General features: G+C 59.2%; 1 protein-coding gene and 1 pseudogene across 2 annotated transcripts; one reads left to right on the top strand and one right to left on the bottom strand.

The window, feature by feature from the left end:
• Positions 1 to 7,859: 7,859 nt before the first annotated feature.
• Positions 7,860 to 14,362, bottom strand: LOC103303992 (interleukin-1 receptor-associated kinase 1-like; annotated as a pseudogene).
• Positions 14,363 to 18,544: 4,182 nt separating this feature from the next.
• KCNJ12 (potassium inwardly rectifying channel subfamily J member 12) lies at positions 18,545 to 59,431 on the top strand. Of its 2 annotated transcripts, none has more exons than XM_028138224.2 (2): positions 18,545 to 18,830; positions 57,835 to 59,431. In XM_028138224.2, the coding sequence occupies exon 2, from the start codon at positions 57,894 to 57,896 to the stop codon at positions 59,175 to 59,177; it is 1,284 nt and encodes a 427-aa protein (XP_027994025.1). In that variant the 5' UTR covers positions 18,545 to 18,830; positions 57,835 to 57,893; the 3' UTR covers positions 59,178 to 59,431. The 2 variants fall into 2 exon arrangements, with proteins under 2 accessions (XP_027994025.1, XP_054565285.1); XM_054709310.1 differs by lacking the exon at positions 18,545 to 18,830 and adding an exon at positions 52,140 to 52,252.
• Positions 59,432 to 69,446: the final 10,015 nt, after the last annotated feature.

Here is a 69,446-nt window from a genome sequence, read left to right as displayed (position 1 = left end):
TGACAGAGACCCAAGGCTGGTGAAAAAGTGGCACCTGCAGCCCAGTGGGTGCGGCTCAGGGGTTGAGCATTGACCTTGCACCAAGAGGCCTCCGACTTGATTGCCGGTCAGGGCACATGCCCGGGTGCGGGCTCAATCTCTGGCAGGGGCCATGCAGAAGGCAGCTGATCAATGTCTCCCTCTCATTGATGTTTCTGTCTCTCTCTCCCTATCTCTAAAATCAATAAAAACATATTTAAAAAATAGTTTTAGTAAAAGTGGCGCATGCAGAGATCTGGAGTAAGTGCCAGGGGCTGGAGGTGGTGGCAGTGGGACTGCTGCAGTGACCAGAGGTGCCAGGAGACTGGCCAGGACGCTGGGAGGACTGAGACTGTTATATTGTAAATCAGCGAGCCGACATGACATGCCTTAATGAGACAAATTTTGGAATCCTTTATTATTACACCGGCGGGCTTAGGGGAATATTGTTTCCAAAGTCTAAGCCCCACATGGAGGGAGCTCTCCCTATTTATACTTTTTCTAGCTCTTTGTCTCCCAAGTTTGGAACGAGGCTTCCGGGCCTTCTGAGGAAGAGGGCCTGTGTGCTGGGACAGGCCGTGAGAACACATCTCCAGGCCTGGCCTGGCGCCAGCACTGACGACTCTGTCTGGGGCACAGCTCATGGCCTCTCTGGAATGGGAGCAGTCTTATTTTTTCCTATTATTTAACCAAACAAGCGTTTACAGAAGCCAAAATAGCAGGGTTAAAATTTCAAACAGCAGTTTTTACACAAGATGGAGGTTACTGTGCTTCAAGACATGCAGCCAGTGTTAGGGGTCTTTGTGCAGACCTGGCAATCAAGGCTCCAGGGGTGATAGCATGAGGCTTCCCCAGGGCCCGAGGGGGCCAGAGCACCCCCAAGCATGAAACCCTGCTGGCCCCTGGTCAGGGCTCAGACACCCCATCTTGGTTTGACCCCTCTGAAGGGTCGCAGACATCCTGGAGCTGGTGCCATGGCCAGGCAGGGCTCAGAGTGAGGAGGGCACCAAGGACACAGCCCAGTCCTGGGATTGTGAAGTCTTTGCAGGAGGGACTGGAGGTCAGTGGGCCCAGCACCATCGTGGTGCCTTCCCTCAGGCTGCTTCCTGTTCCTCCAACCCCTCCTCAGAGGCCTGGTCTTCTAGGCATCAAGCAGCTAAAGATTCCAAGGGCCCAGCTGCCACAGCAGAGAGGAAGCACATGGTGATGGGCGAGTTAGCTGCTTCTTCATGGATGCACTGATGATCTGGTTGAATAGCAGGTTAATCTCAACCATAATTTTACGGCAGAAATCCATGTAAATGACATTTGGGGAGGCCTGCAACCCCCCCCCCCCCCCAGGAGTGAGGCATGAACCCTCTGTCCCTTCTCTGGATGATGCAGGCCTAGGCACTGCTGAGACACAGGCTCACTGCTCTACTTCACATCAAAGGCAACACTGCATTCCAGCCAGAGGTCAGTGAAAAGAGTGATTCTTTCCTCCATTCAAAGATGAGGGCCCTGAGCCCCAACCTAGCATTTCCCTGCTCTGCCCTCCCCAGCCAAGGAGATGGAAAGAAGTGATGCTGAAGAGATGAATGGAGGAAGAACCAAATTGGCTGGATGGAAGTCCTACAATGAAAGAATTAAAGTAGAAAGCACATCAACACTGACAGGGGTGCTGGCAGAGGTCATGGTTCCTGTGCTGAGACAGCCTCCTTCGCAGAGCCAACTGGCAGGGGCCATATCTGAGTCTCCATCAAACCCACTGGAGATTCCCTGAGACCCAGCCCAATTTGCAGCCCCACCCAAGCTGTTTCAGTGGCTTTTCCATATTAATGGCCTGTCCTGGCTCAGGCTTCAGAATTTCCTTAACTCTCTCAGACAAGCAGCTGGACTCAACATGTCCCATACCACACAATAAATGGTCCCAGACCCAGCACTAGCACCAGCCTGCCCTGGTTCACAGCTTGGTCTCTCCTGGGCTCCAACACTAATAGCAACCATCTGCCTGCCAGTCAGTAACTTGTACTAGGTGGTGCCAGGCAGGGCACAGGCAGTGGCTGACTTTGCACCTCCTGGGAGGCCCCAGAGCCAGTGCACCCGCTGGTCAGCTTCAGACCACACCAGATTACAACTCTACACATCCACATGCTACACACTCAAGGGGCAGACTCAGTGAGCACCAAAGCCCCATGGAAGCAAGTCACTTCCAGGCCAGCTGGCTGTGAAGACCAGCTGCGTCTACAGTGGGAGAGCTGCTGTGCAGGAGAAGTCAACTCCTCCCAGTGACATCAACAGCAATCAAGGCTCAACTACAACAAAACTGTGCACACAGCCCACACAGGAGCACAACTGGAGCACCCAGCTCAGGTGACTGGGGAGGCTGAGCCACTGGGCCCCACAGGACACCTACTACACAAGGCTGCTCTACCAATTCCAGGAGACATAGCAGCTCTACCTAATACATAGAAACAAACACAGGGAAGCAGTCAAAATGCAGAGACAAAGAAACATATCACAAATGAAAGCACAGAAGAAATCTCCAGAAAAATAACTAAGTGAAATGGAAGCAAGCAACTGCTAGATACAGAGTTCAAAACAATGGTGGTAAATATGAAGATAGTGTAAGGAGGGTCTTGGACAACTTCAAGCATACCAACATTCGCATTATGGGGGTGTCAGAAGGAGAAGAGAGAGAGCAAGATATTGAAAACCTCTTTGAAGAAATAATGATAGAAAACTTCCCCTACCTGGTGAAAGAAATAGACTTACAAGTCCAGGAAGCACAGAGAGTCCCAAACGAGATGAACCCAAAGAGGCCCACACCAAGACACATCATAATTAAAATGCCAAGGGTTAAAGACAAAGAGAGAATATTAAAAGCAGCAAGAGAAAAACAGTTAGTTTCCTAAGGGAGTGCCCATATGACTGTCAGCTGATTTCTCAACAGAAACTCTGCAGGCCAGAAGGAAGTGGCAAGAAATATTCAGTGATGAATAGCAAGGACCTACAACCAAGATTACTCTACCCAGAAAAGCTCTCATTTAGAATTGAGGGTCAGATAAAGAGCTTCACAGACAAGAAAAGGCTAAAGGAGTTCATCACCACCAAACCAGTATTATATGAAATGCTGAAAGGTATTCTTTAAGAAGAGGAAGAAGATGAAGAAGAAAGAGGAGAAAGAGAAGAAGAAGAAGAGATAAAAATATGAACAATAAAATGGCAATATATACATATCTATCAACAATTGAATTTAAAAATTAAATGAATAAACAAACAAGGAATCTAATGAACAAAATAAACTGATGAATAAAATAGAATCAGAGGCCTGGAAATATGGAATAGACTGAGGAATCTCAGAGGGAAAGTGGGAGGGGCAGGGAAGAGATTAACCAAAAATCTTACATGCATATGTGCATAGGGTGGCAAAAGACTGGGGTGGGGAGGGAACCTCGTGGAGGTGGGCAATGGGGGAAAAAGGGAGGAACATCTGTAGTACTCTTGACAATAAAGTTTTTTTTTTTTTTTTTTTTTTAACAAATAAGTGACACGAATAATGCCACGTCTGGTGACTAGCAATGACAGTCAATGACCTCTGGTCTTTAGGAGGCCTTGCCTTGTGCCCGACACTGGGTGAGTTTCCCCCATGTGAGCCTCACCACAGCTATGCAAGGAAAACACGCATGTCGTCCCCGTTGGGCAGAAGAATGAGCTGAGGCTCGGAGAGATGAAGTAACTTGCCCCAGGTCACACAGCATGCAAGTGCTGGTGTGGAGATTTGAACCCGAGTCTTTCTGACCCCAGATCCTGTGCTGTTACCCACCCTCCACTAGAATGCCTGGCACACAGTGGGGTTTAATAGGTGTTTGCCTCATTTAAAGGGTCACTGCTGAATCCTCTGTTCACAGGGGTCTGGGCTGGCCCCGGGGATTTACTGTTAATACAATTGATTCTATATTTATCATGCCCTCTCCCAGGCAGGCAATAGATTTTAAATGGAGTGGATACTAATTGCCCCTTGTGCTGTGGGTGGGCCAGACTGGGGGAGAGTTTACTCCAAATCTACCACCAAATTCCTTAACACGGACCAGCACCGAAGCTGTGGTGAGGACACAAGCAGGGAGGGCGCTCGGCTGAGGGAACAGGGCATGGTGGGGGGACCCTGTGGCCCTCCTGAAAGAGCCATACACGCCCTCCTGCCAGCAAGTCTGCCTGGTCCTGGCTCAGAGCAAGGTGTCCCGCAGGAGCTTCTGGGAGATTTGGGTCACTGTAGAGCAAGTGTGTCAAACTCCAAGGCTAACACGGGCCAAATCAACAAGGTGTAAGCTTATGTGGCCGCAAACAAACAAAAGCTTCAGTTTTCATAGAAAATTAGGTTTATTTCAATAGAGACATGCTGAGTACAAAAGGGCTGAAACGAGTCATCGTTAACATAAAATAATAGAACATTTTAATAAAAATTAATATTTTTTCTTGAACATTAACTTACCAGACACTGAATAACTGCACATATTAATAGGCATAACACAAATAAACCTATTTTTCTTGTTCTCCAAAAGCAAAATATTTCCTGTTGTGCTCACCAAACAAGCCAGTCCAAGACTAATGACACGGCTGCTAAAATACTCGCTGCTGGTATTAGTGGAGAGAAACGGTGCGCCTGCGTGTAAGGCGTGTAAGGGAAATGAATGCAACACGATTATAGTCATCAGTCATTAGCGAACGTTGTAGTTCATCCTATCTAATAAAGAGGGAATGTGCAAATTGATCGTCACACCTTCACAAAGATGGCGGTGCCCACAGCAGAGGCGGGGTTTCCTTGACACAAGATGGCTGCACCCACAGCAGAGGCTGAGTTCCCATAATGAGCCTTAAAGAGCAATCAGCAGGGACCTGAGCCTGCGATCCTGCCTGATGGGGCTTGACAGGGGACCTCAGGCCATGTCCCCCGCCTGGCAGGGCTTGACGGGAGACCTCAAGGTGCGCCCCCACCCTGGTGCTAGACCAGGGGACCTCAGGCTGCTCCCCCTGCCCCAGGCCGGGGGGCCTCAGGCTGTGCCCCCTGCCTGGCAGGGCTTAATGGGGGACCTGAGGTCACACCCCTTGCCCTGGCGCAGGGCCGGGGGACCTGAGGCCATGCCCCCCACCTGGAGGGGCTTGACGGGGGACCTCAAGGTGTGCCCCCACCCTGGTGCTGGGCTGGGGGACCTCACGCTGCTCCCCCTGCCCCAGGTTGGGGACCTCAGGCTGTGCCCTCCACCCCGGCAGGGCTTGATGGGACTGGGACCAGCCAGGTCTGGACCTCGCCCAATGCGGGTGGGGCCAGCTGGGTCTGGGTCTCACGTGATTTTGAGGCGCCGCGGGTGGGCAGGGACTTGACTCTGGGTCCCGCAGCATGCCCCAGACTCTGACAGGAGGAAGATTTTCATATACATTTTACTAATTTTCTTTCATCTCTGACACTTCTATTATAGAGAAAGGGCAAATAGCAATATTAAAATATTTCCTCTAATTAATCCTCTTTTAGTGTGCACGAATTTTATGTACTGGGTCACTAGTTATTAATAATTATGTATAACAGGATGTTGTAAAAATTAAGTTATGCAAATTTATTTAATTTTTTTATTGATTTTTCACAGAGAGGAAGAGAGAGGGATAGAGAGTTAGAAACATTGATGATAGAGAAACATCGATCAGCTGCCTCTTGCACACCCCCTACTGGGGATGTGCCCGCAACCAAGGTACATGCCCTTGACCGGAATCGAACCTGGGACCTCTCAGTCCGCAGGCCGACGCTCTATCCACTGAGCCAAACCGGTTTCGGCTAAGTTATGAAATTTTTATTAAAACATTTCTTACATACCGTTATGTTGGCTGGGCCACAAAAATGCTCATGGGCGACGAATTTGATGTGCTTGCTGTAGAGTGTTCCTCAGTCACCAGTGGCGGGACAGCTCCGCAGGGCGGGGGCAGGCGGGAAGCTAACGTGGAAAGGAGCAAAGCGGGAGTCCGGACGGGCGTGACGGCCAGGCTCCCTGGACCAGCCCCCCAGCCTCTCTCATCCCCGATCTCTGAGTTACTTTAAACATTAATTAATGTTGGGGACACGTGGGATAAAGATGCAGAAGACTCACGGAAACAGCTCTCTTACCTCCTGCTCCCCCAACCTCCCAGTCCTCCAGGAGCCAGTTCCTGGTATATTTTTCCAGAACATTCTACCAAACCTGCATGGGTGCATGTATGTGCATATCCTGCTTCAGAATAAACCTGACGGCACCCAGCACCCTCTCTCTTGCCCTGTGTTGTTTTCACTGTCTCAGAAAATATTCCCTGTTAGATTCACTCAACAAATATTTACTGAGCGCTCCCCTGCACAAATCTCTATCTTCACTTTCTTTCTTTTGTTTTTTTCTTGGTTGAAACATAAGATTTTATTGCTCTAGTACAGTGGTCGGCAAACTCATTAGTCAACAGAGCCAAAAATCAACAGTACCACGATTGAAATTTCTTTTGAGAGACAAATTTTTTAAACTTAAACTTCTTCTAATGCCACTTCTTCAAAATAGACTTCCCCAGGCCGTGGTATTTTGTGGAAGAGCCACACAACACTCAAGGGGCCAAAGAGCCGCAGTTTGCCGACCACGGGTCTAGTACGACTTGGACTTCACCAATGCCTAGCTCTGTGGGCATGTAGTGCATCCTGACTGTGGACACCAAATCACTGCGAGCCTGTGCTTCAGCTGGGCCACTTCTGAGGACGCTCCTGTTCATGAACTTCACTGGCTTCTAAAACTGCGAGTCCCGTTTTCCCTCCTTTCTCTGCCTTGATCCCAACTTCTCGCCTTGGGGCTTCTCACTGTCTGGGTAACACAGGCCTCGGGCCGAGGCCCACCTTGGGAAGTGGCCCTTTGTGACACCAGTGCCTGCGGCCTCTGGAGGTGACTTGGTTTGGAGCCTGTCTGTAGCATCAGGGGTGCCTGGCTGGCAGGCAGTCACGTTAGGTGAGCTCCCAGCTCCTCAGAGAAGCCTACAGACACTGGCCTGATGTGGGGCGCTGCTGGACTCTCTGGGGTATCTCAGAACCCTCATTCCAGCTGGTGGACTGAGCCATAGGGCAACCACACCTCACTTTGCCACGTGGCAAGCAGCTGGGAGGCCCCTACGGCACAGAGCGGCTGCCTTCCGGGGCGTCAGCCAGGACGAAGGGAAGGGCTCCGGGCGGCTGCTGGGGGCCAGGCTGCACAGGCCCAGCCCAGCCCTCAGGGGCGCCGGCCCGCACTGCATCCCACTGCGGGTCCCACCCCTTCTCCTCTGGCCGGGCAGCCAGCAGCCTTCAGACATGCATTCCTCCCCACACCTCCCATGGCAGGGGCTGTCCTCTCCCCCAAGTGCTGGGCTGAAGGCAGGCCTTGGAGATGTCCTGCCCCATGGCTGGCTTCCGGCAGCTGACCCGGGCGGCTCTGAGACTGGCCTGTGCCCACACCCCTACAGCACAGGGGCCACCACCTGCCCTGCCCTGCGGGGCTGGGGCCCACCCCCACTGCCCACAGGCTCCTGAGGGTCTGTGTGCTCTGAGAACTTCCAACCATGAGGACTTTGACATCCGGGTTTGGGGGACCTGCCCGGGTGAAGAGATCAGCTCTGAAAGTCCTCACTCTTCCGGGCCCCTCCTGGGTCGGTGGTCCAGGCCCACGTCTGGGAGGCAGCTGTCCGGGACCCTCGTGTAAGGCCAGCTCTGGCACCGTCTTCTGTCAGGCTGTGTTGAGGACAATCTGTGGTGGCCGTGATGACGCAGAGCGGCCCAGGTGTGATCCTTCCACTGCTGTGGGCTGGGGCTCTGGGCCGCTCCCCCACAACTCTCAGGTGGCACGCCCTTGAGTACAGCCAGCCTGTCCGAGGGGTGCAGGGGTCCACGTGGCAGCCCCCTGTGCAGGGCTGTCTGGCAGGGCTGGGCCTGGGGTCCAGGTGCTTCGTGCAGATCTGGGAGGTGACTGGGGCAGCCCAGGCCCTGAGGCCAGATGTGCTTGGAGTGTGGTCTGGGTGCTCTCCAGGGCCACCGGGCGCCCTCCGCAGCCTCTGTGGCCGGCCGTACGGGACTTGGCCTCAGCACCATGCGCCTCCAGCCCTGTGGCTGCAGGGCCTCCAGAAGCACCCCGAGGCGGAGGGCATCGGTGTCCACCGCCAGCCTCCGGGGCTTGGTGCATTCCTGGGCGGGCAGGGTGCCGTGCCCGGTCCGAGTCCCAGCCACGGTGCTGCTCTGACCAGGGTGGCCACTGCAAAATGGCTGAGACGGGCCAGGCCAAAGTCTCCCAGTTTGGGCATCAGTCTATCATCCAGACACCTCCATGGATGAGGCTGGGGCTGTCCTGATGTAAAACTGACTAGCCGGGCTGTGCCCAGAAGGATGCCCGGCGCTGAGGCCCGGGGGGGGGGCAGGCCTGGGTCTGGAAGTGGAGGCGGCCTTCAGGAGCCGCTGGGCAGGGAGCCGCAGACAAGGCAGTGGTAGCCGCTCTGAGCACAGCAGCCAGCAAAGTCCACGATGTTTGATGACAGAACTGACAGCTGCTCCACGCGGTCAGAAGATCTGCCCCACAGGGGCCGCCCCAGGCCCGCCCCTCCTCCCTCTTCTCCCCCGCTCACCGTGTCCCTCAGGACGCCCGTGCACATGTCACAGCCACGATCCCCGGCCTTCAGCTCCTCTGAGAAGCTGTGGGTGCCCTGGAAAACCTCATGGAGGGGCGAGCAGAATGGAGAGGGGGCTCCCATGCAGGAAGGACCCCGGGTTCTCTGGGCTCTGCTTGACGGAAGAGGATTCTAGAGATGGTGGCGGTGGCCGGAGAGCAGCAGGGCTTTGGACAGGGCAGCAGCACTCAGGCCCAGAATGGCTCTGGGAGCCTGGAAAAGCTGGGGGGAGGAGGGTGGACGCTGACGATTGCCACTTCAGGGGGCTGGGGGCCTTGGCCTCAGAGGGTGCAGAGATGGAGCGGGCCCTTGGGCTGCGGTGCTGGAGGGTGGGAGCAGGGCGGGAGGGTGCCAGACGGCTTCGATGGCCCTCGCACAGAGCAGCTGCAAGTGCGCGAGGTTGTGCACGAGGTCGGCCACACGGGCGTTTCAGTTGATCCAGGGCCACAGGAGCGCGGTCTGGTCTCGCCCAATGAGGGCGGCACTGGCACCAGTCGCTGGGCTCCAGGGTGTCCATCATTTTGTAGAAGCGGCACATGACCCAGGGTGGCACCTCATACAAGAATTGTTGGGCACTAGGACCTGTGGACCCCCCCCACCCCACCACCGGGCCCAGCCCCAGCCATGGCCACTGCCTCGCTGCTGCCTCTAGGCCAGGGCCTCTTGGGGCCTCGGGCTGGCCGGGCCCGCGGACCCCGACTCCCGCCACCCTCACCTTCTCAGGGCTGCTCTGATGTGTGGAAGGCTTTGCAGGCTGTTGCTACTCTGAAGGGAGACACTCGGGACGTACGTGCTGTGAGCCGCTCATGGGATACGCTCCTAGACAAGAGCTCCTGGCATAGAGAGAGAGGTGTGCTCTTTTAACTGGGCTGGCTTCACGGGGCTGTGATTGACAGGCCAGGGTTGGGTTCGAGGCAGGGAGTGACTGGCTGGAGGTGGCACTGAGTCAGGGGGAGCCAGTGCTGGGATGGGCTAGAGGAGGGGGAGCAGGGATACCCCTTAGTCCTCAGGAGCCCTCTGCTTGAGCCAAGTTGGAGTTAGAGAGGAACAGTGACCTGGGCAGGCTGTGCTGAGGCAGCCCAGGAGGCGGTGGGTGCCCGGAAGAGGGTGGGACCCAGCCTGGGAGGGGGAACATCGGTGAGGCTGCGGGAGGGGGCGCCTTCCCTGAGCCCCCGACACGGATTTGGGGCTGCCCTGGGCCCTCCCCATATCCCTCAGAAGACCTGCATCGCCCGCCCACCCACCAGGCAGTGACTACCCCAGACCCTACATGGGCGTTGGCAATGGGGTGGGTGAGAACCCCCAGGTGCGGACATTGGGGTGGGTGAGAGCCCCCAGGTGCTGACAATGGGGTGGGTGAGAGCCTCCAGGTGCGGACATTGGGGTGGGTGAGAGCCCCCAGGTGCGGACATTGGGGTGGGTGAGAGCCCCCAGGTGCGGACATTGGGGTGGGTGAGAGGCCCCAGGTGCGGACATTGGGGTGGAAGAGAGCCCCCAGGTGCGGACATTGGGGTGGAGGAGAGCCCCCAGGTGCGGACATTGGGGTGGAGGAGAGCCCCCAGGTGCGGACATTGGGGTGGAGGAGAGCCCCCAGGTGTGGACATTGGGGTGGAGGAGAGCCCCCAGGTGCGGACATTGGGGTGGAGGAGAGCCCCCAGGTGCGGACATTGGGGTGGGTGAGAGCCCCAAGGTGCGGACATTGGGGTGGGTGAGAGCCCCCAGGTGCGGACATTGGGGTGGGTGAGAGCCCCAAGGTGCGGACATTGGGGTGGAGGAGAGCCCCCAGGTGCGGACATTGGGGTGGAGGAGAGCCCCCAGGTGCGGACATTGGGGTGGGTGAGAGCCCCCAGGTGCGGACATTGGGGTGGGTGAGAGCCCCCAGGTGCGGACATTGGGGTGGGTGAGAGCCCCCAGGTGCGGACATTGGGGTGGAAGTGAACCCCCAGGTGCGGACATTGGGGTGGGTGAGAGCCCCCAGGTGCGGACATTGGGGTGGAGGAGAGCCCCCAGGTGCGGACATTGGGGTGGGTGAGAGCCCCCAGGTGCGGACATTGGGGTGGAGGAGAGCCCCAAGGTGTGGACATTGGGGTGGGTGAGAGCCCCCAGGTGCGGACATTGGGGTGGAGGAGAGCCCCAAGGTGTGGACATTGGGGTTGGAGGAGAGCCCCCAGGTGCGGACATTGGGGTGGGTGAGAGCCCCCAGGTGCGCACATTGGGGTGGGTGAGAACCCCCAGGTGCGGACATTGGGGTGGAGGAGAGCCCCCAGGTGCGGACATGGTGTGGAGGAGAGCCCCCAGGTGCGGACATTGGGGTGGGTGAGAGCCCCCAGGTGCGGACATTGGGGTGGAGGAGAGCCCCCATTGCAGACACTGGGGTGGGTGAGAGCCCCCAGGTGCGGATATTGGGGTGGGTGAGAGCCCCCAGGTGCAGACACTGGGGTGAAGGAGAGCCCCCAGGTGCGGACATGGTGTGGTGGAGAGCCCCCAGGTGCGGACATTGGGTTGGAGGAGAGCCCCCAGGTGCGGACACTGGGGTGAAGGAGAGCCCCCAGGTGCGGACATGGTGTGGAGGAGAGCCCCCAGGTGCGGACATTGGGGTGGGTGAGAGCCCCCAGGTGCGCACATTGGGGTGGGTGAGAGCCCCCAGGTGCGCACATTGGGGTGGGTGAGAGCCCCCAGGTGCAGACACTGGGGTGAAGGAGAGCCCCCAGGTGCGGACATTGGGGTGGGTGAGAGCCCCCAGGTGCGGACATTGGGGTGGAGGAGAGCCCCCATTGCAGACACTGGGGTGGGTGAGAGCCCCCAGGTGCGGATATTGGGGTGGGTGAGAGCCCCCAGGTGCCGGCACTGGGTGGAGAGCAGGTGCCTGATGGAGCTGCTGAGGCCAAGGCTTGGAGGTGGAGAGCAAGGACCGAGGCCCAGAAAGCCACTCGCCTTCTCCCCATGCTGGTCCTGAGTGGCTCGGCCCTGAGCGGCCAGGCTGGGGAGTCTCTGTGGAGAGGAGCTTCGGCCATGACTCCTGGAATGACCTGTGCAACCAGAGAGCCTGTCCACCCCCACAGCTGTCAAACTTCCTCAGGCAGACACAATAACCGGACTTTAAAACATAAAGGGGCCCTGGCCAGTGTGGCTCAGGGGATAGAGCGTCGGCCTGCGGACTGAAGGGTCCTGGGTTCGATTCTGGTCAAGGGCACATGCCCAGGTTGTGGGCTGAATCCCCAGTGGGGAGCATGCAGGAGGCAGCCAATCAATGATTCTCTCTCATCATTGATGTTTCTCTCTCTCTCTCTCTCCCTCTCCCTTCCTCTTTGAAATCAATCCTATATAATAAAGAGGTAATATGCAAATTGACCCTCATGCCCTCACACAAGATGGCTGTCCCATGTGGTCAAAGATGGCCACCACAAGATGGCTGGCAGGGGAAGGCAGTTGAGGGCAACTGGGCCTGCAGGAGAGGGCAGTTGAGGGTTACCAGGTCTGCAGGGGAAGGCAGTTGGGGGTGACCAGGCCTGCAGGGGAGGGAAGTTAGGGGTGACCAGGCCTGTAGGGGAGGGCAGTTGGGGGCAATCAGGCGGGCAGGAGAGCAGTTAGTTAGGTGTCGATCAGGCTGGCCGGGGTGTGGTTAGGAGCCAGCAGTCCCAGATTGTGAGAGGGATGTCTGACTGTCCACAGGGATCGGGACTAAATGGGGTCCCAGATTGGAGAGGGTGCAGGCTGGGCTAAGAGACACCTGGCCTCTAGTAAAGATATATTAAAAAAAAATAATAATAAAGTTCTTTCTGTATGGACTTCAGAGTCTGATGCAGTCAGATGTGCCTGTGGGTCACACACGCCCAAACGCTTCTCATCCTCACGGCCCACCAGCCAGGCTGGGGCCTGAGCAGCGGCTGGGCCCGGGGACGTGAGGCCAGGCCAGCAGCGGGCCGCGCACTCAAGGGGAAGGTGAGGTGTGGGCTGCACACAAAAGCGTGTGCAGGGGGTCCCCTCTCAGGAGGGCGTACCACTGACAGTTTCACCTCCAGACTGCCGCAGGCTTTCCTTTGCTAATGCAAATGGGTCGGCAGTTTTTCTTCACATAAATAGGGCCATGCATTGGGCCCTGTTCTGCCTCTGGAGTCTTTTTGGGCAGCAGGGGAGTGTGTCCTGGTCCCTCACCTCCCCACTGTCAGGCCTCTGGACTACCTCCTTGTGTCAGAGCCAGGCCCACTGCAGAGATGAGCACACTGAGGCCGGCTTCAGCCTGCCTCCATGTGAGGAAGGAAGGGTGAGGGGCTGGTCATGGGGCAGGTGTTGGGGAGAGTCCCTATCCCTAGAGTGAGGGCCCTCCTGGGGTCCTCTGATGGGGGTGGGAGGAGGCAGGCAGTGCCCACCAAGTGGAGGGTGGCGGGTCACTGGCTGGATTATTTCAGCAGGAGGCCTCCTGAGGGAAGCTATTTTTAACTGTGAGAGGCTGGAGTGACTCCCTCCCTCCCTTTATTGCCCTTTGTTCTTGTCAGCCTGGGACCAGCCAGCCTCCCCACCTTCCTGGGAGCTCTGTCCCTTTAGAGGGAGGGAGACAGTGAGATGGAAGGGAGGGGAAGACCCCGTTTGTCCCCGGGTCTGCCAGGCAGCCCTCACGCACCCGGCAGACAGAAGGGAGAGGGTTGAGAGCTTGAGGACATTTTTGAGTCCTTGCTGGTCATATTACACCCACCACTGCCGCCAGCAGCCTCTCAGGGACACGGAGAGAGTGCAGAACCGTCTCAACAACCTCCATGTAGAAAAGGGATGGTTTAGGTTGCAAAACTCACAAGTCCAGGGCTAGATTGAAAGTCCCCACAGGAGCCTGCCTGGACTCTGGCTTCTCTCAGCATTTCCGCTCATTTGGGTGGGTCTTATTTTAGGGGGCGCTCAGCCCATGTAGCAGCCAAGGGGTCCCCAGCTGCCCCTGCAAGATAGAGCTCCTTCTTTTCCAGCTGATTCAGCCAGTCTAGGGCCAGTCCTCATTGGTTGGCTTCAAACACATGCCCATATCTCAACCAATCACAGTAAAGCTCACAGGCATGCTGGGGCCACTTGCCTACCCATGGGCCCTGGGAATGGTCCCTGTGCCCAGGCACCAGGTGGTAGGATAGATTAGATCTAGGTGGTGAGCCCCCAGGGAGCATGGCTCCCCAAAGAAGGGTCTAAATCGTGGAGAACATGGACCACTGATGCCTGTGAAGTTGCACAGCCAGGACAGTGCCCTCCTCGCACCCAGGAGAGGCCAGGTTACCTGGCTGCTAGGCCCACCTCTGATGGCTGAGGCTCCCAGGGGCTGTGGGGGAGGGAGAGCCTGCTCCTGAGGGAAGTGGTCAGGTGGCGGCTCCAGCGGAGCTAATCAATGCTGCTTCCTGACCGAGCGGGAGGGGCTCAGTGTCCTGTGTCCCAGGCCGCCAGCCATGCCTCACGGTCTGCTCCTCTAATCAATGCCCCAGGGTCGGCCTGGGCCTGCGGCCCGGGGGCAGGCAGGGGAGTGTGGCCTTGAGGGAGCCAGGCAATCACTCTCTTGACTTCTCCATAGCACCTGCCAGGACTGCCCAGGGGGGCGACCACCCTCCCGGCACCCCTCTCGCTGCGAGCTCAGGCCCGTCCAGGTCTCATTTTGTCACTCACCCCGGGTGGAGTTTACATATCTGTCCACCGGGCGATTGCCCGTCATCCTTCCTGATGCGTCCACGGAGCCTGGCACAGGCCAATGCACGTTGTCACTACCGCTGTGCTGTTCGTGGGAGCACGGCGTGAGGGGAGGGACTGGGCCTGAGCTCTGCTCTGTGCCACCACCTGCGTGCGGGGGGCCCCCTTTCCCCTGGCCCTGGGGAACATAGACATGTGCCCCTGATTCCTGGCCACGGGCTTTGTACCCAGGAAGGCAGGTCCTGGACCAGCTGGTGTGGCTCTCACGAGCCGCCAGTGGGTGGAGGTGAGAGGAGGGTGAGCCCCGGCCCTGGACACTTGCTGGGGGAGAAGGCCAGGCTTCTGCCAGGAGCCGCCCTGTGGCCCCGGGGTCTCTCCATCCCGTGTTCCTTTGTGCCCGTGTGCTGGGCCTGGGTTGTGAACACTCCGGACAGATGTGTCCCTGTCTGTACAGATGGATATGCCTCGTGGGAGACCCACAATAAATGAGACGCCTCAGAGAGTGACTGGTGTGGGAAGGAGTGAGACGGGACGGGGAGGCCCTGGGGGGCTGTCCCAGAAGGTAGAGCAGTTTAGGGATAAAGTCTAGTGACAGAATTGAGCTGGTGGCATCCGAGGGCTGAATGGCCAGTGTGTCTGGAACAGGAAGGCTGAGGGGGCTGGGCCAGATGAGGGGTGTAGGGCCTGGGCCTGGGGACTTTGGCTCTCACAGCTGCCCTGGAAGAGGGAGCTGGGCACGCATAGCCCATTGTATGTTTTCAAGGGTCTCCTGACTCCGGGGCTGGGGCTGGGCTGAAATCCCAGGGGGTGGCGGGAAACCCGGTGGGCTCCTGGGAGGCGGTGCCCTCGAGCTCTCTGCGGCTGGGAGGGCTCTGGGCTGCCGGTGGAGCTGCGTGGTACCAGACAGGCACCAGCGAGGGACCGTCTGGTCTTCGCGTCTCAGCCCATGATTAACTTATGACGGAAACACATGCGCTGGCATCGTCACGTTAAGACATAAACATTACAGAAGCCAGCAGACAGCCTGCTGCTCCTCAGCCCACAATCCCCGCAGCAGGCTGCTCCTCCGTGCCCCGATGGCGTGGCGGCCTTGGGAGCCACCTTCCATGCCTGGGCCTCCATTTCCTCAGCAGAAGGAGAGGTCCCCACGGGCCTTCCTGCTGCGCTCCGAGGGCACCCATGGCAGCAAGGGCTTCGTGCATGGCTACTACGTGCCAGGCCCAGGGGAGAGAGGGAATTTCAGATTAAGGGGAAGCTGGCACTGGGCAGAATCAGAGGGGTTTGCAAGGTATGTTTTGTTTTAAAAAATATTTTTATTGATTTCAGAGAGGAAGGAAGAGGCAGAGAGAGATAGAAGCATCCCACCAGGGATCGAGCCTCAACCCGGACATGTGCCCTGACCGGGAATCGAACCGTGACTTCCTGGTTCACAGGTTGACACTCAACCCCTGAGCTGGAAAGGTGTCTTTTGCTAGAACTCCTACTGTGTGTGGGACACCAACTCCCTTTCGTGTCATCGGCTTCTCAGGACCTCAGCAAGGGACTTGTCTGGCTCCCTCACACCTGGCCTGGCATGGGGCATCCCCAACACCAGAGGGAGCAGCGGCTGTATGCCTCGCTCTGGGAGGGCTGTGAGCCCCTTTGTTCACAGACCAGAAGCCGGGGGGCAGGCGTGTGAGCTGGTGAGAGAGACGCCCGCACACATCCTGCCCTCTGTGCCTCGGTCTCTGCATCTGGAACATGGACGTGCGCCCTGGAGGGAGGCTGGCACCCGTGGCGCCCAGCGAAGGGCCGTGCACCCGGGCCCTTAACAACTGCTTATGTGACATGATGGTGGTTGAGAACTGAATGCTGGTGCCAGAGGCGGGCCAGGAGGGCGGGATGCGGAGCCTGAAGGGCTGGCCTCTGCAAGGACAGTCTGTGCTCAGGGACCTGGGCAGGACGCTTGGCGTGGCCTGTGACAGGGTGGAGAGCGGCCCGGGGGCGCTTCGGAGTCCCGGGGAGAACTGCTCGCCTCCCACTGGCTCCCTGAGCGGCAGGCTGGGAGCTCTGTCTGCGGGTGGGTTTCGAGTGGAGAATGCCCTGGGCTCACCCCCTTGTCCTAGGAGCTGTTAGAACCCTAGACACAGAGGTACCCCAGATGTTTCTGTCCTTTTCCCAGCCAAGACCCACCTCCCAGCTGAGGGGATGCGCCGGCTCCCCTGTGGGCACACCACGAGGCCTCCCAGGGGGGGGGGGGGGCGGGCTTGGAGCCATTCTTTCTGTGATGAACTGTGGCCTCCCTGTTCTAGGAAATGGGAGGGGACGGTGGGAGCTGAGTCACTTCCCCCGTGGGCATTTGGAGGGAAAAGGAGGAGAGGTTTCCTGAGAGCCTCTGGCCCCTGGGAGGTTGGTCTCCGGAGGGAGGAGGAAGCCAGGACAGCTGTGCCAGTCAGGGCGGTGGGGGTGGGGTGGGTGGCTGGAACCTCCTGGGGTGTCCCTCTCCCCATTTCAGGCTGGACAGCCATCCTGGCGGGGACAGAGTGCTCCTGCGGGGACAGCCCTGGCGCTGAGCCCCCACTCGCCCTCAGCAGCTCTGCAGGCACGTGCCCACCTCCCTGTGCCTCAGCTCCTGCGCCTGTAAAAGGGCAGGGACTGCAGAGGCTGCAGGGACAACAAGGTCACAGCCAGGCCTGCTCCCAGCTCTGCGGGCCGGGAGCGCTCCTCAGCAGCCGGCGCTGCGCTGGGTGCCTGGGTGGAGGCCCTCGTGGAGCCTCACTGCAGGCCCCGGAGGTGGGAAACCTCTCTCCCAACCTGATCCCGGGAAAGCGTGGCCTGGGAGCCGAGTGACCTGTTTCCTCAGCTGGTCAGTAGAGGTGGCGGGATTCAACCCCGGGACAGCCTGAGGCTGGGGACCTCTCTGGATGGCCCAGGCCAGGTGGCGGCTACCAGCTCCCTGGGCAGGAGCCCGGCAGGGAGGCCTGCACTGCTCTGTCTGAGCGCCCGCAGCCTGGGCGTTGGCCGGAAGCATCCTCCTCCTCCCGCCTGCAGCCAGCCTCCCCACTGCTCAGACACATAATTACATCCCACATTAAAGGGGCAGCTGGAGGCCAGGGCCTGGGATTCATTTCAGGCTTGTGCTCTGGGCACAGACCCACCTCCTTGGCCCAATTCTGTGGCTCCAAGGTGGAGCAAGGGGTCAGACTGTGATAACATGGGGTCTCCCCAGGCCAAGGCCCAGCGTCTGGTCTGTCTGCCAGGATGAAAGTCCTGGGCCCTGCAGGCGGCTGAGATCAGAAGCCCAGACAATGGGCCCAGGAGGCTGGGAGGGCAGGGTCCCTGCGGACAGGCGGGGAAAAGCCCAGCCTCCAGAGGCAGAGGTGACAGGAGGAGAGGGTCACAGCGGAGGCAGGTCTGCAGAAAGGGGGATCCAAAGGGGAGCGCAGAGGGGCAAGCCGGATCTGAGAGAAGCCAAACAGCCCAGGTGGAGAGATGCTGTTAGAGAGGGGAGATGGTGTGTGTGAGTGCACAGGCCGGGTGTGCAAGGGAGAAGGATTCCGAGGGTGTTCAAGCCGGGATCTGGGTGCACAAGTGCACATACTACCCTGAATGCACATGTATGAGTGTGTATGTCCCTGTGCTCTTGCAACCATCATGCATGTCAGGGCATGCATTTTGCATGTGTGGGTGAACTTGTGTATCGGCTGCATGCAAGATTCCCTGGACTGTGTGTGTGCTCTCTATGCACCTGTTTGTGCTTGTCCCTGGAGGACGTGCCTGTGTGTGTGTGTGTGTGTGTGTGCGCGCGCGCGCGCGCGCGCGCGCGAACACGCGCGTCCCAGTGCGCATGTGGTTGATGGGGCGGGGGACCTCCCGGGGCTGGGGAGGCGCTGGCTGGGCCAGGGGCCCCCGGGGCGGCGGCGGGGCGCGCTGGGAGCGTGCTCCCGGGGGAGTTGGAGGAGTTGCCGAGCTGTGTTCTGGTGGTCGCAGGACGCGGAGCTGGGTGCGCGCCGTGCCTCCGCCTCCCGCCGCTTCCTCGCCCTCCATCCCTCTCACCGCCCGCCCGGCCTCCCTGCTGCCGCCCTCTCCCTCATCTCGGTGGCCAGGGTTGAGGGGCTGGGGCCCGGGAGCCCGCAGGTAGCGCCGGGCGGGGCGGGGCGGGGCGGGGCGCGCGGCGTGGGGAGCGTGCCCGGCCGGCCTGGGATCGGATAACAGCGGGCGGGGGAGGAGGCGCGTCGCCCGCTTTCACAGCCGAACGGAGGGACGGACTGTAGCCGCGCCGGCCGGAGCGAGCGCCCTGCGCCCCGGGGCGCCGTGCAGGCGCGCGTCCCCGACCCATGGCTGACCCCGAGCGATCCGCGCTCGGAGCCGACGCGCCCCTCGGCCTGGAGTGCCCCTGGGCGCTGCCCTGAGCGGCGGCGGCGATGCGGCCAGCGCGGCGGCGGCCGGGGCTGGCGACGGCCGCGAGGAGCTCGGAGGACGCGGAGCGCGCCGCGCCCCGGACACTCGCCGAGGTAAGTGCGAGGCCACCCGCGCGCGGCCCCCGGGGGCCTGGCGTCCGCTCCGCGCAGGCCCTCTCGGGCTCGGGGCGAGCGCGAGGCGGTGGGGCCACAGGGAAGGGGGTGGGAGAGGTTGGGGAACCCCCGGAGGCAATGCTGACTGCAGGCTTGCCGGCTCCCGCCATGGCTCCCGCTGCTACGCCACCGGGAACTTTGCTCCCTGCTCACCTCCATCCTGGGGAGCGCCGGGAAACTTTGAGGCGCCCTCGGGCCCTGGCAGACTTGCGCGAGGGGCTCGGGAGGCACTTGCGTGTGTTGCCAGACCTTCCCGGGGACCCCGGGATCAGGGTTGGGGGGCGGGGGGATGGGGTCGCAGTCCATGCGCGGCCCTGAGAAAGCTTCCCCCTCCCCCGGCACAAGAGCTTCGGTCCTCGGTCCTCGGTCCTCGGAGTCGCTTCTCCTTCTCACTCTCGGCGCTAATGGAGTGAACACATTCTGGAAACGGTGTTCTCTGCTGGCGAGCGAGCCGACGACTCCAGCCAAAGCTGCTTGCTTTTAGATGGGCCTTGCCCACGGAGAGGATGGCCCCGCAGCCCAGAGCCCCTGGGTTTCAGCTCAGACTCCCCGCCAAGTGCCCCTGCCCCTCTGATTGGGGGGGGGGGGGTCAGATGGAAGGTGCTCGGGGCATGTGAATACTTTAAACCTGCGCAGGGAATGGGGGTCACAAGGAAGTGTTTCTGTGGAGGAGGTCTTCGTTCTAGGAGGTTCCTCTGCCTCTCAACAGCCTGGACTTGCGGGACCAGGGCCACCTGCCCCCTTTCCTAGGGGCTGCCCGCCTGTGCTGTCTGTGACCGGTTCTCCTCGCCGCTCCCTGTGCTCAGGTGGGAGCCCTGGGACAAAGCGCTGGGGACTCTGCCCTCCAGACCCAAACCCTGAAACCCGGTTCTCAGGCTCCGTCTCCCCAGAGGCAGAGGCAGCCCTGCCCCACCCCAGGTGCCAAAGGAAGCCTGGCCCTGGCCGCCCTGCCCCAACCCCAGCCTCACGTGGGCCAGGCTGCGCCAGCCCTGGACTGTGCCATGCGGCCCAGAGGGTCAGGTAGGGACCCCAGCCCTGGATGCTGCCCGGGGGGGGGGGGAGGGCTTAGAGTAGAAGATCCCCCCATGTCCCCACCTTACCCCCCCATTCTGACTCTTGGGAGAGTTCTCAGCAGAGGCTGGCAGCTCCGTGAGGGGCACCTTGGAAGGACTCCCAATAGTGTTAGAAGCTCCTGAGGGCGGGGCGTGCTGAGCACACCAAGGGACAAGAGGGGCTCCGGGTGCTGGACAGCAGGGGCCCCGGTGCATCGCCGAGTGCACACTGTGGCTCTCTTAGTGATGGGTGCTGGCACGGACCTGGCAGACATGAACTCTGGGTCCCTGACGCTTCTTTGTCCCCCTCTCCAGGCGAGAGGACAGCCGAAGGGATGGCCCTTCTCTGGGGGCAGGGGCCAGAGCCCGAGCTTGTCAGCCTGTCCCCAGGACGCTGCCCCCATGCCCAGCTGTCATGTCAGACCCCCACGGGGGTGCCTGGTGAGAGGGCCCTCCCGAGCTGTGCTGTGCCGGAGAGGGGCAGGGTCCCGCTGACAGCCACACAGCACGTCAGGGGGTGAGCAGAGCCTCCACCGACTTCTCCGCGGCCACGCTTCCTGTCCCGGGCCCGTGGTCCCCCTGGCCACGCTTCCTGTCCCGGGCCCGTGGTCCCCCTGGCCACGCTTCCTGTCCCGGGCCCGTGGTCCCCCTGGCCACGCTTCCTGTCCCGGGCCCGTGGTCCCCCTGGCCACGCTTCCTGTCCCGGGCCCGTGGTCCCCCTGGCCGAGGGCGCCGCACTCCAGTCTAATTCCCAGCGGCCTGCTGGTGCAGAGGGCGGCTCGCTCTGTGGTACAGACAGGGGGTGTGAGCGCTGGGGGGGACTGGTTCTCTGCCAGGGACAGAGCTGAATGCTCCCCCTGCCCAGATACCCCACAGGTGCATCCGTGTGCCGCCAGCACGGCGTGGCATATCCTCCTGCCACCCCTCACCCGGGGCTGGGCCCACACAGGCCCTGGTGTCTGCTCGCCATCCTGGCTCCCAGGTGCTGCGGGCCCGGGGCGCCGTGAAGGCCTGGCACGCAGCAGGTGCTCGGAAAGCGTTGGTCAGGGTCTGGGCTGCTTTCTCTGGCCACAGGGACCTCGTGGCCTTGCTGTGCTGGCATGCGCGTGGCTGGTTGGCATTCTGATGCCCGTGGCCCAGCACAGCGTGTGCCTACAGAGGTGCTTCATACATGATGACGGGTACACAGAGACCGCCCTGCCCCAGGACCTCGGTGTTCGGGAGGAGCCTTCTGAGGCGAGCGAGGCCTGCGGTGTGCCTGTGGCTGAGGCACTTCTCCTCTTGGGCCTTAGCTCATCGTCTGCCGAGTGGGATTGAGGACCCGCTGGGAGGCGGCTGGGAGCCCCCAGGATGGGAGAGGAGGACCGCGAGCCCCTCTGTGGCCTCTGGGCAGGGGTCTCAGTGGAAACGGGGCTGTGGAAAGGGGGCTCCGTGAAGGAGCCTTGGTGATGCCAGAGCCTTGGGAATCTGTCCTCCATCCCAGCTTTCCCCTGCATGTGGGGACCTGGGGCCCCCGGTCCAGCCCCCTAGTTGGCTTTCGGCTCTGTAGCACTGGATGCAGGTCCATTGTGTGGCCACAGGGGAGGGGAGCCCTTTCTCAGGGCCTCAGAGCAGGTCTTCGGGACGCCTCTCCCCGTGGCCTGGACGGGCTCTCCCTCCCCTTGGGCAGCTGAAGCCCCCTCCTCCCCTTCCCTGGGTCTGGGCCTCCGTAGGACTGAGGCTTGGCGGGGGCCAGGGCGCAACAAATAAAGCCGCCCCAGCGGGGCTCCTGGCAGGCCCCCCGAGTGGTCACTGCAGCCCCGAGTGCGCTGCATGCGCTGTGTGTGCTGTCGTCTCGGGACAGCCCTGGGCTCAGGACCCTCCCAGGGCTCCTCTCGCTCCGAACAAAGCCACCCTCCTCGCCATGGTCCCGGCCCTGCAGTCTGGTCCTCAGAACAGCCCCACTCCCACCCGCCCTCCTCCCCGTGGGCTGCGCCCCCAGGGCCTGTGCACGCGCCGCCCTTTGCCTGGAGCTCTTCCCCAGATTTCCGCACAGCCCCCGCCACCACGCTCAGGTCTTGCCCAAATGTCGCCTCCTCCAGAAGGCTTTCCTGGATTGCACCATGGCCTACCTTCCCTACGTCCCGCTCCTGTATTTTTCTTCTTCTTTTTAAAAAATTGTTGTTGAATTGATTGGGGGTGACAATGGTTAATAAGATTACATAACTTTCAGGTGTACAATTCTCAGTACATCATCCTTCCATCACCGCGTATCCCCCATACCCTCGTCGGCCTCCCCTTGTGCATTTGTCCTGTGGAGAGCGGAATGCCATCTGCCACCTCACGTGTCACTTGCTCCTCTTGCTTCCTGCCCGTCCCCTCTGAAACGCACACCCCTCGAGGGCAGGGTGTTGGTCCGATGTGCTCCCCGCTGATGCCCAGGGCCCAGGGGTGCCGCTGTGAGTGGGTGCTCAGTGACCAGGCACGCTGCCCCACACGCTGAGTGCTCAGCAGCCAGAATGACTGTCCCATTCTGCAGATGAGAAAACTGAGCCTCAGAGAGATGACATCAGTGTCCCAGAATTGTGGAGCTTGTCGGGGCAGAGCTGGTGTTCAGACTTTGTTCTGGGCCCTTGCCTGCCACCTGTCTGTGCCAGGGAAGGGAGTTGGCATTCAGTTCAGGCCCCTCCTCTGTGCTGGGTGGCAGCTGTGACCTTACTTGCTTCGAGCTCTGAGCCTGCGTGCAGCTTAGGTTGCCCCCCACCCCACACCCCTGTGCGGGCAGGAACTGTTCTCACTGCAGATTTGAGCAAACTGAGGCTCAGGGAGTCCCACTGCTCAGCTCTCATGGCTCCCCCTTCCCGCTCGTGAATCTCTGAACCTCCCTGCAGTAATCTGTGTGTGTGTGTGGGGGGGGGGAGGGGGGGAATAGCTGAGGGCTGGGGTGTCCCAGGGCCCAGCTCAGCATCCCGGTGTCCGCTGGCTGTTCGTGTCTATGTCAGTGGGCTCACTCCCCCGTCCGGTCTCTCTGCACCGTGACGTCCAAGTGCAATGTTCTTTTTATGATTTGCCACATTTCACTCGAGCAGCTTCCCCCTCTGGTCTCTCTCGCCGCTGCCTGAGCCACGTCGGCTGACTGAGCTCACAGGCTCCAGGGGCAGGGCCTGCGGACTGTGGACGCCACAGGGGCTGGCCAGGTCCCTCAGGGCTGCGGCCCGGCAGGCTCACCTCGGAGGCAGCTTCTGATTGTCCTCACCCCGTGAGGGGTGTCCTGGAGGTGGGGTGAGACATGGGATCCCCACTGAGGGAGGGGGCAGCCTGAGACCCAGAGAGGGACAGCCACAGCCAGACGTGGCACAGCTCCTGAGCGCAAGACCCTCTGCCCCCAGAGCCTCCTGGCCGCTATGGGGAGCCTGACTTAGGGAGCTGGGCTGGAGGAGGGAGTGTGTGAAGATGGGAAGGTGCTGAGCAATGTGTGTGTGTGTGCACACGTGTGTGCATGTTTGCATGTGTGTTGTGTGTGTAATGGAGAGGTCTCAAGGCCAAGGACAACGGAGGGCAGGGAGAGATGTGTGTCCCCAGTCCCTGCCCGCCGCCCCCTCCTTGCGGCTGCAGCCTGTGCCCTGAGTGGCGGCCCCAGGCCTGCGCTTCCCTGTCCCTTACGGCAGAAAGGGATTGTGCCGGCGCTGCCTGACCCTGGGGCCTGGTCTCAGGCCAAGTTCAGGCCAGATTTCTACTCAGACTTGTGGAGGCCCAAGGAGGCTCCTGCCCAGCACGTACGGGGCCTGCCTGGGTGACGGAGGGCAGAGGCGGGTGGGCTCCTGAGGTTCCCTAGGTGCTGGGACCTCGGGGCTGGTGGGGAGCCCACAAGTCAGCCTGTGGAAGGGCCTGGGAACCCCCCTAACACCCCTCCCCTCCCCTCCCCTCCCCTCCCCTCCCCTCCCCTATTAGCAAGTGCCCTGCCCTGTGCCAGGGCTGGGGGCGAGGTCTAGGCAGAGGGAGGAGAAGAGAAACAAGGAGGCCAACATGCAGGAGTGTGGAGTGCCCTGTCATTTTGTCACCGGAGTTTCAGCAGGAGGGCTGCAGCTCCCAGCCAAGGAGGGAGAAAGCGCATTCCTCCTTTCAAACCGGGTCCCCTCACCCCAGCCAGAGCGCCATGTTCCTGAGGCGACCTCATTGGAGAGCCTTCGGATGTCTGAGTGCGCACGTGGTCGTAGCGCCATGCCAGCACCCAGCTGCCATCCTGCCCCCACAGGCTCCTCCGCACCCGCGGCTCCTGCGGGTGCCAGCGCCCTAGGCGAGGGGTCCGGCCTGTCGGTCACAGGCGTTGGGTTGGGGCTGCGTCAGCCTGTCAGCCATGGAGCCACCCAAATGCACGGGTCAGCGGTCTTTGGGTCGTGAGGTGTAGCTCTGAGAACCAGGGGCTGGAGTTGCTCATCTTAGCCCAGGAGAGGTGCCCAGTCGCAGCCACTTCCTCAGACCCCCCTGGGGCTTTGGGAGGGTCCAGACTCCTGGCTTCATCCCCAGAAATCCTGGTGTGGAAGGTCTGGGACAGAGCCCGGAGCCTGTCCTTCCGCCTCCCCGCAGCCGCCGGCCCAGCCCCTGCGGGGTGTCACCTGCAGCCCAGCTTCCTGACCTGGGGCAGGCCCACCCTCAGGGCCTAGGGCCCCGGGCCACTGCAGCTCCCACTCAGCGCGGTGTAGACGGGTGGGAGGGAGCGGTGTACACGGGTGGAGGGAGCGGTGTAGACGGGTGGGAGGGAGCGGTGTACACGGGTGGAGGGAGCGGTGTAGACGGGTGGGAGGGAGCGGTGTAGACGGGTGGGAGGGAGCGGTGTAGACGGGTGGGAGGGAGCGGTGTACACGGGTGGGAGGGAGCGGTGTAGACGGGTGGAGGGAGCGGTGTAGACGGGTGGAGGGAGCGGTGTAGACGGGTGGAGGGAGCGGTGTACACGGGTGGAGGGGGCGGTGTACACGGGTGGAGGGAGCGGTGTACACGCGTGGGAGACTGCCACTCTGCTTGGACACGCCGGGAGGGCACTGGCCTCCACGTCTTCCCTCTCGCGATTCTCAGGTGGGGAAGTCGGCTGTTTGGGGGCACAGCCCGCCATCTGGTAGCCTGGTTGGCGCTGGGTCTGAAGGACAGTCCCCGCCCGGCCCTGCGTGGGGACCTGAGAGACCGCGCCTGAGGGGCTCCGTCGCCTGGCCTCTCCTTCCCGAGCCTCAGTGTCTGCACGTGGGAGTCGGGCTTGTGTTTCCTTCTTCTCGGCTTTGGCTCTGCGGACAGGGCAGCCGGCAGCTTCCTCTCTCCCAGCTCGTGGGCCGGAGGCTCAGCTGTGCCCACCGCTCGGCCTGCTGGGCCTCAAGCTGTCGGCAGCACCTGCTCGGCTGGGCAGCCAGGCCGTCCCTGGGCCCTGAGAGCCTCCGGGACAGTCCCGGGCAGCCAGGCCTCCTGGGGGCTGCGGAGTGGAGCACACAGACCTGGCTGCCCGCCCAGCCTCTGAGGCCCCCGGGCCCGGCCGGGCAGCAGATGTCCGGCCCTGGAGGCTTGGCTAGTCCTAACTCAGCTGCTCTCTGGGCACCTCAGGGGTCCCCACTCACCCTGCCCAGGTCGCGGGCCAGCAGCAGGGGTGGCTGGGGCAGCACCCTGGGGGCAGCACCCTGGGAAGGGCGACCGGTGGCCGTGGCTTGTTCCTCATCGGGAATCGGAGCCCAGGGAGATGGGCTGAGTGAACCCACGCGCTTGGGGCGTTGGAAGGAGCGCGGGGCAGCATTCTGGGGGTGGGGGCAACCAGCTGGGCCCAGAAAGCTGAGGCGGGGGTGGGGGGGGGGGAGAGCAGAGGCGGCCCCTGTGTTGGTTCCCTGTGCTGCCGAGTCAGCACCACAGCTGGAGGCTTAAGCAGCAGCCCTGGAGGCCCGAGGCCAAGGTCAAGGTGTCGGCAGGGGCCACCGCCCACCGGCTCTCCTCTCCCAGCTCCTGGGGCTGCTGGCGATCCTGGTGTCCTTGGCTTGTAGACACGTCCTCTGCTCCCTGCCTCTGTCTCCACACAGCCCTCCCCTCCCCTCCCTCCCTCCCCTCCCCTCCCTTCTCCTCTCTTCCTCTCCCTCCCCTCCCTTCTTCTCCCCTCCCCTCCCTCCTCCTCTCCTCCCTCCCCTCCCCTCCCTTCTCCTCTCTTCCTCTCCCCTCCCCTCCCTTCTTCTCCCCTCCCCTCCCTCCTCCTCTCCTCCCTCCCCTCCCCTCCCTTCTCCTCTCTTCCTCTCCCCTCCCCTCCCTTCTTCTCCCCTCCCCTCCCTCCTCCTCTCCTCCTGTCCCCTCCCCTCCCTTCTTCTCCCCTCCCCTCTCCTCTCCTCTCCTCCCATCCCCTCCCTCCTCCTCTCCTCCCCTCCCCTCCCCTCCCTTCTCCTCCCCTCCCTTCTCCTCCCCTCCCCTCCCTCCTCCTCCCCTCCCCTCCCTTCTCCTCTCCTCTCCTCTCCTCCCCTCCCTTCTCCTCCCCTCCCCTCCCCTCTCCTCTCTTCCTCTCCCCTCCCCTCCCTTCTCCTCCCCTCCCCTCCCTCCTCCTCTCCTCCCCTCCCCTCCCCTCCCTTCTCCTCTCCTCCCCTCCCCTCCCTCCTCCTCTCCTCCCCTCCCCTCCCTTCTTCTCCCCTCCCCTCCCCTCCTCGGGACACTTGTCATTGGAGGCCCATTCTCACCCAGGGCACTCACATCTGCAGACCCTCAGCTTAGTGACGCCTGCACGGCCACACTCCCGGGGTGGGGACACCTCTTTCCTTCCGGAGGCCCTTATTCACCCAGTGACATAGGACCAGCCTGCATGCGCTGCCCTGGATCCTGGTTCTTTCTTTTTTAAGAAGAACCTCCGTGTTAGCAGACACCCCGGAGAGGCCTCGTGTGGAGTTCTGTGCTTGGCCCTGCGGCTCCCCGCTGTGTGCATTTGGGCAAATTAGCCAGCGGCTCTGTTCAGTTTGCTCATCTGCAGAGTGGAGAAGCCAATGGTCCCTGCCCTCCGCCGTGACCGAGCCGGAGGTGACAGGCAGCCGGGGCCGGACGGCCTGGATGACACCTGCCCGGTGTCAGTGCGTCCATCCCAGAGGCTCTACAGTCCGCTGGCGCCGCCGCTCGCCGTGTTCTGCTGCCCGGCTGGTCCCGGCCGCCCTGGCCGTCCGCTCGCTGTGCCCTGCGGCTGCGGACTCCGATGCTCAGGCCCTCGCGCTGGGCTCCGAGCAAGAGGTTCTGGACGTGAACCCACCGGATCGGACAGCCTGCGCCTTTGCGGCCTTGAGAGCTGTCACTGCGTGTCCCCCCTCGTGTCGCTCCCGTTCTCCACCCCCACCCGCCTGTCCCTCAGACCCGGTCAGCCCTCCCACCCGCCTGTCCCTCAGACCCGGTCAGCCCTCCCACCCGCCTGTCCCTCAGACCCGGTCAGCCCTCCCACCCGCCTGTCCCTCAGACCCGGTCAGCCCTCCCACCCGCCTGTCCCTCAGACCCGGTCGGCCCTCCCACCCGCCTGTCCCTCAGACCCGGTCGGCCCTCCCACCCGCCTGTCCCTCAGACCCGGTCAGCCCTCCCACCCGCCTGTCCCTCAGACCCGGTCGGCCCTCCCACCCGCCTGTCCCTCAGACCCGGTCAGCCCTCCCACCCGCCTGTCCCTCAGACCCGGGTCGGCCCTCCCACCCGCCTGTCCCTCAGACCCGGGTCGGCCCTCCCACGCAGGGAGGCTCCCGCCCCTCAGTCACTTCGCACATTTCCCGCTCAGAGCTCCTCGGAGCCGCCTTTCGCTCGCAAAGCCTTCCTGGCCCGCCTTTCCGGCAGCTCGGCTCCTGGGAGGAGGGGTTTGCCCGGCCGCCCTCCCCAGGGCGAGGTCTCTGGGTGTCGGGTGGGATGCCCCAGTGGATCTGCCTGGCTGGTCCCAGGAGGGAAGTCGCTGTCCCATTTCATAGAAACCAAAACCGAGGCCCAGAAAGGCTGCACCGCAGCCCAGTTGGAGCCTGGGCCAGAGGGTAGGCTCCTCGGAGGTCAGTTTCCCTGAAAGCTCACTCCTGCAGCGCCCTGCCCCCCCCTCCCCGTCTCAGCCCCAGCCCCAAACCCAGCCTCCTCCCTGGGCTGCCCAGTGTCCCTCCTGAGACGGATGTGCTGGTGAGTTGCTGCCACGCTCTGGCTGGGTCCTGTGAGGCCTGGGGGCCTGGTGTCCTCGGCCTCCTCCCCTGGCTCCTGCCTGCTGCCGGGACGTTTCGGCGGTAAATTCGGAAGCCTGTGGTGACACCGGGTGCCTTCACGTCTCAGGGAGTGGCATGGTGTTTCGCCGAGAATCGGCACTCAGAAATAATAGTGAACACCCGCTGCCGTGCCCTGTGCCGGGTGTGCTCCGTCTTCCCCGCGCCCCTTTGCCTCTCAGGCCGTCCGGTGGAGGTGGCGGGAGCAGAGCCTGAGCCTGAGCGAGGAGGTCACCGGAGAGGCGGGTGCCACACTGCATCTGCACTCAGACCAGAGCCCTGTGCACGGGCCTCAGGGGTGCGGAGCCCTGGGGCTTCCCTGGAGGCGGCAGAGGGGCCCTGCGCTCGGGAGCTGTCTCTGGCTTGGAGCGGGCGTTGGGCAGAGTCGGGCAGGTCTGGTCCCCTCTGCTTGCTGAGTGGCTGGGGGCCAGCAGCTTCGCTCGCTGAGTCTCACTCCCCTGCTCTGTGGAATGGGCCGTCTGCCCTGTGCGAACCGGGATCCTGTGAGGACCAATTCAGAACCTAGATGGCAGAGGCCTCCAGAGTCCCATCACCTCACATGTGGAGACACTGAGGCAGAACTGATGCCCAGACCGCATGACTTGCAGCCCTTCATCCCTGTGCCTGGACGTGGGTCTGTCCCAGCTGCTTTGCGCTTTTCCCCACAGGATGAGGCTAGAAGGATAGATCTTTGCTGGAGCGCCTGCTGTGTGCTGGGAGGCTCTTGCAGCGGAAAGATTTCGGCCAAGGTCTTGCTAAAGCTTTCAGGGTGGGGGTCACGACCCCTTTATCTATTACTTAGACCAGTGACGGGCAACCTTTTGAGCTTGGTGTGTCAAACTTCACCAAAAAACTGAGCATAACTCGGGTAGTGTGTCACTTGGAGGAAAAAACATTATTTCGCAAATGTTTCATCCTCAGGAGCAGCAAATGTTTCATCCTCAGCATGCGGCCACCTCAGCGGCGCGTGTCATCAGAAATGGCTACGCGTGTCAGTGCTGACATGCGTGTCATAGGTTCACCATCACTGACTGAGACAGAGATGGGGCTCAGTCTCCCCATCGGCCCCCAGTCCCGGCCCCCCCTCCCCGTGGCTGACTTTTGAGCTCCTGTGAATGAGGAGGTGGGCACATCTGGCTGCCCAGGACCTGCCCACACATACCGTGTGATGCCCAGGACCTGCCCACACATACCGTGTGATGCCCAGGACCTGCCCACACATACCATGTGATGCTCAGGACGTGTGGCCGCAGCTTGGCTGCTGGGGAGGGGACACACGGAACTGCTAGTCGCTTGCTCATGCGCTTATTTATTTAACGTTGGATCCAAAGCGGCCTGAATAGGAGTCTCCGGAGAGAGCAGGGACACAGGGTGGTGGAGCAGAAACGGCTCCCAGAGAGGGGCCCTGGCCTCTGGCCCCTCAGGAGGCTGCTGTGGCACCAGTGTTCCCAGGAGAGTGTCCTGCCAGAGACACTGGAGAGCCCTTCAGAGCCACCCTGGGCCTGAGCCGGGGCAGAGGGGTCTCTTGCCACCTGCCTCCTGAGGCCGCCCCAGCCCTCCCGGACAGACAGGGCGGAAGAGTTGAAGGGCATGACACCTGAGTCCTTGCAGCCCTCTGCTGCCCCCGGGCCGACTGGCTCCCGGACCACTCTCCCGCCCGGCCCTGCTCCTGAGCTCCAGGCACTGGTCCCAGACCCACCCCTTCCTTCCTGTTCCAGAGCCTGTCCCCAGTCCAGGCTCCACTTCCACTACAGGGTCCCAGACTCTCAGCCTGCAGTGTGGCCTCCTCTTGCTCCCACCACAGCTCCCACGTCCCGGCACCTGTGCCCCTGCCATGCCTCTCCCTTTCCTGTGGGTGGATGATCCCCCCTGCCTGTGCACTGGCTCCCACCCTCTGGCCTACCCAGTGCATCCCTGTGCAAGGCCCCCTCTGTGCAGGACACTTCTCCACACCCTTACCCCTCCTCCCCGGGGTCATTAAGGGCTCACCTGGGCGGCACTTCTCCAAGCACGGACACCCCAGGGAACAGAACAAAACCCCACCAACACCCATTCACGATAAAACTCTCGGTAAACAGGGATACAGGGGCTTTCCAAGTTGATAAAGAATGTCTACGGAAGTCCTGCAGCCGACATCACATCACTGGTGAGAAGCGCAAAGCCTGCCCACAGAGACCAGAAACGAGGCGAGGCTGTCTCATCACACCACGCCCTCAGCGTCAGCCTGGAAGTCCTAGCTGACACAGTGAGACGAGAAAAGGAAATAAAAAGTGTACACATTGAGGGGAAGACATAAAGCCATCTTTGTTTATAGATGATATAACTGTCTATGTAGAACATCTGAAAGAATTAACAAAAAGAAAAAAATACCCCTGGAACAAATAGCGATTATAGCAAGGTTGCAGGATACAAGGTGAATGTAAAAGCGTCAATTGCTTTCCTATATACCAGCAATGAACAGGTGGCATTTAAAGATAAAAATACCATTTACATTAGCCCCCTCCAAAATGAAACACTTAGCCATCTAACAAAATATGTACAAGATCTGCATGAGGACAACTACAAGAGTTTGATGAAGGTCTTGGTCGGAGGTGGCTCAACTGGTTGGAGCATTGTCCCATACGCCAAAAAGGCTTGGGTTCGATTCTCTGGTTGGGAGCATCCAGGAGGCAATCTATTGATGTTTCTCTCTCACATAGATGTTTCTCTCCTCTCTCTCTCTCTCTCTCTCTCTTCTCTCTCTCTCTCTCTCCCCTTCCTCTCTCTCATTGTTTTATTTTTTAAAATATTTTAAAATTGATTTTTAGAGAGGGAGAACGGAGAGGGAGAGAGAAAAAAGAAACATCCATGCTACAGTAAAACATTGATTGTTGCCTCTTGCATGTCCCTTACTGGGATCAAGCCTGGGCATGTGCCCCAACCAGGAATCGAACCAGCAACCCGTCAGTGTGTGGGATAATGCCCAACCAACTGAGCCACACCAGCTAAGGCTCCCTTCCTCTCTCTCTAAAATCAATAAACATATTCTCAGGTGAGGATTTAAAAGAAAAGAAAACCCCACAAGAGTCTGATAAAGAAAATAAAAGAATTAGTTAAATGGAGGGATATTCCATGTTCATGGATAGGGAGATAATATTGTCAAGATGTCTATAGATTCAATCCAATCCACCAAATCCCAGTGAGTTATGTTGTAGATATTGTCTGATTCTAAAGTTAATAGAGAAGCAAGAGATCCAGAACAGCCACCACAGTATTGAAGGCGATGAACCAGTTGGAATACTGATAGTACCCGACTTTAAGAGTCATTGTAAAACTGCAGCAATCAAGACAGCGTGGCATTGGTGAAAGAACAAATAAATCAATAGAACAGAATAGAGAGCATAGAAACAGAACCACACACTTAGTGGGTCTTCGACAAAGGAACAAAGGCAGCACAATGAAGCAGAGCCAGTCTTGGAAACAAACGGTGCTGGACATCTGGACATCCACATGCAGAAAAGGAACCAGACACAGTTCTTACCCTTCACGAAACTGCCTCCAGGGAGTACAGACCTAAATGTAAAATGCAAAACTATAAAACTCAAAACGAGAATGGAGTTAATCTAGATGACCTTGAGTATAGTCATGAGTTTTTAGATAGAACAGCAAAGACACAATTCATGCAAGAAATGATTGATAAGCTGGACTTCATTAAAATAAAAAATGCTCTTCGAAAGACATTGTCAGGAGAATGAGAAGTCACAGACTGGAAGACAATATTTGCAAAAGACACCTTTGATAAAGGGGCTGTTATCCAAAATACACAAAGCACTCTTACAGCTCCACAATAAGAAACAACCTGATTATAAAAATGGGCCGAAGAGCTGAACAAATATCTCAGCAAAGAAGATACACAGGTGGCAAGTCAGCCTCTGAGGAGATGCTGCACATCGTGTACCCTCAGGTGAGTAACACAGATTAGAACAAGACCCAGCACTCACCTGTCCGAATGGCCCGATCGCCCAGTGCAGTGAGGGATGTGAACCACAGGACCCTCTCACACTTGGCTGACCAGAATGCAAACGGGTGCAGCCACTTTGGAAGACGGTTTGGTGGTTTCTTACAAAACTAAACACATCTTCCCATCCGGCAAGTCCACTCCTTTGTGTTTGCCCAAGGAGGTTAAAAGCTATGCCCGCACAAAAACCTGTACGAGGACGTTTATAGCAGTTTTATTTGTATGTGAAAGCAACCGAGATGAGTGAGCAACTACTATACCCAGACAACGGAATGTTACTCGGCACTGCAAACCTGAAGAGACAGGAGGGACCTTCGCTGCAGATCCCTGAGGGAAGCAGCCAGTGGAGGCTGCTCCTGTGCGAGTCCAACCAGAGGCCGAGTGGAGACGGCCACGCTGTGGGAGCAAGGTCAGTGGCTGCCGGGGCGGAGGAGAGGACATGAGCAGGCAGAGCACAGAGGGCTGGGAAACTACTCTGTGTAGTACTGTCCTGGTGATTACAAGGATGCATTTATCCAAACCCATAGAAAATACACCAGGAGCAAACCCTAAGGTGAACTGTGGACTATGGGTGATGATGATGTGTCCATGTGGGTTCCTAGGTTGTAACACATGAGAACACGAGTGAGTGATGTCGATAATGGGGGAGTCTGTGCTTGTGGAGTGGGGAGGGCACGTGGGACATTGCTACCAGACACCAGGGGTTCCCACTTGGCTCTATGAGAAAGGAGACCTGCTGTCCTTAGGCGGTTTCATTTACTCACAGCCACTCCAGGAGGCGGGTTCACACCCACGCTCTGCCTGTGGGGAGGGAGGCTCAGCCGTGGCTCACTGCACTGTTTGGTCAATTGCAGGTTGATTTCTTCTTTGCAGTTGGTTACACTCATCAGGTTGGGTTCCTGTCAAGCTTCGGTTCACAGCTGGTCTGCAAACTACTGCATGTTAACATTCAGCAAGAATAGCGTTTAGTGAGAATGGCCCAGACCTCGAGGCCCTTGTCTATCCAACAGTCCCCCTGAGACTTTACAGCCTCACTCTTGCGGGAATGGGACGAGGGTCACACTTCTGTAACTGCTTCCGCTGAACTTGAAGTATGTCTTTGAGTTAGAGGAGTGAGATTCTCTGGCTGCCTGACTTCTGGGAGTCTTGGGGTCCCCTAGGTTCTGGGGCTCCTGAGAACAGGAGTGCGCAGAGAGCACGACTCAGACAGGAGCCACGAGCCCTAAGAGGGGAGGCAGAAGCAGGGAAAAATCAAGGAGACCGAGACCCTGGCCTCAGAACGCTCCCTGGTGGGGCCTCTGAGCCGGGCGGCCAGAGTGACGGCCTCCTGAGGACGCGATGCCAGCCGGGCGGAAGGAGGAGCTGTCCTGTCTGAGCCTCTTCCCCTGTGACCAGGACACCAGCCCTGGTTTCTGCTCAGGACTCAGCGGGCTTCTCGGTCTGTCGCGCTCCAGGCCTTTGGGGGACAGCGGGGTCTGGGCAGGCAGTGGCTCTGCAGAAAGGGGGCCGTGGACGAAGCACAGCAGTCCCGGTGGGGGGGGGGGTACCAGCTGGGACAGTGCTGCACAGTAGCCAGCCAGTGACCCGAGGTTCCTCAGGCACAGTGACGCCTCCGTGTGGCGCGCAGAGAGCTGCACCTCGTATGGCACGTCGGCCTCGGGGAGGGCAGCTCGGAGGCGGTCCTGACCCGGCCCTTCGCATCAGCTCTCCTGGGACAGCGCCCCACGGAGAAGGCCTGTGACGGCAGGAGCACCCCCGGAGCACAAGCTGCGTGTGTGTGAGCGTGTGAGCATGTGTGAGTGTGTGTGTGTGTGTGTGTGTGAGCGTATGTGAGTGTGTGTATGTGTGTGAGTGTGTGTGTGTGAGCGTGTGAGCATGTGTGAGTATGTGAGTGTGTGTGTGTGTGTGAGCGTATGTGAGTGTGTGTGTGAGCGTGTGAGCATGTGAGCATGTGTGAGTATGTGAGTGTGTGTATATGTGTGTGTGTGAGCGTGTGAGCATGTGTGAGTATGAGAGTGTGTGTGTGTGAGCGTGTGAGCATGTGTGAGCATGTGAGTGTGTGTGTGTGAGCGTGTGAGCATGTGTGAGTATGTGAGTGTGTGTGTGTGAGCATGTGTGAGTATGTGAGTGTGTGTATGTGTGTGTGTGTGAGCGTGTGAGCATGTGTGAGTGTGTGAGTGTGTGAGCGTGTGAGCATGTGTGAGTGTGTGTGTGAGCGTGTTGAGCGTATGTGTGTGTATGTGTGTGTGAGCGTGTGAGTGTGTGTGTGTGTGTGTGTGTGAGCATGTGTGAGTATGTGTGTGTGTGTGAGCGTGTGTGTGTGTGTGTGTGTGTGTGAGCGTGTGAGCATGTGTATGTGAGTGTGTGTATGTGTATGTGTGTGTGAGTGTGTGAGTGTGAGAGTGTGTGTGTGAGCGTGTGAGCATGTGTGAGTGTGTGTGTGTGAGTGTGTGTGTGAGCGTGTGAGCATGTGTGAGTATGTGAGTGTGTGAGTGTGAGTGTGTGTATGTTTGTGAGCGTGTGAGCGTATGTGTGTGTGAGTGAGCGTGTGAGTATGTGAGTGTGTGTGAGTGTGTGAGCATGTGTGAGCATGTGTGTGTGTGTGAGTGTGTGTGTGTGTGTGAATGTGTGTGTGAGTGTGTGTTAGTGCGAGTGTGCGAGAGTGTGAGTCTGTGAGCGTGTGTGTTAGTTTGAGTGTGTGAGTGTGTGAGCGTGAGTGTGTTTGTGAATGTGTGTTTGTGAGTGTGTGTGTAAGTGTGTGTGTGTTTGTGTGTGAGCATGTGTGAGCGTGTGTGTGTGTTTGTGAGCGTCTGAGCATGTGTGAGTGTGTGTGTGTTAGTGCGAGTGTGTGAGAGTGTGAGTGTGTGTGTTAGTTTGAGTGTGTGTGAGTGTGAGTGTGTGAGTGTGTGTGTGTGAGCATGTGAGCATGTGAGTGTGTGTGTGTGTGTGAGTGTGTGTGTTAGTGCGAGTGTGCAAGTGTGCAAGGGTGTGTGTGAACACGCGTACACTTACACATAGGAGGAGGGTGAGGCCACGCTGTCCAGGCCCCCGGCACTGGCCCTCTGGACAGACGCCCTGCTGGACACCAGCCCAGCTAGCCCGCGGCACACGGCAGCTCAGACCCCGCAGCCCTTCAGAAGCAGGGCACGGAGGAAGCACCACTCGCACGTACCCGCTTTGTCCCCCACCCACTGCCCCGTGGGCACCGGGACGAGGCTTGCGCTGAGCAGGTCCCCGAGTCTCTACCACCCACAGGCTCCCTCCTTCACAGACGCTCCCCCACCCCTCGTTCCCAGGTTGGAAACACGGGGGGCTCCAGACCGACCGTGAGGACAGGACATGGCTAGGGCGCAGGTTGTGACGGAACAGGAGGGGAGGGGGAGGGGAGTCAGCGATGCCCGGGGGCTGCTCACCGGTGGGCTTGGTTTCACAGCGTGGCCCACCTGCCGCCGTCCAGACCCCCCGCCAGAGGGAGGGCCCGGGGGGTGGCCTCCTCGCCCTGCCTCCCTGCAGCTCCCACCTCCGTGCAGCGTCTGCTCCTGCACCCCCACGGCGGCCTCTGCCGTGACAAAGCCCTGGATGCTCACCTGCTGTTTCCACTGCAGGGCACATGCCTGGAGCCCTTTCCTCTGCCATCAGCAGACTCCCAAAGCCACAGGCCTGTGCCCAGGCCGTATGGGGCCAGTCCCCAAGGAGAGACACAGCTTAGAAGCATGTCATCCTGCCTGTGGGTCCAGACAGCAAGCTCGCTCACCTGCCCTGCCCTCCAACCCCCAGCCACCCCACGGCTTTGGAGGAGCAGCCGGGCTAACAGTCTCTGGACTTGCCTGGGCTCTGACACAGGGAAGGCACCTGCACCTGCCCAGGTCAGGGACCTCACAACCATCACTGCAGATACACACTCTTCCATATGAATGAGCAGGGAGCTGGTCAGTCACTTTTCAACATCTCTCAGGACAGCTAGACATAGGTGTTTCAATAGTAATGAATTGTCCTTGTTCAAGTTTACTTTGTAGTCACTGCAAGTGCCAGATTCCCTGACTATACACTGTTGTGGAGCGAACGCGAGTGAATGACCACTGGAGTCCAGATCAAATTAAAATTTAGGGACCCTTTATTAGCCGGCCGGCGACTGCTCTGCCTTTCTCCACACAGGGAGTCCAGAGAGCAGCAGCGACACTTTGTGCAGGACCGTTTTTAAGCACATTTACCACATCTTGTTTTTGCAGAGCAAGCAATTTAAGACAAAACAGTTTTTCTTAAGTAATGTCAGGGTCATGTTATTGATGACCATGTTATTCACAGGGTCATCCTGTTCTTCAGAAAGCTGACAGTGTTTTATCTCGCAAGGCTATTTTGTGAGGCGCATCTGGGATTCAGGGCTAAGTTGACTAGGAGGAAGCATGCTCAAAAATTTCTACTCTAACAACACTACCTGTGCACGCAGACACGGGGCACTCTGACGGGTATCATGGGGGAGGGAGAGGGCTGTCCCCGCCTTGGCTCGTCAGCCTCGTAAGACAGATTTCAGATAAGTGGCAGACAGACAGACAGACAGACAGACAATAGCGTTGTTAAAAATACATCGGCATGTGGCACAGGTGGGCCACCCTTGGCTCGTCTGAGTGCCGGCCCGGTGGGGCCCAAGGGCTTTGTGCCCTCCCCACAGGTCTCAGGCTCCTCTGCCCGGCACCCTGGGTAGAGACGGGGTGTCGGTCCCCTTGTGCTGGGTGTGGCTTTTCTGGGATGTTTGTGCGTACACGTGGTCATCTTGTCTGGAAGTCCTGAGATGGTTGACGGGTGAGAGAAAACGTTCTCTCTTTCCTTCTTCACCCTCCCCCCCTTGTTCCAGGGCGATTTACACTGTGTCCCCTGTTAGGGAGGAGAGGTATTGACAGTCCTTTGCCCTCAAGTGTCCTTGGTTGGAGAAGATAAGGTCTTGCAATTCACGAGCTGGCTGCAAGCTGCCCAAACTGTTTGGCCTTGTTTAATTTTCTTGCCTCAGTTTCTCTATTCCACTTGCTTATGGGCCTGTCTCTAAGGTGTTTAACAAACTTTCCGTGTCCTTTCCATCTTCCTCCCACACCATGTGGCTGGGAAGCCGACCCTTTTGGTTTCTGTTACTCAAAACACAGACATGTGGTTGATTCTACCTGCTTCATTTTGCAAGTCCAATGAAGGTGACTCAAACTGCATTTTAATTTTATTTCATTTTAAATGTGTTTTTATTGATTTCAGAGAGGAAGGAAGAGGGAGAGAGAGAGAGAGAGAGAGAGAAACATCAATGATGAGAGAATCATTAATCAGCTGCCTCCTGCGTGCCCCCCACTGGAGATCGAGCCTGCAGCCCGGGCATGTGCCCTGACCGGGAATCGAACCGTGACCTCCTGGTTCCTAGGTCGATGGTCAACCACTGAACCACACCAGCTGGGTCAGACTGCATTTTTAAATCATAGCGGACTTCTCTCTCTTTTTCTGGCACCAATTCAATCAGAGGGCCTTTGTTTTATTTGGTTTTCAATACTCCTGGGATATTTGGCCTCAGTGAACTCTCTGAGCTCACACCTGCTCACAGAGCCCTCTCGATGGCGATGGCGGGGAGACTTTGAGGAGATGAGACTTGCAGAGGAAGGGAAGCACGGAGTCCTGTTCAGACGGCTCATAGGTAAGTCCAGTCATTCTTCCCACAAAGCCCCAAGCACAGAGCTTTACACCATTAGCAGAACTGAAGAGTTCCTAGCCAAACCTCTGCCCGGGGGAGTCCTTGGGCAGGCCCAGTGGTCAGGACCTGCTCGGGGACCTGGATCTTGTCACAGACGGCTGTTCTGCGTGCAGGGGAGCCCTCACCGTGTCTGCTGCGCTGGGCCCTCCAGGCAGGAACCCGGATGCCCCGAGGCTGGGGTGGGGCTGCCTGGTGTGGTCACAGCTGTGACAGAGGGAAGCCCAGAGGCTGCAGGTGGCTGAGGGAGGCCCCAGCAGAGCCTGGGGACAGAAGGGCGCCCTGGAGGACAGCCAGAAGCTGGGTCCCTTTATGGGGCAGGGCTGGGGGCACAGCGGAGGGCTGTGCTGCCAGAGCTGGGCCAGGAGAAAGTGCCAATTCATTTTCTTCCAGAAACACTTCCCAGGCTCTGCTGGGGCCACAGGGAAGGTGGCGCATGAGGACCCTCGGAGCTGTCAGGCTTGGGCTCTGACTGTGAGCCCCCCCCTCCCCCCCCCCCCCCCTTGCGGGCGCTGGGATCCCCGGGCCGCTTCCTGCACAGAAATGCTAATGGAGCTCATGACAGTGGTGGTGGTTCTCTCCGCTGGGTATAGTTCGAAGCCACTGATCCTCACAAGAATCACAGCTCAGCACCCTGTACAGATGGGAAACAGGCGCAGAGCGCGCTGACCTGCCCAGCATCGCGCCTTGTCTGAGCAGGAGAGCTGTGATTGAAGCGGCTGGTGCCCGGGCAGGCAGTGTGGCTTGGCTTGGAGAGAGGGCAGGGGGTTCTGATTCAGAGTGAGTGGGGTTGCTCCCTGCCCTGCCACAGGCCCCGGACACCCCGCGGGCTACATTTCTGCTGGTCTAGGTCCTGCCAGGCCTGACAGGGTTGCTCTGGGTCCTCGGCTCCGAGTTGGGCTGGGGTGAGGGCTGGTCAGCTCTCGGTGCTTGTTGAGCTGGAGGTGAGCGCTGTGCACACCTGGGCTTCTTTGTCCCTACCACCCTCAGCCCACAGGTCCGGAAGCTGAGGCTCAGCGAGGGCCGGCTGGGCGCCTGCGGTGTAGACCAGGTGTCACAGAACGAGTTTGCGCTCAGAGCAGCCGCAGCCAAGCCCGTGCAGCCTGTACTCAGGCAGGCGGGCCGCCGCGGGCTTTGCAAACGCCATGGACACCAGTCACAGCCGCCACGGGTGATGGCTGCCGCAGACCCTGTCCGGCACCAGGTCCTCCCACGCCCAGCCTGTGCTTGGAGGGGTGTTCAGCGCCCATCCTACAGACGAGGACACTGAGGCCTCAAGGATGGGGTTCTAGCGGGCTGTGTCTGAGAAGAAGCTGGAGTGATTGGATGCCCTGGGGACGGGGGGTCCCCAGAATACCCAGCCCAGCCCCTTGTCGATGTGACTGGGCCCCATCCGGCTGGGCGAGGCCCTTCTCTGTGTTCTCTGAGGCTTGAGGGCCCTTCACGCTGTCTCTGTGCAGACAGCTGGGTCCGTGGAGCCTGCACCTGGGCCTCCACTCAGCACTGAAGCATGGAAGAGGTGGGGTGAGGGCGCCCACGTGCCGTGTCTGCAGGTAACGGGGAGGGGGGGCGGGTAGAGGGGGACTCATGGCCTGAGCTGCTCCCTGGACATGTCGTGGGTCACCCAGGCCCTGGGGGAGGCTCTGTCGGTCAGGCCATCTGTCTGGCTGCACTTCCTGGCTGCGTCACCCTGGGCCGGCACTGGCTTCTCTGAGCCGCAGGTTCCCGTCTGTGGGCGGGGCCCGGGGGGCTGCCTCCGAGCTGCTTCGGGCCTCAGCCAGGAGGCCGCGTGCTGGCAGTGAGGGCACAGGCTCCGCCGTCTGCGCAGCGTCAGGCCCCACCCCTGCCTCTTCCCGGCTGCTGGCTTGGGGAAGTCACTGCACCTTTCTGAGCCTCAGTTTCCTCATCTGGCAAATGGGAATAATAGCAACTCTTTCCTACGAACTTTCTCAGGACACAGTGAGGCGGTCCAGGTGAAGCCCTCCTGACGAGGGGCAGACGGCCTCCAGGCTCTCCGCACGGACTCTGCCTGGAAAGCCGGAGCCACGGGGCGTGCCGCGGGGCCAGCTCTGGCCGCCGGGGGCAGCGGGCACAGCGCTCTCATCCTCGCGCACCGATGAATATAAGTAACACGCAGCGTTTTCCAGTGAGGTGAAGGGGAGCGTCTGTGGTCTGTCCCTCCCGGCAGAGGCAGCAAGGCTGATGAGCCGGCCGTGGGGTCGGGGAGGTGGGAGCTCGTGAATAAATCATCCCGAGATCTGGGCTAATGGACTAGCCGGGGGCAGCATGTGCAATGAGTGCGCTATTGTCCAGGGAAGGTGACCGGATTTCCGGGAGCCTGGTGTCCGGGTGCCTTTTTCTGGGGAGTCTGGGGATAGGCCCTCCTCAAATCCGGCAGAGTGAGGGAGATGGGGTTGGGGGATGTGGGGACACCCCATCCCTGCTTGTTGTCCTCCGAGGTGGATCCTACACTGGGGACACTCAGCCAGTCAGGCCTGCGCCCCAGCTCCCAGGGCCCTCAGCTCGAACAAGAATGGCAGGGGCTGGTGCGGGGGGCGGGGGCAGCGTAAGCAGAACCAGGGCCTGAGCCCGCCCCACCCTGCCCTCTGGCACCTCTTCTTTCTCGGCCTTGGTGGGCTCTAGGGTTTGAACCAAAGCCGACCCAGCCTAGCCAGCTCCTGCCAAGGCAACCAGACCATCTCCACTGCCAGGTTGGGTGAGGGACTGTGGTACATGCACATAGGCTGGACACGTGTGTATGCGTGTGTAAGCTGTATACACACAGCTTGGACATGCACATATATCTGTGCAAAAGCAGACTCACAGAGACCTGGCCCCGAGTGTCCGGCACCAGGACTAAGGCAGGTGCAGACCTGTCCTGTGAGGACACGGGCTCAGCCCAGGTGCACACGCACATGCCACATGTGTTTCTACAGGAGCACACACTGGCACTGGCTGCACATGCAGACACACACCCACACACCACACATGTGTGATGCCAGCTGCCAGGTGGCCACTTCGCCCTGAACCTCATCTCTGCACTGCAGCTCCGCCAGCTGCTACCCACGCCCCTGCCTTCAGTGGACACTGGGCCACTGTGCCCTCCCAGCACCGGGCTGCTTCCCTCTGAGGGGGCAGCGAGGGTGCGCAGGTGTGGGCACCGGTGGGCGGGGCTCAGCGCCCACCGTGGAGCGGCCCTCCGCAGCACACCAGGCCTGGCTGTCACCGTCCCCTGCTCAGTCCCCTGGGGTCGCCTCCCAAACCGCTGACCCAGGTGTGCTTCTGGGGAAATGCAGGTGGGCAGGCGCACACCCCTGGCCTCCGAGCAGAGCAGGAGTCACACCCCGCGGCGTGTTCCTGAAAGGACGTGACACGTGAGCACCTACTGGGTGCTGGACCTGAATCTGGTCACCTTGCTCTGCTACCTCCATTCATGCCCAGCAGCACCAGGGAGGCAGCGTGATTAAACCCATTTAACCAGCGTGGATCAAGGCTTGGATTAGCAACACAACTGTGTGCCTCAGAGTGGAGGCAGGGCGAGCTGGAGCACATGGAGGCGGGACCAGGCCTGGGAGGAACGCATGCCTGCCCCCCCTCACCTCCCCGCACAGGGGAACCCATGCCCCCCTCACCTCCCTGCACAGGGGGAACCCATGCCCCCCTCACCTCCCCGCACAGGGGAACCCATGCCCCCCCTCACCTCCCTGCACAGGGGAACCCATGTCCCCCCTCACCTCCCCGCACAGGAGGAACCCATGCCCCCCTCACCTCCCCGCACAGGAGGAACCCATGCCCCCCTCACCTCCCCGCACAGGGGAACCCATGCCCCCCTCACCTCCCTGCACAGGGGGAACCCATGGACCCCCTCACCTCCCCGCACAGGAGAAACCCATGCCCCCCCTCACCTCCCCGCACAGGGGAACCCATGGACCCCCTCACCTCCCCGCACAGGAGGAACCCATGGCCCCCCTCACCTCCCCGCACGGGAGGAACCCATGCCCCCCCTCACCTCCCCGCACAGGGGGAACCCATGGACCCCCTCACCTCCCCGCACAGGGGAACCCATGCCCCCCTCATCTCCCCGCACAGGGGAACCCATGGACCCCCTCACCTCCCCGCACAGGAGGAACCCATGCCCCCCAACACCTCCCCGCACAGGGGAACCCATGCCCCCCTCACCTCCCCGCACAGGGGAACCCATGCCCCCCCTCACCTCCACGCACAGGAGGAACCCATGCCCCCCTCACCTCCCCGCACAGGGGAACCCATGCCCCCCTCACCTCCCCGCACAGGGGGAACCCATGCCCCCCTCACCTCCCCGCACAGGGGAACCCATGTCCCCCTCACCTCCCCGCACAGGGGAACCCATGGACCCCCTCACCTCCCCGCACAGGAGGAACCCATGCCCCCCTCACCTCCCCGCACAGGGGAACCCATGTCCCCCCTCACCTCCCCACACAGGAGGCAGCCTCTCATGGGGTTGTTGGTGCTAAATAAACACTTCAGGCCTGAGAAGGTTTTCCAGGGACTTGCAGCAGCGACCCCAACTGCCGGGCAGAGACCTGCTGCTCAGCCCCCTTGGTCCAGATCAGTGCCCCCAACTTACCTTGTTCTCCTGGCACAGGCACAGAGAGGTCCTGTGGCTCAAGGTCACACAGCACAGCAAGGACAAACAAGGTCCAAGCACCAGGCTGTCAGAGCCCTGCCCCCACAAGCATCAGTTAGCCCCGAGTGGGCCGGGGGGGGGGGGGGACCGTTCAGCTGGGGCGGCTGGAGGAGGTGGTCCTGCGCCACCTGGAGACACTGGAGCAGGCTGGTGTCCCGGTCTCTGTTCCCATCTCCCATCCCAGCCCTGCTTGGCTGGCTGCGTGGCCCTGGGCAAGCTGCTCACCTCTGAGTCGGTCTCTTGCCTCTGTTGCCAGGCACGATTGCAGGAACGGAAGTGGCACGTGCCCAGTGCTGGTCGTGTCTAATCCGTGATGGGGGCGCAGTGTCAGTGCCTCGGGGTTGGGAAGGCCTGTGGGTGGGGTCAGCGCGAGGCAACTGCGGGCTCAGAGCCTCATCCAGTCACCTTCAAGCAGAGGGTGTCTCTCACCCTAAACTACGCCGAGAAGAGCCGCCGCCTCCTCAGGAGAGGGAGGTGATGCCCTCGCTACCCTCCCTTGTGTTCCAGAAAGTTCCTCAGGTTCATGCTCCTGCCCTGGGCCCCGGGAAGACTCCCAAGATTCTTTGGGTTTGACCTGGGACAGTTTTACTTTTTAAATAAGAGGGAGAGGGAGAGAGAGAGAAATATCAATGATGAGAGAGAACCATGGATCCGCTGCCTCCTGCACGCCCCCTACTGGGGATGGAGCCTGCAACCCGGGCCTGTGCCCTGACTGGGAATCAAACCTGGGGCCCTTCAGTCCGCAGGCCGACGCTCCGTCCACCGGCCGGCCTGACTTGGGACATTTCAAAGGCGAGACCCCTGCCTGCCCCCTCCTGCCCCTCTCAGACCCCAATCTCCCGTTTCCCGCTCCCCCTCTCCCCTCGGACACAGCTCCACCCCGACAGCCTCTGCTGGAGCCGCTTCCTGTTCCAGGCCGGGCTCTTCCCGCCAGCGGGACCCCTCCCCCATGGTCCACAGGCACAGAGAGGTCCTGTGGCTCAAGGTCACACAGCACGGCCCCTGCAGCCGCGTCTTCTTTTTCTCATTTTCTTCTTCTTTTTCTCATTTTCTTCTGAAATGTCCGTCTCCCTCCTGTCTGTCCTGAGCACGAAGGGGAGGGGCCTCCCGCCTGTTCAGACTGCCTTACCAGGGCCTAGCGTGGACGTGGTGCTGTGGAATGAATGAATGAACGAACGAACGAACGAACGAACAAATCAGTGAGAGGGCCCAGGTGATCCCCCATTGCACGGTGAGGCCCAGCCTCGATCTGCTCTGCTGTGGGAGCTTTCAGTGTCTGTCTGCTCAGCATGACGTCTGAGTGCGTGAGAGAAGCTGCCTCGGCCGCAGAGGAAACCAGAAACGTGAACTACTCTCCACAGCGTTTCCAACGTGCGAGGCAGCGATGAGCGTGCTGCTGCCCACTGACGCCTTCGACAGGGACCAGCAGAGGCCCGGCCGCGGTCCTGTCAGGAGGGGCTCTGCGGCCTCCCTCCGTCGCAGAGGGAGAAGCGCATTGTGCAGAGGCGGGCTCCCGGGTCTCCCCAGCAGCTCTCAGAGCCTGGGCTCTGTCCTGGGCCCCAGGATTGCTGAGCTGTTGGGGATCCAGAGCCCCACCCTGCCCTGTACCACCCGCCAAACACCCCCACACCCCCAGGCTTTGCCTCCAGGATCCTTGGGCAGCCCTCACGGTGCCTGGGCCAGCACAGGCCACTCCGCTCGGCCTGTGCCTCTGTTTCCTGGCTGTGCGGGGCGGGGGGGGGGGGGGGGGGACGGGGAAAGCTGCCCCCAGGCCACCGCCTGGCTCTTCCGGATGAAGCGCCCAGGCAGGTGTTCTCTGTCCCACAGCCGGCCCAGTCAGGGTGGTAGGTGACGTTCCCACAGTTGCCTCACGCTGACCCCTCCCCACAGGCCTTTCCAACCCCGAGGCACTGGGTACAGGCCACCCTCCCATCCCGAGGCGCGGCCGGGGCCCCTCCAACCTGTCCTGCCCCCTGGGCTCCCCAGGACTCCAGGGCCTCTGAGATGATGCGGGCGCCCACCCCTGCTGTGCGCAGTGACTAAGGGAACCAGGTCGTGGCCGTCCAGTCCCCCAGCCACAGCCTTTTCCCGGCACAAGCGGAACAGGACCCAGAGGCGCCTCTTGTCAGACAGGCGTCGGCCCAGGCAGCGCGAGGCCCCACGCAGGTTGAGCCTGAAGCGGCCGGGCCGGAACGCAGCCCCGCCGCTGCCTCACAGCCAGGCCTCGGGGCTCTCGGATCAGAGGGGCAGGATCCTGGGGGCTTCAGACCCGGGCCCTGCCCCGGGGGCCCTGCCCGCAGGGGAGACTTGGAGGGATAGGTGATTGCTCCCCAGAATGACCTGGTCTAGGACCGAGGTGAGCACAGGATGGGGCTTGGAGTGGGGTTGAAGGAGCATGGGAACCTGAGGGGAGACGAGGAAGAGAGGGCGTTGGGCAGGGGCAGGCATCTGGCAAAGCAGGAAGGGGCGGCTCTCTTCTGCGTGCGGTTCCTGGGGCTCCGGCTGGCTGTGCGGCCCACGTCCGCGGGCTGGCGCTGCTCCCTCGCCTGCTCTCCCTGCCCGGGCGGGCGCCCTCCGCTCCGGCCGTTGCTTTCTTCAGCTTCTCGATCACAGCAGCCTCGCAGCCTCAGGGCCTTTGCCCCTGCTGTTCCAGAGACACTTCCCACGTTCCCTCAGGAAGGCTCCTGCCTCCAGGACAGTGCCCACCCGCCTACAGAATCCCTCCTCAACATGCTTTCTGTCCGTCTGGCCCCGTCGAATGTGGGCCCGCCGCCGCCGTGTCCCCGTGCAGCAGAGGCTGGTGGCATCCGCTGAGCGCGTGCTGTGAGTGTGGCTGCTGAGCAGGTGGCAGCCTTGGTCGTTCTCCCGGGAGCCCTGGGGGAGCGGCGGGTCCCTCTACTTCCCTCGTTTCCCGATGGCAGAACTCAGCCTCCTGCCCAAGCAGGTGGGCCCAGGGCCCTCAGAGGCCTGTCAGCTCTCCCAGTGGAGTTCCTGGCCCCCAGATGAAGCCAAATTTACAAAATGAGGAGGAAAGGAACAGGGAACTTGAATCAAGAGTCCCTGTGTACCCTCAGCAGAGCTTCTGGGTCACGGGGGACAGAGGCTGGGGCTCAGGCCTAGTGCTGCCTGACCTTGGCCTGGACAGGCCTCCCAGTGGCCCAACCCATTATAAAGACACTTGCCAAAACCGGTTTGGCTCAGTGGATAGAGCGTCGGCCTGCGGACTCAAGGGTCCCAGGTTAGATTCCGGTCAAGGGCATGTACCTTGGTTGCGGGCACATCCCCAGTAGGGGGTGTGCAAGAGGCAGCTGATAGATGTTTCTCTCTCATCGATGTTTCTAACTCTCTATCCCTCTCTCTTCCTCTCTGTAAAAAAAAAAAAAAAAAAGACACTAGAGGCCCAGTGCATGAATTCGTGCACCAGTGGGGTCCCTCAGCCTGGCCTGCAGGATCGGGCTGAGACCCGCTCTCTGATAGCCCCCAAGGGGTCCCGGATTGTGAGAATGTGCAGGCCAGGTCGAGGGACCCCACTGATGCATGATTGGGGCCGGGGCGGGACCACAGGAGGGCTCCAGGGCATTTCCAGCCAGTCTCGCTCAGTTCCAATTGGCCCGACCCCAGCAATAAGCTAACCTACTGGTCAGAGCGTCTGCCCCTTGGTGGTCAGTGCACGTCATAGAGAGCAGTTGAGTGACCTTAGCATATCATTAGCATATTACGCTTTGATGGTTGAATTGCTGACCGGAGACCAATTAGCATATTAGACTAATTAGCATATTAGGCTTTTATTATATAGAACGCAGCCCAAAGGGCAGGGGCCTTTCCTATCGGGGACAAGGCAGGCCTGGCGGAGGAAGGAGGCAGATGGAGTGTGGAGGGACCAGAGGCGGGACACCTCAGCGGGGAGGCCCTCGGGAGTGGCTCACAGACTAGAGGCCTTGGGCACACCATTCCATCTCTGTGCCTGATTTCCTCCTCTGTCCAAGGTGTTTAGCCCGCTACCCCCCAATCCCAGGATAATCTCTGATGCAGTGCCAGGTACTCACTGGAGCCAAGCACTGGTTCTAGGGGCCCAAGAAACATGTTGTGGGGACTAGGCAAGGAGTACTGGGGACCCAAGGAAATCCTGGAAGGCTTCATAGAGGAGGCATCCTTCATGCTTGAAGGATGCATGGAGTTCTGGAAGGCAGAACAAGGCGTTTCCGGTGAGGGACTCACTTATACCGAGGCTCTAAAGCAGGCGTCCTCAAACTACGGCCCCGCGGGCCACATGCGGGTGTTTTTGCCGTTTTCTTTTTTTACTTCAAAATAAGGTATGTGCAGTGTGCATAGGAATTTGTTCATAGTTTTTTTTAAACTATAGTCCGGCCCTCCAACGGTCTGAGGGACAGGGAACTGGCCCCCTGTTTAAAAAGTTTGAGGACCCCTGCTCTAAAGTGTGGATGTTCCTGAGACATCACTGCCTGAGGGTCACATGACCCTCAGTGGGGAGCCCGACCCTAGCCCTGTGTGCCCTTTTCTCTCAATGATTTGTAAGAACCCTTTGTCTGTTAAGTACATCACTCTTTTTTTATAACACCTCAGACAAACAAAACATTGATACCTTTTATTTTGTTTATGGTGGCTTTTGATAAACAACATCATACGTATTTTTATGTTGGCAACTTTTCTGGCCTGTTTACTCATGGTCGTCTTTGGTTCAGGATGTGTCTTGTTCCTTAGTCTCAGGTGTTTGCTCTCCCAGGCGCATGCTGGTGCTTAGGACATGTCTGAGCCTCACGGCAGGTGCAGCTTGACAAATTGCTACCAGAAGGGAAATAGGAGCCACGCTGCCTCTGCTCACTGGGTTCCTCCTCGGGAGTCCTCTGTCCGTCTGCTCAGCCCTTCCTGCCTGGAGGGAGGGTCAGCTGAGGCCTCCAGGGCCTGACCTCTCCCCAGCATAAGCCAGACTCAGAGATGAGATGATGCGAGGAGGTGGGGCCAGGAGGTTCCCAACTGGTCAGCTTCCTGTATTAATTGCTGCAACTCCATTAGCACCCTCTGAGATATGTACCATGATTGAGCCCATTTTACAGGTAAGAAAACTGGTGCTCAGAGAGACTCTGTGACCTGCCCAACGTCACACAAGGAAGAGACAGAGACCAGATGGGACCTCCAGCCATATTGTCCCAGAGCTCACACTTTCAGACTTTCCCTGGGATCAAGTTCAAGCTCATTAACACGCTTCCAGGGCCTCTCGGAGCCTCAGTTCCTTTCCCCGTCTGTAAGCCTTGGCCCCAGGGCCTGCGCACACACATAGTACACCTCCTCCTTCTGTTACCCCTATGGCGAGGGTGCCCCCTCTGTTTCTCTACCCCACCTCGCCCCCTAGTCCCTTTAAGTCCTGAAACATTGGGCTTGGAAGGGCCATCCCTTCGTTGGCAAATGGGAACAGGAAGGCCCAGAGGCGGGGAGACGCTGTAACAGCCACTCCACGGAGAGCACCCGGCGCCTGCGTCCTCAGCTGCTCCCAGAGGCCTGGGGCCAGGGACACCCAGTCTCCCCTGCCCCGCCCTCAGAGTAGGATGTTCTCAAGATAAAAATACTCCCGGAAACATTCCCTGGGGCCTGGCCCGACCTGCCGTCTGCCCTTGGGGCCAGACCTGGCTTCCCCTCAGGGCGCAGGGTAGATGTCCACCCTCCTGGCCACCTGGCACAGCCAGGCACTGGGTTCGTATATCCAGCCTGGCTCCCCAGACCCCAGACGGTGCAGGGCCCAGGGGTCGTGGGCGCTGTGGTTGCGTGGCCAGCACCAGCCCAGGCACAGGAGCAACCGGCGAGGCGGCCGCTGAGCAGGTGGACTTCACGGCTCTGGCTCAGCTGCTGCCGTGGCGTTTGGAAGGCATCGCTGGGGCTGGCCGGGAGGTCAGGCATGTGCCGCTCCAATCCCGTTGGGAATCCTGTTTCTGCTCGGAGCTGCCTGTGCCAGTGTCAGAGCTGGAAACGGCTCTCAGCGGGCACGGGAGGCCCTGGCACTCTCTAGGTCTGCTGCGTGGCACCCCCGGGGACGGCCTCGGTTTACCTCCTGACAGGCTCCTGAGGTGTGGGGTCTCTCCATTCTGCAGATGAGGAGGCGGGGGCTCAGGGGAGGCCTACAGGAGCCGGGGGCGGGGAGGGGGAGAAGGGTGGCAGGGCTTGGATTTGGGACAAGGGCTCTCTGGCCCCTTGGGCCCCGCCCTCCAAGGAAGGTTGGTGTCGTGAGGCTGTGATGACAGCTGCCTGTCCCAGAGCCACGCTGTGCCAGCCCCTGTGCCCAGGGCACCCCCCCCCCCATCACAGTGAATGGCACGGGCACATCCCCTAGGACAGTGGTCGGCAAACTCATCAGTCAACAGAGCCAAACACCAACAGTACAACGATTGAAATTTCTTTTGAGAGCCAAATTTTTTAAACCTAAACTTCTTCTAACACCACTTCTTCAAAATAGACTCGCCCAGGCTGTGGTATTTTGTGGAAGAGCCACACTCAAGGGGCCAAAGAGCCGCATGTGGCTCGCGAGCCGCAGTTTGCTGACCACGGCCCTAGGAGGCCGGTCCTCAGCCCATTTTGTGGTGGAGGAGGCTGGGCCCTGGAAGGGGAAGTACCTGGCCCTGTCCCCGGGGGTGTCGCCCAGCCTTGCTGACAGGTTGGCACTGGCAAGGAGGCACAGGGGCTCCAGGGCCCACCCAGGCCCTGCCCTCACTGCTGGGATGCCAAGGGCCAGTCTGGTCCGTTGTGGCTCCGGTTGCCCCTCTGTTGTGTGCAAGCCCTGCCCCACACCCAGACACCCCGTCCAGGACTGTGGCCATGACCCAGAGGTGCCAGGGGCTGAGTGCACACACGCAGGGGAGGGAGCACCGGGCAGGGTGTCCAGAGGCCTGTATTCTCATCTCAACTGCCACTCATTCATTTACTTTGTGATTTGGGGCCAGTCACTTCCCTGCGCCTGTTTCACGGTGAGAACAGACCTGACGGACGGGTTTGTGTGTCTGGAAACGTGAGGAAACGGGGTCGGTTATGGGTTTGAGAGGCTGGTAACCAATCGGAAGTGGGGAGAGGCAGGCTGTCCATACCTCCACCCTCGTCCCTTCTCCCGGACCTGGACAGACAATCCTGCGCAGAGTTCAGGCACTCACTCTGGGTCCGCAGTGTGGCACCCACTGGGCAGGGCCTCGGTTTACCTCCTTGACAGGCTCCCCAGGTGGGTGGGGTCTCTCCATTCTGCAGACAAGGAGGCTGAGGCACAGGGACAGGCCCACAGTGAGCCATGGGAGGGGGGGCAGGTCTTGAATTTGGGACAAGGACTCTGGTCCCTGGCCCCACCTCTTTCTCTCCCATTACCCTGTGAGGGACACTTCCTCTGCTCAGAGTCCCCGCTCCAGGCGACCTGGAAGTGGCGCCCTCTCAGCCTCAGTGTCTCCCTCTGCTCAGTAGGGAGACTCACCTATCCCGCAGGGCGGGGCCACAAAGACTGGAATAACTGAAGCCAGGAGCTGAGCTCCCAGGATGGGGCACAGTGTGGGCCCACTTGCGGGGCGGGGGGGGGGTGTGGGGCGGGACGTAAGGTTAGAGGCCTGGACACAAGTCCATGCTGTGGGGAGTCCCAGTGATGGGTGGTGGTCAGGGATGGAGCCTCTTGGAGCCTCAATTTCCCCCTTCGTTTTGAGAGTGAAAGACCTAAGAAAGGCACTGCAGGGCCCAGGGCAGCTGCTCGGGGAATGAAGGGTGGGGAAGCAGGGGTGAAAGTCTGGAGAGTGAAGAGGGGCCATACAAGCCATCTCCATGCAGAGTAACAGAGGCCCAGAGAGGGGAGTGACCCCAAGGCCACAGCTTGTGAGGGGCAGAGCTGGAACTTGGACCCTTCTCTGGTTACCCATTGCTGTTGCCTCTCCAAGAGGCTTACAATGTGGGGATGACTCACCAGCAGTTGCCTTAATCCAGTCAAGGAAACCAGTGTGACCGTGGACTACAGACACCCTTCGGTGTGAGAGTGGGGCTCTGGGCTCAGTGCTGGCAGGTGGGGGAGGTGAGAAGGGCATCCAAAGTCAGCTTGGCTCTGGGAATTCACAGAGTCTCTTCCCAACACACAGAAGACTGACAGATGGGAAAACCAAGGCTTGGGGATGGCAGAAGCCACTCAGAATGTGTGCATGCTCAAGGTAAATCTCTGACGAGTTACTGGTATGCAACCATCTGTAGAGTCATATATCCACTCACCCATTTAGCTGTTTATCTCACCCAACCACCTCATTCATCCATCCATTCATTCACCTAAAAATATATTTACCTACTCACCTATTCATATCTGCCTACTCACCCACCATTATAACTTACCTATCTACCCACCAACCCACTGACTCATTTATCCATTCACACACTCACATACCCATCCATAATTTATCCATCCATTTACGCATTCATCCATCTACCCATCCATTCACTTATCCATCCATTCACTTACCCATCTGCACCTGCCCATCCATAATCCATCCATCCATTATCTACCCATCCATTTATAATTTATCTATCCATTATCCATCCATCTTCATCCATCATACAGCCATCCATTCATCCATCCATCCTCCCATTCATTTACCTATCCACATACCCACCTAGCCATCCATAATTCATCCATCTATAATCACCCATTCATCTATTCATTCATCATCCATCCATCCATTGATCCATCCATCTATCTATTCATCCAACTATTCATCCACCCACCCTCTCATTTATCCATTTATACAATTAGCGATCCATCATCCATCCACTCATCACCCATCCATCTACCCAATCATCATCCATCCATCTATTCATCCATCTGTCCATTCATCCATCCATCCATCAATACATGCATAATCCATGCATCCCTCCATCCATCTATTGATAGGTTAGCCCTGTGATTGGCTTTGGACTAGGAGCGCAGGCTAGGGACCTGAGTTCCTCTGTGCCTTAGGAGTGTGACTACATTACTTACCTCTCAGGTATGGAAACAGCAATAGTTTCAACCTTGTGGGGTCGTTGTGAGGAGGACATGAATTGATGTCTGCAAAGCACCTTCCACAGTGTTTGGATGCCATAGACACTCAGCAGTTATCCGCTGCCATTGTCTTGGGACTATTCTGTTCTGCTCTTGTCTGGTTCTGAACATTCGTTATGGACAGGTTGACCTGCTGCGAAGGTGTGGGGCACCAGAGGCATGGGAGGCCCCCTCCTCCTCCCAGGGGCCCTGGGGAAAGCAAGCAGGAATGTGGGTGCATGTGGAAATTCCTGACTTCTGAGCCTCTCTGAGAAGAGTAGCACCATCTACAGCAGTGGTTCTCAACCTTCCTAATGCCGCGACCCTTTTCCGATGGTCTTAGGCGACCCTGCTAGCAGTTCTCAACCTGTGGGTCGCGACCATTGGAAAACACAGATATTTACATTACAATTCATTAACAGTAGAAAAATTACAGTTACGAAGTAGCAACGAAAATAATTTTATGGTTGGGGGTCACCACAACATGAGGAACTGTATTAAAGGGTCGCGGCAGTTGAGAAGGGGTAGGAAGGTTGAGAACCACTGATCTACAGTAACTTGGCTTTGCTTTGTTACCTTTAGGGTCTTCTAGCCACTGACTCATCTCTGGCTGATGCTGGGGAAATGGCAGCTGCTGCTAATGCAGTCTTGGAGATAGCACACACCCACTCAGCACTGTTACTTAGAAGATAGAATCAAGAGGTAAGATTAAGGTCACGGATGTGCACCTGTCCATCTAGTCTTCCAGCCCAACCCTCATCTGTGCACCCACCCACCCACTCATTTATCTATCCCTCTCCCTCATCCCTCCATGCACCTGCTCAGCCTCTCATTCCTCCAGTACCCATCCACTAGTTCCACATGTCCTCCCCTCCATCTGCCATCTAACCACCTACCCCACCCATCCAGCCATCTTTCTATCCATGTGTTCACCCTTCTCGCAACTATCCATCCCTCACTATCCCCCAGCCACTCATCAACTTGCCCAACCACCCATGTATCCTTTCATCCACTGACCCACCCACCTATTTCTCCACTCACTGATCTATCCACCCAACCCATCCAATAATTTTCCACCCACCTAACTCCTCCATCTCTCTGGTTACCATTCACCCGCCCATCCACTCATCTGCCAGTCCCATTTATCCATCCATATGCTCGGCCACCTGTCTGTACATGCATCTGTCTCCTCATTCATTGATCCGTCCACCTTCTCATCTGTTTCCCCATTCAGCTGCTTATCCCCTCATTCCGTTGTCTAGTCAGTGAGAATTTCTTGGATTCTCTCTCTGTGCCTGGCCTGCATCAGCCCCGCTGGGCCTCTGAGGTTGGCCAGAGATGGGACCTTCTGACCCTAACAGGAGAACCAGGGCCAGAGCACTCAGAGGGCTTCATGGAAATAGCAGCTTTCAGCCGGGCACTGGTGGAGGGGGAGATTTTAAACCTTCCCTGTAGCTGTGGTTTGGGGGTTCGATCACATGGGGCAGAGGGTGACCACAAGGAAACCCATCAGGAGCCTGTTGCTGTGTCCTGGCAGCAGTGGCCTGGGCAGGAGGCTGGCCGTGGGCCAGGAGACGGTGGGTGGCTTTGGGAATTCAGGAGGTAAAATACAGAGGACCAGCTGGGCGAGGGAGTAGATCTGGGGGCTGAAGGAGAGGGAGGAGGCAGGCTTCTGTCTGGGGCAATTGGAGAAGGGGTCAGGGTGCCAACGGACCCCCCATGTGGAGTGGGAGGAGGAGGGGAAAGGTGAGGTGAAGAGAGGAGGAGGGTGAAGAAGAGGTGAGGAGGAGTGAGGAGGGGAAGAGAAGCGGGAGAGGAGAGGGAGGCAGAGGTTTGGAAGAGGAGAGGAGCCGTGTTGGCCATTGGTGCCGTGGGACATCCCGGAGGGCACGCCGCCTGAATGGAGCCTGCGAGGGGGAACCCAGGGAGCAGGCTCCGTGCCAGGGTTTAGTGGCCGGGGCCCCTACGAAGCACAGAGGGGAGTGAGGGATGAGACAGGAAGGGCAGGAGTCATGGTGGGGTGTATTTTCGACAAAGTCATGGCTGGGGCAGCGGGAGCTCAGCCTGGCTGAGGAGCCTGTGAGGACGTGGCGCAGGCCCTGCAGAGTGTGCGTCGGGCAGGGAGCTGCCTGCCAGTTGATGGAAGGCTGCCCTGGGCATTCACTCCTGCCTGCCAAGAGCTGTTGGGCATGAAGACTGGTGGAGGTTGGCTATTGGGTAGCGGTCCTGGAATGGTGAGGCCCGGGGAGTGGGTGGAGCCCTGGCCACCCCTCCACTCAGCACATGCAGCACAGCGTTGCTCCTTCTCTCCTCGGGCCTCCCAAGGCCTTGGCACAGGAAGCCGGCATGTGCCACCTGAATGTTTGCAGGACACGGGTGTGCACGGTGGGCAACAGCAGAGGGGCAGGCATTTGGCTGCAAATGTGATTCTGTGCAAGGGCTCATCGCCTCTCGGCTGTGAGGGTGGGAATGCCCCTCCAGCCTCTGTCCCCTCCAGCCCCGTCCTGGCCATCCTAGCCGGCCTCAGCCTCAGCCTCCTCACGGCCCCTGAGCGTGCCAGCATGTTCCCTCCTGCCCCTTCTCCCACCTGAGTGCCCTCCCCTGCCTCTGCACCCCCAGCTCCCGGTGCCTGTGGTGCACCCGCTGGCCTCACTTCCTGGGTGACTGGGAAAGGGAGCCTCTCAGAATCTCAGTCTCCCCGTCTTCAAATGGAAGGTTGGATTTTTAAAGCTCCTGGGCCAAGTCTGATACCCAGTGAATGGACCAGGAGAGTCTGAAGCTGCTCCAGGACACTGAGAAACAGGTGGTGATGGATTGGTGATGCCTGCCACAGGCACAGGCTGGAGAGGTGTGTGTAAGCCACACGCTGGCTTCCCCTGAACTAAGTGCCTCTAAGGATTCCTCCAGTTGCAGGACTTGAGGCTGTGAGTGCCCCAGTCCCCGACACTCTAAGCCAGGGCTGCATGGCTGTGGGCATGCAGGCGGACTGGCGTGGGCCTCCCCTGCTGGTCAGTACTGAGATTTGGGCTGTGTGTCTTATCCACATGGGATTTCAAGGGAGCACCCCGCTTGAAGGCTCTGTAACCCTGGGCAAGTGGATTAATCTTTCTGAGTTTCAGTATCCTCACCTGGGAAATGGGGTGATAGTCATGATGTTGCTGTAGGGATTAGAGCTCTCAGAGCAGTGCCTGGTGGGTAGCAGACACTGGGTAAGCATTGATGACTATGCCTGCACCGCTGAAGGGGCCCTGCGGGTGGGGACCTTGAGCCTGCCCCCTGGGGGCCTCCTCCATTGGCCCTTGGAGTCACTGCTTCCTTGGCATTGCAGAGTGTGGGCCCAGGCCTTGTCCTGGTCTCCTCCCAGCTGCCATCTAACCTGAGGGAGGTGTCCAGAGCCTCAGGGGATGGGGCGTGGCCTGATTTGCTCTGTCCAGAGGCCCTCCCAGTGGCTCTTGGGCCCCTCCCATGGGTCATGATAGCTGCCTCTCTAAAACCCCAGCCCAGGCCTGACCAGTGAGCTGAGCGTGCTGGGTGCTCAGAGACCGTGTTCTGATGCTGACCCTGACTTGGACCCTGCTGGGGCTGGTAGGGATAGCCTCGCCTCCTCTCAGGGCTCTGGGTCCATGTCCTCCACTGCCCCCTCTGCCTGCTAAGCTCGCTTCGCTGCTGTCTCAGGTGTGGAAGTCACCCCACCTTTGCTGGTTCAGGTATCACACCCCAGCGTCTCACCCCCATTTTCTCCCAGCAATGCCCAGCCCCTCACTGACCAACCTGAGCATCTGCCAACAATGGCTCTGGTCCTGTTCTCTTTACCATCTCATCCTAGTCTGTAAGTTGCTTTGTGACTTGGGATTAGTCTCAGCCTCCGTTTTCCCATCTGTAAAATGGGAAGCTAGCTTCCTTGCTTGCTAAGGCCTTTTTCAGCAAAACAAATCTAATTTCATTTCTTATCTGGTTTAACTAGTTGCCCCCATTGAGCAAGTGCCACTCAGGCCTGCGTAGCCCTGGGTGAGGATAGCCTCCCACATTTCTTTTTGTTGTTAATCCTCACCCAGGATAATTTTTCATTGATTTTTTTAGAGAGTGGCAGGGATGGGGAGAGACAGAGAGAAAAACATCTATGTGAGAGAAACACATTGATAGGTTGCCTCCCACACACAGCCCAGTGGGGGCTGGGGAAGGAGCCTGCAATTGCAATACGTGCTCTTGACTGGAATCGAACCCGAGACGCTTCAGCAGAGGGCTGATGCTCTAACCACCGCTCAGCTGGCCAGGGATAGTCCCACATTTCTTGAATGGGGTCCGTAATGACCACAGCATGGCCCAGCCTTCTGGCCAAGCCTGTGTTTGTGTGTGAGGCGTGCCCGTGGGCCGTTTGGCAAGTTTGTGGTGCTGAGTTCTCTTCTTAGGTCCTCTTCTGGGGCTTTGTGTGCTGTGTTTACCGAGAGCCTGTGAGGGGCTCCCTCCTGAGCATCTCACACACATGTGCTCACGTGAACACATGGCACCAGGAGGGCAGGAAGGCTGAGGACCAGACTGGACTCCGGGCGTCCACGCTGTCTCCACTGCTTAGCGTCAGGGAGACCTGGACAAGCTACCTGGCTCCGCGTCCCCATTTCCAGCTCTGAAGGGGGTGGGTGTGAACAGGGCCTTGTTGATGTTCTCTGTGTGGCTTTAGGAGGAACGCCAGCAGGTGAGGGGTTCCCAGGCCTGTGTGGCATGGCTGAGGTGGGTCCCAGGTGCCACCTACCTGGGCGCGGCCAGGTGTGAGGCCGCTCAGAGGCCAGGAGCAGCACCAGGCTGGGATCTCTGGCCTTTGTTCTTGAGATTCTGTCCCATGCAGGCCTTGAGCTGCTCGGAGCCCCAGCTGGAGTAGCCATGACCAGCTGGACGTCCTTCAAGGTCTCCGGGCCACACAAACACACCCCCAGCAAGCTGGCAGCCTCCTGCCGGCATCTGTGTACCCTGACCCCGGCACCTTCCCCCTGGGGTCCCCACCTCCGGCTCTCTGCCTCCTGGCCCAGACAGAAGCAGCACCCACCATTGTGGCCTCCGGCCGCAGCTCCTCAGACCCATGGCGAGGTGGCAGGTGGAGCTCAGGAGGCGGGGGGGCGGGGAGAGGGCAGCAGGAGACAAGGCCCAGCAGAACCTGGGCCCTGTGACGGGAGGCCCTGCGTCAGACAAGAATGGTTTGAACCTCAGCTCTCCTGCTATTGGCTGCGTGGCTTAGGGGAGGCCACGTGGCCTCTCGGAATCTCCATCCAGAGGGAGCAGCTGCTCCTGGGCTGTTGACTGGATGACTAGGAGCATTTGCCGAGCGTGTGGCCTGCCCTCCCTGTGTGTGAGGAGTGGTTCACGCAGGCAGTGAGTACCGTGTGAGCACCTTGCATGTGCCAGCGCAGGTGGGATCCAGCAGCACCTGGGGACCGAGACGGTGGGGGGAGGGGTGTGCAGCTTGCAGCCCGAGGGCTCACTCTCACCTGTCTCCTAGGTGTGTGGAGCAGGCCGGGGCTGAGCGCCTGTTGCCGCCTCCTGGCTGGGTCACTGCCCGTTTCCGAGCCTCTGGTGGGTGTCCAGCCGCCTGCTGCCCCTGCTCCTAGCCCGCTGTCCCCGGGGCCTCCCCTCTGGGGCCTCCCTGTCTTCTGGACATGTCAGGGCTCCAGCCTTGTCTAGTTCTGACCTCATAGTACAGGTGGGGTGAGGGTGCTGGGGGTCCTTGCTGGTGGGAGGACGGTGCCTGCCCGGCTTCTGGTCTCCCTGTCCAGGCCCGCCGCCAGGTCCTCCTCTCCTTCCGGCTCAGCCCGCTGAGAGAGGATGGCATCCTGGGCACCGCGTCCCCAGTGCAAGTGGCCAGATGGTCTCTATGCCCACAGGGCCAGGTGGTGCCGTGGCTCCCAGCCTGCAGATGCCTGCAGGGCGCTGGGGGAGGGGTGGCCACTGGCCTGTGTGTCCAGGGGCTGGCGATGCTGCCAGCTGTGGGGAGTGTCTGTGTGGCTGTGGTGCTGGTGCAGGCCCAAGGCCACCCAGTGTGCTGGGTGCGTCATGGCTGCCTGGGCCAGGGCTCCCCGCGTGGGTGGAGACCGTGATGCTGCTGAGTGCTTCCCACTGGCTCCTGTTTACAGCGGAGGGGGGTGGGGGCAGGGGTGGGAGTGGCCCTGGGAGAAGGTCAGGTCTTTGTTGGGGGTAAATTAGGGTTAAATATCTGCCAACCACGTCGAGGGCGGGGTGGGGTGGGGGAGAGTTCCCGGGCCCGTGTGGGACGTCCACTGTCCTCTCTGTTGCAGGAGCCGCCCCTCCGGGAGCCGGCGTGGGGGCAAGGAGCCAGGACCTCCCGGCGCCCGGGATGACCGCAGCTGGCCAGGCCACCCCCTACAGCACCGTGTCGTTGTCGGAGGACGGGCTGCACCTGGTCACCATGTCGGGCACCAATGGCTTTGGCAACGGCAAGGTGCACACGCGGCGCAGGTGCCGGAACCGCTTCGTCAAGAAGAACGGCCAGTGCAACATCGAGTTCGCCAACATGGACGAGAAGTCACAGCGCTACCTGGCCGACATGTTCACCACCTGCGTGGACATCCGCTGGCGCTATATGCTGCTGCTCTTCTCGCTGGCTTTCCTCGCCTCCTGGCTGCTCTTCGGCGTCATCTTCTGGGTCATCGCCGTGGCGCACGGCGACCTGGAGCCGGCGGAGGCCCGCGGCCGCCCGCCCTGTGTGCTGCAGGTCCACGGCTTCATGGCCGCCTTCCTCTTCTCCATCGAGACTCAGACCACCATCGGCTACGGGCTGCGCTGCGTGACGGAGGAGTGCCCCGTGGCCGTCTTCATGGTGGTGGCGCAGTCCATCGTGGGCTGCATCATCGACTCCTTCATGATCGGCGCCATCATGGCCAAGATGGCCCGGCCCAAGAAGCGGGCGCAGACGCTGCTGTTCAGCCACCACGCGGTAGTGGCGCTGCGGGACGGCCGGCTCTGCCTCATGTGGCGCGTGGGCAACCTGCGCAAGAGCCACATCGTGGAGGCCCACGTGCGGGCCCAGCTCATCAAGCCCCGGGTCACGCAGGAGGGCGAATACATCCCGCTGGACCAGCTGGACATGGACGTGGGCTTTGACAAGGGCCTGGACCGCATCTTCCTGGTGTCGCCCATCACCATCTTGCATGAGATTGATGAGGCCAGCCCGCTGTTCGGCATCAGCCGGCAGGACCTGGAGGCGGACGACTTCGAGATCGTGGTGATCTTGGAGGGCATGGTGGAGGCCACGGCCATGACCACGCAGGCCCGCAGCTCCTACCTGGCCAGCGAGATCCTCTGGGGCCACCGCTTCGAGCCCGTCCTCTTTGAGGAGAAGAACCAGTACAAGATCGACTACTCGCGCTTCCACAAGACCTACGAGGTGCCCGCCACACCCCGCTGCAGCGCCAGAGACCTGGCGGAGAACAAGTTCCTGCTGCCCGGCACCAGCTCCTTTTGCTACGAGAACGAGCTGGCCTTCGTGAGCCCTGACGAGGAGGACGCGGCCGAGGACGACCCGGCCGGCGGCCTTCAGGCCAGGCTAGGCCTCGCCAGGCCCCCTGCCGGCAGCAGTGCCCTGGAGCCACGGCCCTACCGGCGGGAGTCAGAGATCTGAGTGGCCGTGGGCCATGGGGCAGCCCCCACCACCGGACAGGCCCTGGGTGTGCGCAGAACAGAAGGGCCGGGGCCCTGGTGGCCGACTCAGTGGCACGTTAGCTGTTTCGTGCTTCACAGTGGCCTTGGGAGGCTGGCAGGAGCGCGGGCGGCCGGAGCGGGCGGTCCTGGCCTCAGAGGCCCTTGCAGGCCGGGCCGCCGGGGCGGGTGCGTCTGCCTGAGGGAAGAGCTGCCGTCGCCCAAACCGGCCGCAGGGCGGGGAGAAATCATGGGTCTCCACTTTCTCAATCTCAGCTTGAGGAAGACTCTACAAAAAAATTAACATGTGATTAAACCTTTTTTAAATTCATGGGCTACAGAAAAAATGACACAGAATTCCATTGTGGCCAGAGGCTCCGCCAGCTTCCCCGAGGCCGGAGGGCCCAGGCCGCACAGTGAGGGCCGGGCCTGGCCAGGGCCGCCTCCGCCCGTGCAGCCCTCGCCGTGGCCCCTACGCTCACGGCTGGTTAGGTCCCATTTGTGGTGGGAAAACCAGGGCCCCTTAATGCTCAGGAGGCTCCGGTGTCGTGGAGGTGGGCGCTGGGGCAGGAGAAAGCCGGTTTCTGGAGTTTGACTTTGCACCTTAGCGGTGCCCCTCAGGGTCTGATGTGAACCCTGCCTGCCACGGAGGGCCCCTCCCCGCTGCGCCCTGGGTTCTCCCTGTTTGCTGCTCTCTCCTTGGCTGGCCCGTGGCCCCCACCCCTCCACAGAGATGGGCCGCTGCAAACATGCAGGAATAGGTGCTCCTGGGGAGGGCGCCTGGCAGCCCACCCTGTGGGGCCCAGAGGGGTTGTGCCTTAGAGACACCGTGGGTCTGGCTCAGTTCCTCATGGTCTAGGACTCCCCTGTACCCCCTCCCCGACTCCACCACGAAGTTCCCGCAGCCCCTCTGTCTGCAGAGGCCGGGCTGATGGTGCTCCCCCTGACCCGGGCAGCAGGGTGGAGCCCATGAGTGGCAGCCAGGCCGCGTCCTGCCTGAATGGAGAGGACCGGTGTCCAGAGAGATGTGACCTCTCACTGAAGGGTCAGGAGCGGCACACACCCAGGAAGGGGTTTGGGGCTATGGGCTCTGCTGGCCTAGAAACAAGCACCTGGACCAGCAGCTGCCCAGTGCAGGCTGCTTCTTATGGAGAAGCCTGCTGGGCAGGGCGGGGGGGCAGGGCTGGACCCTGGGACAGAGCCAGGCCCCTTCCCAGGACAGCTCAGCGTGCTGCCCTCCAAGTGACCAGGCCCGTAAGGAAGTGGGTATTAGAGAGCCGGTGGCTCTTGGGCTTGCCTGCCCTGGCTGCTCCAACCTGTGCCCTGTGCCCCCACGAGAGCTCACAGCCTGAAGGCACCAGGGACTCAGGCCCAAGTGGGAAACTGAGGCAGCATGCAAGACAGGGAGAAGCCGGGGCCTGGGTGGGCCAGCCTTCTACTCACCCTATCCAGCACCGAGGCCAGAGGCCCTGGAATCCAGGTCCTGGTGGTTTGGGGTGACCAGCTGCACTCCACTCAGCTGTCCCCTCTGGGGCCCATGCAGGCGGCTTAGCTCCCAGATCCTGCAGGAGCAGCCCCTCGCGGCCTATCATCTCTTGCCAAAGGCAGGGGCTGTGTTTTCACTCATCTGCCCTCTCCTCCCTCCCTGTATTTATTTATTTATTTATTTATTTATTTATTGCCTGTGCTGAAGACCAAAATAGTCTCCCTCCTAATACACTTGAGGATGGAGGGTGGCTGGGCGGGCCTATGGTGTGCGCAGAGCATGGTTCATATGGCTCCTGGGAGAGTGCGAGGGGTGTGCCCACGTGTGGTGTGTGGAGAGCATGTTAACCCACTGAACGTTCTGCACACAGATGAGTGGGGGTGCTTGTGCACATATGAGTGCATGCAGCATGTGGCGTGTGTGTGTGTGCATGCATGTGTGTGTACTTGGTGTGTGGTCTGTGCTGAGCAGTTGTATGTTCCAAACTGCTCCTACCCGCGCCCTCCCAGGCAGTGGGATTTCCAAGAACTTTCTCAGTAGCCTGGACCAGGAGGCCCAGAGGTGGGGGTGGCTGAAGACCTGGCCTCGGGCCTCTTGTGGGAAGGCCATGCCGGCAGGAGTGTGTGTGGCTGAGAGAGTGGGCGTCAAGTGTGTGGGTTCATGTGGGATGTCTCATCTGTGCTCAAATGAGACATACAGTGATTGCTTTGCCAGGAAGTGCATGAACGTGTGGGTGCGTCATACACGGACTGTTGTACAGATGTGTGCATAGGACAATCTGTGTGTGTGGATCTGGGATAATAACATAGATACATGCATGGCATGTATGTGTGCAGGTATATACACACACGCGCATAGTTCTGTGTGCTTACCTGTAAGGGATGTGTGTGTGTGTTTTATATGTGGGCGTTGGTTTGAATGTTCACCAGGCTGTACGGCTGGGCACAGTGCTCAGGATTGACAGCGGCCAGAGACGTCAGCACTGCTGGTGCAGGGGTCCCATGGACCCTCAGCCTGGGCATGCCCACATGGCCATGCAGAGTGTGTGCGGGTGAGGCTTCCGTGTGCCTGGGTGTGAGGTGATATCTACACACGTATGTGAGTCCTTGGCCTACGGCAGTGAGTGATTGTGTGTGGGAGACCACGTGTGTATTTGTCCCTCTGAACATGTACATGCATGTGGTATGTTTGTATGGCAGCTGTGCCAGGCTCTGAGCAGAGCTGGGGTCTGCCTGCTGAGACGGTATGTATGTGTGCGCGTGTGTCAGGGGTCATGTGTCCTGGTGTGTGCTCTGCATGCAGCTCTCTGCCCCGTGGTGCCGTGCCGCCCATTTCCGCCTGCACGGGGTCCCGGGGGGTTGGGGTCTGGTAGGAAGGAGCCCCCTGTGTAGGGGTGTCTGCCCTTTGTAAGACAGCAAAATTTCAAATATATTTTAAGTGGTAAACTTCCATGTGACTTTCATGCCAAGCAGTGTCTGAAGGCGTGGGCCTTGGGACTAGCCCTTGTTACATGGGTCCTGGCGCCGTGGAGTGCCGCCCTGTGGAGGCGTGTGTTGAAGGACCTGCCCGACTCCTACACGCGCCACCGTTCTGAGCTCCTTCAGCCCCATGTCTGCAGCGGGGGCTCCCGGGGCCGTCCAGGTGGAGGTGAGCGGAATAGGGCAGCAGCTTGGGGACAGAGGACAGAGCCCCCTCCTCGCAGAGCCTGGCATGCCTTTCCAGCGGCCCCTCCTCTTCCCCAGACCCTCTCCCATTCGGGCCCTGAGGAGCCAGACCATCCACCCAGACTGTGCCACCCTCTCCCGCTGGGTGACCTTGTCCCCTCTGGGCCTGGGCCTCCCACCTCTCCTTCCTTCTGCAAAGATGTGATGTGCGCCTCCTGCAGGGGAGCAGAGGCTGGGACCCACCGCCCCGGGAGGCCCCGGCAAGGCTACAGTCTGGTTCTTGCCGATGTGACAGGAGAGGAAACTGGGTCCCAGAAGGACTGGGTGCCCCTGCTGCAGCCGAGTGGGGGTGTAGGCCAGATGAGGCTGCTGGCAGGGCCCCGCACGGGCGGGAGGAAGACATGCAGGCCCAGTGGTGGGAAAGACTCCTCTACACCAGGGCTCAGCCTCCAGCTTTCAGCGGCCTCCTGGCCGAAGCCACTGGGAGAGAATCCTTGCTCACACTGTCTCCACAGTCAGAGAACTTGTGTCAGCAAAGGACCTGGGGGTGTTGCCTTGGGTTGTACCTCGGCCCTTACCCAGGATGGGTCCCTGGAGGCTGTTCTGGAAAATAGTTTGGCTGGACAAGAAGGAGCAAATGAATGACCTGGCACCTAGTTCCATCCTTCCTGACTGTCAGCCACAGCCCCTCCCGAGCCTCAGTTTCCCCATGTGCAGTCTGGATGAGAAGTGATATTCTTTGAGGGCCGAGTGCTGGGCAGGCAGTGCGGGTCCAGGTGTTAGAGACCTTTCCTCCCCTCCCCTCCCCTTCTCTCCCTCCCTCCCCCTCCCTTTCCTGGCCGGGGTGGTGCTTACCCCCCAAGGAGGCCTGGGGCAGTGCAGGGGCCCTAACTGTGTCCTGTACAACCCAGGGGGCCCTCCCCATCTACCATCATGACAGCAATGGTGACCTCCTCACGCCGCAGCTCTGGAGAAGAGCTGCCGGGCTCAGTGGGAAGGGGCTCCCGTGCAGAGAAGGGTCACAGGGGCAGGAGGCACAGATCGGGCAGTGTCAACAGACACCCACAACTTCTTGTGAACCCACTGATGGGCCAGGACAATGAGGGGGGTGCAGCCTCATACTAACAGACACAGCCTGCACGCACACACAGTGCACCTCAAGTGCACGCACACACATTATGTGGCCACAAAGGATGCAGGCACCACTGGGTGAATCTCACAGCCACAATGTTGAATGAAAGGGTCCCGGCATAGAGGCCCTGCCGGGCAGCTTTGAAGAGTTGCCTGGAGTTCATGCCCCACCCGGAGTCCAGAGCACGGTGAGGCCTGGGTGGTGACGAGGAGGAAAGGGGGACTTGGGCCGGACAGGCAAGTTGGGGGCTGGGCCCTGTCCAGGAAAGAGTGGGCTTCATAGCTGAAGCCTGGAAGTGAGTGAGTTGCCCAAGGCCACAACGCCCTGCCCTTGTAGCTGGCCACCCCTGAGGCCCATCGCCTGCAGGCAGAACCTTCGGGGGGCAGCACAGAGGGCAGGGAGGCCGGGTGTCTGGGAAGGAGGATGGTGAACTGGTGACAGGAGGGGGTGATGGGGGAACTGGAGGGTGATAGGGCCCTTACTGAGGCTGGTGGCAGGCAAGGGGCACGTGACAGATGTCAAGTCCCTCACCACTGTTTGGACACTAGGAGGCTGCTGGCTGCAGGCTCTGGGCCCCCGACCTGAACCCCTCAGACTCAGGCCGCTCATGCCACCCCCTCTCCCCCCCGCCCTGCACCCTACTTGCCTGTCTGGCCCACCTTGGGCCAGGCAGGAGGCTGAGTGCACAGCTGGGCTGAGGGGCGCCGTGACAGCGTGGGTGGGGGACCAGCAGCCCGGCCCGCCCTCGGTGCCAGCCTCAGAGGGCTCTGCCTACAGGGAGCTGAGTCCCAAAGGGGTCAGCAAAGGGCAGGCAGTGTGGCCTTGGGTCAGAGGCCAACAAGGGACACTCCCCTGTGGAAGTCAGTGAGGCAGTTTCTTGTTACGTGTAAATGCTCCCCGTGGGGTCAGGCCAGTCCACGCCTACACGCTGCTCAAGAGAAACGGAACTCCTGTTTCGCACCGAACCCTGGAAGTGGGTATTTGCAGCGGCTTTGTGTGCCATCGCTCCAACGCAGGAGCCCCGCCTTCCTCACCGCCGTGGGCGCCCTGCCCGCGAGGGAGTGCTGAGCAGCGGGCAGGGCCGGTGCTGGCAGACCGACCCTGGATCCCACAGACAAGGCACCGAGCAAGGGCGCGGGCTGGGAGGCTCACACCCGGGTGGGGCGTCGCCAGGGCCTGTGGGGGAGGGTAACACAGCGTCCTGCCCATGAGGACTGTCGCCCAGACAGCACCCAGATAGTGCCCTCATAGAGGCGCCCAGGACTCCGCCACAGGATGAACAGCCATCATCCTTACCTTTCACAAGGCGGGGGCATTGCCACCGCAGTGCATGTGCAGAGGTCCAGGTGTCTGGATTTGGGGGAGCGCCAGGTCCCAAGGCGGAGGCCCCGAGTTGCTGGGGCTGAGGGGCAGGACGTAGAGGGAGCAGATGGTTGCACGATGGGCTTCTGCCAACAGATGGCGCACCGAGGCGCCAGGTGACCCACCCAGGCGGTAGGCTCCCGGGCGGCCTCCCCAGCTGGAGGCAACATTTCAGGGGGAACCGGGTCCAGCGACCTCAGCCCGGGCCAGGGCCCTCCAGGGACCCTGCAAAGTGGCTCAAAGACAACTTGGCCCATGATTTTTGGTCCAGCTCCCTGTGCAGCGGCAGGAGGCAGAGCTAACACTAACCGCACGGGAAGGCATGCAGGGGCCCTGGCAGGCCAGCGGGCCCCCTGAGAGGCTGGGCGGGAGCGAGGCTCTTGTCACGGCCTGAACACACCCCTCTCGTCTGACCCCTGCAGCTGACAGGGCCGGCCCGGCTCTTGCAGGATGGAGACCTCTGGGAACACCGGGTGCTGGAGGCGTTGTGTCCCGGAGACGGGCAGTCCTGGGTAGTGGGTGCTGTTGCAGGCCACCTTGCTGCCCCTTCCTGTCATTCTCTGATTCTCCCCCCCACCCCAACCCCTACCACCACCTCTGGTGAGTGTCCGGCCTCTCCCCTCCTCATGGGGGTGTGGATGAACCCCAGGGCGACTCTTACAACAGGGCCCCAGGGGAGCCACTCCCCAGCAGTGGCCCCCGATCAGGAAACGGTGTGGCACCTTACAGAGGGCACCCCTCGATTAGAGAGGTGTCTCTCACCCGATTGGAAATCTCCAGTGTGCCTCTGGGGACCCGATACCCCAAAACAGGAGACATTGAAGAAACCTCGGTGTTCCGGAGGGAGGTGGCTCCCAACCAGTTATGGGAGCCCACACCCGCACCAAAGGGTGTCCTCATTTGCGTTCCGCCATCCCCATGGGGCTCCATCCTGTCCAGCTGGGGGGGGGGAGCCCCTGCCAAGCACCCAGGGAGCCCGAACCCCAAAGGAGGTGCCCGCCGGCACCCTTCTGAAGCTCAGAAAGGCTCAGCTAGACATCTGTCCCAGAGGAGGCGGGTGGGGAGGGGGAGCATCAGATCAGCAAGAGGCCAGGGCAGTGGGTCTGGAGGCCGGCGCTGCGTCTGTGGCCACACCACCCTGAGCGGCCAGAACTGCTCTGATTTGGGAGGCTCAACAGGGTCGGGCTTGGCTAGCACTTAACAGGAGACCACCTGGGAACACCGGTGCTGTGGGCGCTGTGCCCAGGGGTGGCCGCCTGTTGCAAGAGTCGCCCTGGGGTTCACAAGCCTCCACAAGCACACAAGCCCACACACCTGGTGCTGATCACACATTCTTCCTGTGGACTTTTTCCATGCCCCCCCGCATCCCACACCCCCGGCTGTGGGCCATTTCCCAGAAAGCACTGCTGCACTGTTGCTTGCCACCTGCCTGCCCCTTCCTGTCATCTGTGAACCCCTCTTACCGCCCCCCCCCGCCCCCCCCGTGAATGCCCTGCCTCTCCCCTCCTCCCCTGGGAGGTGTAGAGGGAACCCAAAGGCTGCTCTGGGAATCTGGCCCCTGTGGGCTGCCTGGCGACCACCACCCTCATCAGGAAAGCATGTCACCTGCCTGCAGAGGGCACCCCACGATCACAGGGGAACCAGTGTCCCGCAGCCTGCTTCAGGGGAGCTTTCCTTAGAGGCTCAGCCCTCACGCTGGTCCACAGCCCATTGGAAAGTCACAGCAAACCTCTCTCCACAGCTCTGCTGGCAGCGTTTACAGCCGTCATTTACGAGGGAGCGTGTTAGCACACTCGCTACACCTAGGAGGAGTTTCCTTTAATAGAGTCTTTGCTAAAACGGTTTGCCAAGTCCCACATGGTATGAATGAATTCTGAGAGTGACCACTCCTCCATCGCAGGTTCTACACAGTGTTCAGCCTGTGAAACGCTAAGACTGGACTGTCTGGGGGAGTTGGCTAGTAACGTTTGCACATGTATTGATTGTATGGTATGTCACAGAAGAACACATGCATTACCTTGCAGAAGTATGTCTCACTCCTTAGAGGAAGACAAAGGTGAATGGGTGTGTGGAATGCTGTTGTCTTCCATTGGGCATCATATGATAATATTTCTTCTTTTTTTCACACTTTTTTTTATTAAGGTATTATATGTGTACATATCTAACCATTGTCCCTCCCACACCACTCCCATACATGCCCTCACCCCCCAGAGTTTTGTGTCCATTGGTTATGCTTATATGCATGCATACAAGTCTTTCGGTTGATCTCTTATCTCCCCCACCTCTCCCTAACCTTCCCCCTGTAATTTGACAGTCTGTTTGATGCTTTACTGTCTCTGTATCTATCTTTTTGTTCATCAGTTTATAATCTTCTTTATTATCCATAAATGAGTGAGATCATGTGGTATTTTCTTTCATGGACTGGCTTATTTCACTTAGCATAATGTTCTCCAATTCCATCCAGGTTGCTGCAAATGATGAGAATTCCTTATTTTTTATGGCAGCATAGTATTCCATTGTGTAGATGTACCATAGTTTTCTGATCCAGTCATCTGCTGACGGGCACCTAGGCTGTTTCCAAATCTTAGCTATTGTAAATTGTGCTGCTATGAACATAGGGGTGCATATATCCTTTCTGATTGGTGTTTCTAGTTTCTTAGGATATATTCCCAGGAGTGGGATTACTGGGTCAAATGGGAGTTCCATTTTTAGTTTTTTGAGGAAACTCCATACTGTCCTCCACAGTGGCTGCACCAGTCTGCATTCCCACCAGCAGTGCACGAGGGTTCCTATTTCTCCGCATCCTCGCCAACACTTGTCGTTTGTTGATTTGTTGATGATAGCCATTCTGACAGGTGTGAGATGGTACCGCATTGTTGTTCTGATTTGCATCTCTCGGATAATTAGTGACTTTGAGCATGTTTTCATGTGTCTCTTGGCCTTCTGTATGTCCTCTTTTGAAAAGATTCTATTTAGGTCCGTTGCCCATTTTTTTATTGGATCATTTATCTTCCTTTTATTAAGTTGCATAAGCTGCCTGTAGATGTTGGAGATTAAACCTTTATCAGTGATAGCATTTGCAAATATGTTCTCCCATAAAGTGGGCTTTCTTGTTGTTTTGTTGATGGTTTCTTTTGCTGTAAAAAAGCTTTTTATTTTGATATAGTCCCATTTGTTAATTTTCTCTTTAGCTTCCATTGCCCTAGGGGCAGTGTCAGTGAAGAAGTTCTTTTGGCATATGTCTGAGATTTTGTTGCCTGTGGATTCCTCTAGTATTTTTATGGTTTCCCGTCTTATGGTTAAGAACTGTATCCATTTTGAGTTTATTTTTGTGTGTGGTGTAAGTTGGTGATCTAGTTTCATTTTTTTTGCATGTATCTGTCCAATTTTCCCAACACCATTTATTGAAGAGACTGTCTTGACTCCATTGTATGTTCATGCCTCCTTTGTCAAATATTAATTGAGCATAGTGGTTTGGGTCGATATCTAGATTCTCTATTCTGTTCCGTTGATCTATATGTCTGTTCTTGTGCCAGTACCAGGCTGTTTTGAGAACTGTGGCTTTGTAATACATCTTGAGATCTGGTATTGAGATCCCTCCTACTTTATTGTTCTTTCTCAGGATTGCGGTGGCCATTCGGGGTCTTTTTTTTATTCCAGATGAATTTTTGGAGAGTTCTTTCTAGGTCTGTGAAATATGCTGCTGGTATTTTGATGGGGAGTGCATTGAATCTGTAGATTGCTTTGGATAGTATGGCAATTTTAATGATGTTGATTCTACCAATACATGAACATGGTATGTTCTTCCATTTGTTTACGTCTTCCTCTATCTCTTTTTTCAAAGTCCTGTAGTTATTCAAGTATAGGTCTTTTACCTCCTTAGTTAAGTTTATTCCTAGGTATCTTAGTTTTTTTGGTGTGATGGTAAATGGGATTGCTTTTTTAGTCTCTCTTTCTGTAAGTTCACTATTGGTGTATAGAAATGCCATAGATTTCTTGGCATTAATTTTGTATCCTGCTACATTGCCAAATTCATTTATTAAATCTATTAGTTTTTTGATGGAGTCTTTTGGGTTTTTTATGTACAATATCATGTCATCTGCAAATAAGGACAGCTTTATTTCTTCTTTTCCAATTTGGATGCCTCTTATTTCTTCTTCTTGTCTAATTGCAATGGCTAATACTTCCAGTACTATGTCAAACAGGAGTGGTGAGAGTGGGCATCCCTGTCTTGTTCCTGTTCTTAGGGGAAATGGTTTTAGTTTTTGCCCATTGAGTATGATGTTTGCTGTGGGTTTATCATATATCGCTTTTATTATGTTGAAGTATGAGCCTTCTATTCCCACCTTGTTGAGAGTTTTTATCAAGAAAGGGTGTTGAATTTTGTCAAATGCTTTTTCTGCATCTATTGATATGACTATGTGATTTTTTTCTCTCAATTTGTTTATGTGATGTATAACATTTATTGATTTGCAGATATTATACCATCCTTGCATCCCTGGGATAAATCCTACTTGGTCATGGTGTATGATCTTTCTGATGTACTGCTGGAGCCGATTTGCTATAATTTTGTTGAGGATTTTGCCATCTATGTTCATGAGGGATATT

This window comes from Eptesicus fuscus, chromosome 20 (assembly GCF_027574615.1).
Source record: "Eptesicus fuscus isolate TK198812 chromosome 20, DD_ASM_mEF_20220401, whole genome shotgun sequence".
Taxonomy (NCBI): domain Eukaryota; kingdom Metazoa; phylum Chordata; class Mammalia; order Chiroptera; family Vespertilionidae; genus Eptesicus; species Eptesicus fuscus.
This window is presented reverse-complemented; position numbering and strand designations above follow the sequence as displayed.

Bases quoted from the DNA above. Each gene is read 5' to 3' on its own strand.
- KCNJ12 (XM_028138224.2), top strand. From the start codon at position 57,894: ATGACCGCAGCTGGCCAGGCCACCCCCTACAGCACCGTGTCGTTGTCG.